The sequence below is a fragment of the Asterias rubens genome, chromosome 12 (assembly GCF_902459465.1).
Source record: "Asterias rubens chromosome 12, eAstRub1.3, whole genome shotgun sequence".
Taxonomy (NCBI): Eukaryota; Metazoa; Echinodermata; class Asteroidea; order Forcipulatida; family Asteriidae; genus Asterias; species Asterias rubens.
Window position 1 is genome coordinate 16,004,409 of NC_047073.1, and position 72,089 is coordinate 16,076,497.

Genomic DNA, 72,089 nt, shown 5'->3' on the forward strand with positions numbered 1-72,089 from the left:
TGTTGCTCAAAAATGAACGAAAAAATCATAAGGCTTGCATTTTTATCAATTTTCGCTCTAAATTTCACGAAAAAAAGCTAAGGCTATATTCTTGCATTTGTATCATTATTTGCTCAAAAATGAACGAAAACATCACAAGGCTATATATAGTCTTGCACTTTTATCAATTTTTGCTCTAAAACGAAAGAAAACATCACAAGGCTATAGTCTTGCAATTTTTTCAATTTTTGCTCTAAAATGAAAGAAAACATCATAAGGCTATATATAGTCTTGCACTTTTATCAATTTTTGCTCTAAAATGAACGAAAAATCATAAGGCTATAGTCTTGCATTTTTATAAATTTTTGCTCTAAAATGAAAGAAAAAAATCAGAAGGCTTGCATTTTTATCAACTTTTGCTCTAAAATGAACGAAAAAATCATTAGGCTATAGTCTTGCGTTTTTATCAAATTTTGCTCTAAAATGCACAAACAAATCATAAGGCTATAGTTTTTGCATTTTAGGTAAGTTTCTTTATTAAAACCCCAAATATTTACAACTCAATCAGTCAGTTTCACTCTTGATATATTACTATTTATTACAAAGATTAATGATTACTTGAGATTTGTTACAATATATCAATATAAACTTTATTCATTAAATACTGCAATATATGTCAACAATTTATGACTATTTTTCACTAATAATTAAGAAGTGTTTTGAGCACAAGGAGAGAAAATGCGTGTTTTTTTTTCTTTTTCAGAGCATGAATGTAATATGCGCGGATTGAATAGGGTGTGTGCAGTGAGTGGGGTGTTAATAATGATGATATTATTGTTAGTGTTTTATTATTATGGTTTTAGTGCAAGGGTTTCGTGAAGAAGGAGGGTGCGAGTGCGCGCTGGTTCATTTCACAAAACAGCCGTAGATTTATATTAATACATGTAATTAGATGAGTTGTCAATAATACAGTGGTTTGTATTGTGACAACACACTTTGCCATGTAATTAAGAATGATAAATCTACAAAGTTCTTTGCCAAACCGAGCACTGTGTTGTGCAAATGTGGCCATGGTTTGCATTACAACATAGTGGGTTTTTTTTGCGAATCTTTCTATAAACATGAATTCTCTCTATTTGCGCTCAATCGTACACTTTGAGTTTCCCACATGTCACATATCTTTGAATTTTACTCATTCAGCGATGACACCTCTTAGTCTATAGAAGTAAGTATTGTGGCCTTACAATTCCAATAACCCAAGCTAATCTTTTAAAAATAATTAAAAAGCTGCGGTCACAAATTTGGACACGGCCCTATGTTCACATGGGGCAATTAAAGAAGCAATTTGAAGACAGTCACTTGCATTGTATGAAAAATAAACACGAGAGAGACAATCTTCTAGCAAAGATTTTCTTAAGTGAGATTGCCTGTAAAATGTGACATGGGCCCAATTTCATAAAGGCTGTAAGCACAAAAACTTGCTAAGCATAGAAAAGTATTGCTTAACAGAAAAAGGTTACCAGCCCAAATTTATAACAGTTCACATATTGCCGAGACTGGTGCACCAGTAAAGTTTTGCTTAGAAACAGAGTTGTTAAGCAGTTTTCTGCTTAGCAGCTTTATGAAATTGGGCCCTGCTCTTCTTCTGTAGTCTCTTCATAAAGGCACCGTCTTGGTCCAGCCATCCAGCTTCAGTGTTTCAGTTGAACACCAGGGAGATCTTCTGGCTAGATGTTACATGGTGACGTAGGGCCTTGTCACACGAGGAAACTTCAACAGGCAATTTGGGGGCAACCACTTTGCTACAACAAGACTACACTGTGAACATTCAAATGTGAATAGATTCTCTTCTTTGAGATTGTCTGGAATTGGTTGCCTGTAAATTGCCTTGTTTGAGGACCAAGTCAGACGAGGCAGTTTACACGCAACCAGTTTCAGGCAATCTACAAGAAAGAAATCCATTCACATTTCAATGTTCACCTATTGTTCTCGCTGATCGTAATATGTTTTTCGAAAAATTACTCATGTGCTACCAAAGTGGTCCGGACCCTGCGGTTGCCTCCAAATTGCCTGTTGTGAAGTTGCGTCATGTGACATGGCCCTTGGTTACAATGTCCCCTAACATCCATCCGTAACTTGTAGCTGAGAGTCATTCGGTAGACTTGATGCAGTCCTTCAGCTGGTGGCACACAGCTAAACAAGCGATGATTAGCCTCAAGGTTTGGGTATCTCTTCTCCAAAGTCATCATCTCAATCTGTGGTAGAAAATTAAACATTTTCAAGATATTTGTGAAGCTCTATCAATAATCCATTTTGAGATATGGTGGATACGATATACTGTGGCACTATAGGTTTTGGATACATGTCTGCATACAACCTATAGTCAAACAGTGCCCTCCTATTGTGTCCACCATATCTAGAAAATGCTAGTAGTCCTACGTATCAGTGTTATTCTGAGAATTAATGGAAACATTTTCATTACAAAAAGTTGTAGCGTTTTTGAGGTTGCTGAAAATCTGGAGCGGTGTATGTCCACGCAGGAATAGTAACCTGCAGTTGTAATACTCAATCTCAGAAATGCTACTGTCAGTAACGCTTCTCAGATTCAATTTGGGGGGGGGGGGGGTAACAATTAAACTCTTTTTCCATAGCCTACTTTGATGTGAAATGTTTCTCAAAATGCATAACTACACAGAGCGGCTTTACTTGTTTTTATTGCCATTAATTTTAATTACAAAATGTATACAGACCCTTTTTAAAGGTATAGTCTGAAAGCTATCACGTGCAAGAAGATTCTCCTCCAGACACAACTTGTTTTCCCTTTTTTTTATGTAGGTCTTTAATAGAAGAAGATAAATAAAGTTTCTGAAAACTTAGCTTCAGACTTTAATGATGTTTTACACGAGCTGATTGTATATGGGGTTAAAAGGAAGAGAATGAATGTATTTTTTTTATTGACAATTTGAAACCTTCCAAAATGCTAACTCTGAAAAACCAATCTTTTTTGTTTCATTTGTGGGATAAACCTCTTCAAAGAAAACGTTCAGAATATTTTGTTTCTTCATTAAACTTACCAAGCTCTGTTGTTGGTTGTCTGCATCTGTCACTTCGCAACAGGTCCGGTTGTAGATCGTCATGGCACAAAAAACTGAGAGAAAATAATGGTAGACCAAGATAAAGGTGTAAATATTTTACACATTTTTGCGACAACTTGCAAGACCAGCCGACTTCAATTGTCTCAGGGAGGGTTGCATTTTTGGGGGGATTGGGAGTTACTTGATTTTAACCTCAGGTATCGATGGCTGGTCGGTCATCTTTTCCATTCTGGAATCTCAGGCAGTGCCCAAGTATATACGCCTGTGATTTCTTTTACACACAGCTCGGGTGTACTGTGAGTAAACAGTGCTAACATACATCGGTGTATATGGATGAAAACGAAACGGAATATTCTTTTTTTCCCGATGCAAATGTTCCATCTATTAAAAAGGATTTTGACTGCTAGTTACGACTGTCTTTACTGCTTAGTTGGAGATTGGTTTTTATCAAAATCAAGTATTTTAATGCATGTATCATTTTGTCTTCAAAAGTTATTGATAAACTAATGTTTAGACTTGTTAAAGATTGTGCACATTTATTGATTGGGTTTTCTTTCCATTCCATAATGTAGTTTCTTCAATTCTTCAACGGTAAAATGTAATTATAACTCGATACATTACCAAATCTTCGCATGACGCCAGACCCTGCTGGTTCAGGGAACATTTCAGCACACAAACTTCTTCATCATCTTCAAGAAAAAAAGGTTATCTGCTTCATGGAAAAAGAAAAAACACTAGAAAGGTTAGTACCAAGTATTGTGGGGTTGGAAACTTTTGCATACCCTCAAAATATTCTGTATTAGACAGATTTGAGAACCCCAAAAGGCTTTCAGCACGGTAAAACAAAATGTGCCCAATATTGTAACCTGGGGGTTGTTGAATTCCAACTTGGTGTATTTTGGATAAGTTGGGTCCAAAAAAATTGGTCCTATTTGCTGAGAGGTGTAGGGACATTTTTCAAGATTGATGCTCAGACATTTTGAAAACGTTTTGAAAGCTTTTGTGAAAAGCTGTGAGACTTCTAAAAGTTCTAAATATTTTTCGTGTATTCTAAAATTTATAGCATAGTATCATGCACCCATAATCATAACCAGAGCAAAACTGTTGCCATGTGTGTCCCAGAGCGGCCATCAACGTCTACTGAGAATGAGAACTTCTGGGGAAAAAAACACAAAAACATAGGGAAATAAGATAAGAAGATGTGGTGGAAAGATTAGTGTTCTTTTTGCACTTGCCCTCATACGTTACCCAATTCTTCAACAGTTGTTTCACCTTATTGATGCAAACACATGGACCGAATTTCACAAACCTGCTAAGCACAAAAAGTTTGCTTATAGCATGACATTTCTTCCTTGATAAAAACAGGATTACCAACCAAATTTGTAAGTGATTTTCGGGATAAGCAAACAACAGCTGAATACCAGTAACAAGCAATTTGCAACACATGGAAATTCTGTTGGTAATCCTGTCTTTATCATGGACGAAGTTTCATGCTAAGCACATTTTTGTGATTGGCAGCTCCATGAAATTGAGCCCTGGCAGTTTTAACCCACAATAATCTGCAACGGCATTCACTTCAAACAGTTTATCTGTGGAGAACCACAAAAAAGTTGTTGCATTATTAGAGAGAAGAAACATGTTTTACTGCCTTCCCTCATACTCCAATACTCTACCTGTTACCCAACGTTTGTGCTGCTAATGGCACGCGTTGCAATCTGCCGCAGTTCGTCAGATTTGAGAAGAACAGGACCGGACTGGAAAACAAACACAAACGATAGACATGGTTAAGGTTATGAAAGAAAAGGTTTGAATCTGATGTAAGAATGGAGAGTTAAGTCTGATCGCTAGGCCGACACTAGTGGGTTCGAATCCCCAACCGTGACACCCGTGTCCTTCGGATGGGACGTTAAGGCGTTGGGCAAATGTGTTGTGTTGTGTAACGCATGTAAAATAACCCAGTGCACTTATCGAAAAGAGAAGGGGTTCGCCCTGGTGTTCCTGGCTGTGGCTGCTGTATGCGCCGTCACCTTGTAAACCCCTATAATGTGCTAAATAGTTGGGTCTCAGAATTAATCTCTGCAATAACCTATCTTTCTGAAAGTTTGTATATACTCAGCGTCTTGAGTACCTCGTTTGGGAGATACGTGCGCTTTATACTTTTTAATTTTTTAAAATATATTTATTGACCAAACCTACAGCGGACGAGCCGCCACTTACAGGAAAGGATAATACATAAAGGATTAAAAGAAATATTCATATAGCCTATATAAAAACACTATGTATTTGTACATATAGTTAACAATTAAAATAAAAACATCTTAGAAAAGAAAATTAAAGCATACATTGAGGATTAAATAAAAAATAACAACATTGGCAACAGAAACAAATCAGCATGAACGAACAACTGTAAAAATACAATAAAAAAATTATTTTAAAAGCGAATGCCTACATTAAATTGTAAAATAGAATAAACAAAAAAAGCAAAGGGACAAATTAAAAGTAATATAAAATATAAACAAAAAATATGTCTAAACTATATACCGAGACTGAAGGTAAAACTAACAAAGAAAATAAATAATACAAACAAACAGATAAACAAAATTGTTGTTGATGTTGATGTTGTCAAATAAAAAAGATTTAAAAAGGGGATTTAAAATAACCACAACAAGAAAAAAAAAAGACTTCGATATTAGAAAAACAAAACCTTTACTGTCTTACCATTCATACTTACACCATGCCTCACTCACGTCTTTCCTGTGGACTAACTTCCCCTTTCCCCATTCTTTCTTCCCTCCCGTTTTGTGTTTGTTTCTCAAAACTTATTTTGTTTATTTTCCGTTTTTTTTTTTTTTTTTGGCATCTCGTCGCTTTTTTTATTTCGCAACTGGGCCGCCTGCAGCTTTATAAAGTGTTTCCTTATCTTATTTTTTTTTTAAATATCATTTTTTTTTTTCAAATGAGCTATGTTACCTCAAAGGCCTACTCAGTTGAAAACGTGTTCATTCAGAATAGATATCATGCAGATTATAGGAAGTAGTAAATCATAATTTAGCTTGTCTAAATTATTTATTTAATACTTCCTAAATCAAACACTTATCATCAAATGAATGTTGATAGGAATGGAATATTTATTTGTAACTTGGCTGGCAGCTTATGTTTTCCTTTTTAATTTTTGTTTAAACTTTAATTTAAACGAACAAGAGTTACAGCTATGAACTGCGTCTTTATATATTATTGTCTTAATATTTGTAACTCTCAAAGAACTGCTCAGTTAAGACTGTCTTCATTCAGAATAGATATCATGCAGATGATTAGGAATGAGTAAATAATAATTTAGCTTGTCTAAATTATTTATTTAATACTTCCCGAATCAAACACTTATCGTCAAATGAATGTAGATTGAACTGGAATACTTATTAGCAACTTAATAGCATACAGCTTAAAAGGTGTTTCCTTATTTTTGTATAAACTTTAATATGAATTACAGCTATGAATTGCATCATTATATTGTCTTAATATTGTTAATTCTTAAAGAACTGCTCAGTTAAAAATGTCTTAACTCAGCTTAGATATACCATGGTGATATTAAAGATAAGTTAATAACAATTTAGCTTGACAAAACTACTACTAAATTACTTATTTAAAGCTTCCTAAATCAAACACTAATCATCAAATGAATATAGAATGACGAACATTTACTTGCAACTTGGCGCGCAGCTGTATAGAGTATTTCCTTATTTGTTTGAGCTTTGATCTAAATGACCAAAGGTTACCGCTCCGAGTCTTTATCATTGTCTTAATATTTGTAGTTCTCAAAGACCTGCCTAGGTGAAAATGTCTACATTCAGAATAGATGTCGTACTGATATTGGGAATAATGAAATATCAATTTAGCTTGTCTAAATTACTTATTTAATACTTCCTAAATCAAGCACTAATCATCAAATGAATGTAGATTGGGCAGGAATATTTCATTGAACAATTATTCTTAAACAATGGTGGCGACCCCCCCCCCCCCCCCCAGTACAATGCAACAGCAGAGGGGACAGTTGCAGAATGTCTATATTAAATTATTTTTTCGATTGATTTTTTACAGATTTGTTGCTTAATTTTCTTTTAAAAGATTACTCGAGAAGAACAATTAAATATTACATTACCAATGAAGTTTCAAATGGATTTTGTACTCTTTTTCTTTTTTAAACAACAACAAACACAAACATGACAAATGACGACTTGAAATACCAACCCTGATGAAAAGTTTCCAGTAAGACCAGTCTCCTAATTGGAAAGCATCATTGGCTTCGACCAATATGCAACTCAAGAAAATGCCAAGAAAGTTTGAGTCACCTTGAAAGCTCTACAAGTAAGGACAACATCAACAAGATCGCAGATTGGGGCAAGGGGCAGTACGAGGGGTGGGACTCTGCAAGAGAACGGGTTAGATCTTCTCTTACACTTCGCAGTCTTCATCTTGTCTTGATCTTGATCTTGAAAGCTAACTTGCGTTATCCAACCTCCACTATAGTGCTCTATCAATAACCAAACTTTAATTTGTCCCCCTGGTTTTGTTTCTCTAGAAAGGTCAGTGATTAACGTAGTTTGTAGTTAGCCTATCCGCCGGTTCTTTTAAGAGGACATTTTCGGTAAATTCAGTTCAATTCAATTTATTTATTTACAATGTGAACAAAACTTAACTATTTTGTTTTTGTTTTTCTTTGTTCTAAAAGAATCACACACAAATCTTGTGCAACCTTACTATAGTTTGTATTTACTGTCCGTTGCCCAAAGGATACCGAAACAAAAGAGTTTCAAAGCAAATAATGTCCACGATGTACAAAGAAGGACACATGAAATGTCACTTTTGTTTTTCTTTGTTCAGCAGTAAGAGTTTACAAACAAACTTTGTGCAAACCTTACAACGTTTGTATATTGTATTGCCTGTTGTTCGAAGGAAGGGAAGTTTAAAAACACGCGGGCGAATTTAAACAGTGGAGGTTGGATATACGGCAAAGTTTTTCTTACGTGAATCCGGCGATGACTCCAATGTACGTCCACAAACCACATATCCACAGATAAACTGCCACAGTAACAGTCGATCGTGAGCCTTACCTCCAAAAGAGGAACCCAACAAGATGCCATGTTGGAAGGATGTTCTGGGCTCGGTCGTGAAATTTTACACTGTAGTAGGCCTAAGGTGATTCTCAACCCGCAAGCTCAAAAACCGAAGTTAAATGTTAATGTTTTTATTCCGTATTCGGAACTAGAGAGCTGTTTTGAACTGACGATAAATACACTCAAGCCTTCGCTAAAGGCCTCATGCACAATGTTAGGTGTGGCAAATTTTGATAAATTTACCGAAAGAGTTCTTTAAAAACACACGTCCATATCCCACGTTTAGGGCCGCGATATGCTGCTGTCCAGTATGCCATGGTCCCACCATAGAGGTATTTCTTCCTCCATGGTCCAACTGAATGATTCCACACAATGAGTTCTTTGAAAACAAAGAGTTTTGGAAATTCGCATAACAAAGAAGTATCTTGAATGAGGGAACATTCCACAGTAAAACCCCGGTCCTAGGAATGTGCGGAGAGACTTTGTTGAGTTGAAGTTTCAACCCCGGGTGATTTAATTAATTTATTCCAGGGCGAGATGAAAATTGCGGGGAGAAGGAGATCAGAAAGGGTTCAGATAACGGTTTGTTGTTCTATCGGATCTTTTGTTTTGCGTCGAGTTTTTTCTTTCGTACAATTAACTGTGCGTCCAATGCATGCCCTTTTTGTCTGGGGTTGGGTGCTTTTGCATTTTGTGCGTCGCATTTATTTATCATCTTATTTTGGGGGAGGGGGCGTTGAATACTTTTGTTCGTCGTACTTTTCTTTCTTTTTTACGCTAAAATTTGAAAAAAAATCATAAGGGGTAAGACTTGCATTATGGTAGAAAAATGAGCTGAAATTCGGTAAAATCAAGGGGTTGGTTCTGCCTTTTGGTCCAAAATTGGCTGCAAATTTAAGAAACTCAGAAGGGGTAAACCTTGCAATTTGGTAAAAAATTGCTTGAATTTGATAAAATCACAAGGGGTATCCCTTGCATTTTGGTCAAAAATGTGCTGAAATTTTAGAAAATAACAAGTTAGGGGTGATGAGCCAAGCATTTTGGTCAAAAATAGGCTGAAGTTTGATAAAATCACAAGAGGTAAGACTTGCAATTTGGCAAAAAAATTTTGATAAAATCACAAGGCATCTTGCACTTTGGTCAAAAATGTGCTGAAATCTGAGAAAATCACTAGGTGTAAGCCTTGCATTTTGGTCAAAAATGGGGTGAAATTTGATAAAATCACAAAGGGTAAGCCTTGCATTTCGGTCCAAAATAGTGCAAAAAAAAAACCCAGATAAAATCACAAGGGGTTGTATAATTGGTCAATAATGTTTTGTAATTTGAGAAAATCGCAAGGGGTATCTTGCATTTTGATCAAAGATTTGCTGAAATTTGAAAAAATCACAAGGGGTTAGGTTTGATCACAAGGGGTTAGGGTTGCAATTTGGTAAAAAATTGTGTTAATTTCTTGAAGAATCGCGAGCGGTTAGTCTTTCATTTTGGTCGAAAATTTTGTTATATATCTTGAAAAATTGTAAAAGGGGAAGGCCTAAGCTTTGCATTTTGCAACTATAACAAGGGGTAAGTAAGCCTTTTGCATAACCACATACATTTTCGTCAAAAATTATCTTCAATTTGAGGAAGTTACAAGGGGTTAATAGTTAGTTTTGCATTTTGGTCAAACATGTACTGAATTTCGATAAAATCACAAGGGGAAAACCTTGAATTTTGGTCCAAAATGTCCTCAAACTTTAAACAATCACAAGAGCATGCATTTTAGTAAGAATTTAATTTGCTCAAATGACGAGGGGATTTTGGTACAAAATCTGCTCAATTTTGCTAAAATCACAAGGGGTAGGCCTCCTATTTTGGTAAAAAAAAAAAAAACAAGGAGCAAACCTTGCAATTTGGTCTAAAAATGGGCTAAAATAAAAAAATAAAAAATCAGGGCTTGAACCCTTAAAAAGAGTCAATCTTAACTCATCCAGTTCCCTTTTAATATCATCAAAAAGGGGTTCTTAAGACATTTAAAGAAGCAGCCTTTGAGTTGAGTTGACAATTTTTCAGTCATCAATTTTCGAATTTCTAGTGTTCTTGCTTTTCAGCATTTTAAACGCTTGTACCGTGTGGTCATACTTTTGTCGAACTTTTGAATTAGTTTTCTTGTTATCAGCAATTTGTTCCTTGCTCCGTTTCGGTTTGCTCATTGTTTGGACTCGGTGTTCTTGCTGGAGTTTTTTAGCGTATATTACTGTGTCCTTGTTTTGGTGGACCCTTTCGGACACTCATCTCGATTATGCCTCGTTCGAGTAAGCGGCCAGCTGCCCCTGCAGCAGTTACGGAGACAGCCGCGACTAAGCGCCGAAGGGGACGGCCTGCTACCCGCTCATCGCCCACCAGGACAACCGCTACTCCCGCGGCTGGTGTTTTGCCAACATCGGCTTCCAATGCCGCTGCTTCGGCACCACCGCCGCCCACGACGACGGCCCCGTCGACGACACCAGCTTGTGGAGGGAATGTCATGGCGGATGGGGTACCTCCATCGACGGTTACGGTTCCACCAACGGCAGTGACGGTGCATGGGGCAGTCGTGCCGCCGACAACAAACGGTGAGTCTTTCAATACACCAATAATTGTAAGTTCCGTTAGCGCGTCGCTTGCTGGGCTAGATAGCGCGCCACTGCACAGCGTCTGTGACGATCTTGGGGCCACCGTGCCCTTAGCGTTGCAAGAAAACATTTGGAAGGGCGAGTTTGTGGAGTTCGGGTCCCTTTTGCGACCTGCTCGTCATTCCGAAAATGACTGCGTGTTCATGGTTGGGACGCACGAGTCACCGGCTTGGCAACTGCGGCCGCATAAGCAGACCCAACGGATCACGTCCATTGAGCAATGGACATCGGCATTTTTGATTTTTGCTTCCATTTTTCTGCAGCGTCATCCTGGTGCCTCAAATTGATAATGACATAAATATTTAGAAAGAAAACAAAGTAACACAAGCGGTTTAACACTCAGTTTCAATATTTTTTATCAGCTTTATACCAGGTTTATTTCCTAATCTAATCTTGTGTCTGGCATTAAGTTACAGCACAACTGGAAATCTTTAGTGATACAATGACTAAAAACTACAAGAGGACAGTCAAAGTGGGGCAAAACTTTGGGGAGCAAAACTGAAGCATGTCCTTTCAGAACAGACCTTTATCATGCGACAGCCATCTTGGTCATGTTCCCTATATGTAACAACATCAATGAAAGCTCTAATTCATTGCAAAAACATTGAATCAACTAATTTGTTTTTCAACCCGGGTTCGGTTACAATTCTGTTGAGTATCAAAGAATACTTTCCCATGAGACAAATAAAAAACAAAAACGGTTGAAAATATTAAACTGTGCATTACCAGTTTGATTCTAATTTTTATACACACTATTCTCTGGCGATCTTGTAGATTTTCCTAAACAAATCTGAAACTTGCAGCATGAAAACATCTTTTCTGAAGAGCAATGCTACGCCTATTGTTTAAATGACCTAAAAAAATAAACATAAATCTCAATTTTTTTTTATACCAAACACAAGTCCCACCCCTTTACGTAGAATATCATTACAATCTTCATATATTTCATGCATTATACTTAGATAACTGACAAAATATTACAAACAATTTAGTTCTCAAACTATCTTTTGTTATGAAATGTTTAACTCCACTAAATGAACATTGTGGAGTGACCAAATGTACCAATTCTTGCACCAGCAACCCTACATAAAACATGTAAAATAACGTCTAGTCAAAGGGAACATTGCACGGGGCACAGCCAAAAACGGGTACTCTGCACATTATATTCACTAAAATAGAGGGGTTATTTAGGCTATTGAAGTAACAGGTTTGATAACCTCACAACATAACCTGCAACGCAAATAGTACCCAATTAATTTCTGCTAGATACTATCACCTACTTTTTGGAACTCACTAAGATCTATGGTCCTTGGCATTAAAGCCATTGGACACTTTCGGTAAACAGTATTGTCCAAGGCCCACACTTCGTGTATCACATCTTAAATATAAAATAACAAACCTGGTGAAAATTTAGGCTCAATCGGTCATCGGAGTCGGGAGAAAATATTGGGAAAACCCACTCTTGTTTCCGCACGTTTCGGCGTGTCATGACATGTGTTTAAAATAAATCCGTAATTCTCGCTATCGAGAACTTATGTTGTTTTAATGTTTTCTCAAAAAGTAAAGCATTTCATGGAACAATATTTCAAGAGAAGTCTTTCACCATTACCTTCTGTAAACCCTGTAAATTATTTGTAAATCGGTGAATTTTTGTTCTTCTTTCTGTACCGAAAATGTATAAAGGCTTTAAACAATTAACTGTGCCCAATTTCATAGAGCTGCTTCAGTCGAAAATGTTGCTTAACAATTATCCGCAAATAGTCAATTAGGTTTTTACCCATATACACCGATGTGTGTTAGCACTGTATACTCGGTACTTTCTTGAGTTCTGCAAGAAAAATCACAGGCGTATTACTCGGTATGGATTCGAAACCCACGACCTATTTGCTAAGCAAAACTTTAGCAGGTAAACGGTTAAAGATGGTTCACATTTTGATGTTGTTTTGGTTGGTTTCCTATCATACTCTGTAAAGCAACATTGTTTTTTTCTTACTGAAGATTTGTTTGGTGCTTAAGCAGCTCAATCAAATTTAGCTCTGGCACATCAGGGCCAAATATCATAAAGCCTGTGAGCACAAAACCTTGCTAAGCAATGAAATATATCCCTTGGCAAACACAGAATAACAGCCAAACATCCAGTTTGCAACTGGTGCCTAGCACTAGCAGTGATTTCTGCTTAGCAGTTTTACGAAACTATGCCATGGTATATACATTGAAGTGCATGAAAGTATCTGCATCTGCTAACTAGAACTGCTGCTAAGGTAAGCATGCATTTTACTTGCCCTGTAGTAAGTAAGCAGTATTTATGAAAGAAATTCTGATGACATTTAAACAATTTTTTTTTAATAAGGGCTCTGTGCAACAGGCTTATTCTTCATGGTTTCTTTTACACATGTACCGTACACAAGTGTTGAAGCCCTTGAACACAAATTAGCCGAAACTAACTGTTGACATGGTTAGCAGAGCTGCCAATGTTTGCAGGGGATTTCGTCCAACAATCAGATAGATATTTAGAATTACATTCAACATAACAGGGGAAACTTGCCAAACTCAAAGTTGTTCATCTGAACATGGAGAGATTGCTTTACTGTCGCGGAAATGTCTGCATAATAAAGGAGAGTGGGCAGTTATTGGTTTAACAACGGTACAATTTAAATATTTGTGTCAAAAATCATGGCAATAAACAAATTCAGTTTACAGGGGATTTTCGATAAGCATGAATACAGACAAAAGCATTCCGCGCTTATGCTAAAAATAGAAGCTCAGTACCCTGATCTCAGACAACATTTCAAAAGTCACAAATACGCGTGTAACCATCAATGTTTTGTGTTTACTTAGGTGGGCTCACTGGTTACTAGTTTAGTTTTGCGCACCAATCATGCAGTAATCACATGTTTGTCTGACAGCCGGGTATTTTGAGCAAAAGTGACATATTACAGCGGAGTGCTGGGCCCAATTTCATGGCTCTGCTTACCGTAAGCACAGAATCGGCCCTTACGGAAGCAGGGAATTTTGTGCTTACGGCAAGCGTGTTTCACGGGTAAGCAGCAAATTTTGACTTCCATGTTACTAGGCGTTCTACGCCAACAAGGCTAGCGCAGAAATTTGGCCCTTGCACGTAAGCGGGGAATCGTGATCGTAAGCGCAGAATTCGGCGGTAAGCAGAGCCATGAAATTGGGCCCTGTTCAATTGCTGCCTTCCAGACTGTACAATCAGGGAAAGTATAAACACCAATTATATTGTCTCTGTACAATATATCTTAATTCTTAATTATGAACATTATTTACATTAATTGTACACAAATCTGACATGAGTGCAAGTAATGTCTTTAACTTTTCAAACATGACATGCACAAAACTTGAAGAGAAACTTTCTAATAATAGTTTACAATCTATCCTTACATGATATTAAAACAAACATTAAACCCACGTGTAACAACCCCTACATCAAAAAAACAAAAATAAAATAAATTACAAAATAAAACAATGACCAGAAGTGAAAAGTACATACATGTATTAATCCGTATACCAGTGTATGGCTGAAACAGTTTGCTTTTCGTGGTTACTTTAGTTAAATGACCCAGACAAAATAACTGCCGATTAGAACATAAATGAAAATATTCATTACCAGGATAACAGATCCTTGTGCCAAAATTAAAACTTCCTTTGTTAATCCCTTTTATTTTTAGACTTAATCCCTATCGGCTAATACCTGGAACACATTTGGGTTTATTCCTTAAGCCCTACAGATCACACAGAAGTGTAAAGTTTCTACAACATGCTTTTAATACTCACACATTATAAAAAAACGCATAATGAACAGTTGTTATTTTTATACTATACATAACTTTCAATGATTTCATATTTCACATAAATGAAAAGTTCCTTGAGAAAGATTTGCTTTTAAAAATTTTCTCACTATCCACTTATATCTATCTGTCAATTAGATAGTGTTTTAATTTTTCTTACAAGGGAGTAAATTGGGCCTGCAACTGCAGTTTTTCTCCATCCAACCCCCCCCCCCCAAAAAAAAAAAAAAACAGGAGCAGAAAGAAAAAAAAGTAGAATAGAAAAATGCCTCAATGGCACAGCAACACTTAGGAGTGTTCTTCAACTTTGTAGAAACCAATAGGTGAATTTGCATGCCTGCTAGCGCCTGGCCTACGAGCGCCTGGCCTACGAGCGCCTGGCCTGCTAGCGCCTGGCCTACGAGCACGGTGTCCAATGCTCAGCACAAAAAATAACCTTGGAAACAAAACCGAATTCTTACCCAAAATTTAACTAGATCAAACTAACCTCGTTAAAATGTTTTTTTGGGGTGAACCAAAAAATGTTACAAGAGCAGGATTTGAACCAATGAGCGGGATGTGAACCAACGACCTCCGTCCGGATTATCATACCAGCGCTCTACCAACAGAGCCCTATGTCGACTGTCTCCCTTTTTTGTCAATATCTTTGTTCGGGGGTGCCAGTCAGAAGCCATACAACCGTTAACTGCCGTGTAGCCAGGGATCACACCCAAGTTTATGATACAACCTGGGAAGCGTCAGCCAGGGGATCACCTTAAGAGGATGCAACATTTTAAAATGTCTAAAAAGACCAAACTGGGAAGACTATTGCAGCCTGTATGTGCAGGTTTCATTGGGAGGTTTACAAAAAAACTGTTTGGAGAGGTGGTTTATTTTCCTTCATATCTATCTTTTGAAATCTGTTTCCTTAAAATTGAGTCCCGCAATTATCAAATAAGTATAATTCACATTTCACAGTCTAACAAGTTTAAATCAATTGGAGCACTTTTCGCCAAATTTCCAAAATATCTCCAGTATTTTCTAAACGCCTTCTTGTATAATATTCATAAGGTAAATGTATCTCAAACTTTTGCTCAACAAATATAGGTTTTATTTTTAAGGCAAAGTTTACAATCAAGTGTGAAAAATCACAGTTCTACGATTTTTAGCTTAAAAAAAAACCCAACAAACAATATTAGCGTCATGTAACACCGATGCTTAGTCTAATTACAATTACATTGATTTGTCAAGGTGAAGTCATTTCATAAAAACAATAAGTAGAGTGAAAAATATTGCAATTTCCTGCAATATTCAATATTTCTACCCCATACCGCTGCCACCTTTGTCACGTTCCCTTTGTTGACATAGTGATGATGAATATTGGTTCTTTCATTACCAAACAGGAGCCAGTCTCAGGCCTCAAAATAACCCACAACACCCACAGCAATACGACTAAACTCTACTTCAAGAGCAATGTACTTCACCATATAGATAGATGAATTGCCATGGTGCCCTTTGCAAGGTTCCAATACAAACTTACATTTTCCCCATAGATGTGCCCCTTACCCCTTAGAGGAAATTTGCTGTATCCTTTCAAGAGTGGAGTTCAAGGCCTGCAGTCTAATTACAAGGGCCTAATTATATGGACCTTCTGCTTCATGCACATATCTGCTCTTACGGCCAGTAGAGTTACAAAACAAACATGAAAGAAAATGAAATGAAAGATGGTTTCGAAAATTTAGGGGAAGTTCAGGCAGCGACCATTTGTCATCCACTAGTCAATGATCCATGGTGCATGCAGAACTTCCCAGGTAACAGGCAAATCGCCCAAAGGTCCCTTGCTGGAACTTGCTTGTAGATTGTTTGCTTCGGTCTTGGTAAACGTCTCTGTTGTAATAACAAGAAAATGTCTTGAACTTATCGTTTCTTCTTCTTGTGCTTCTTGTGGCGTTTGTTTCTGTCTTGATTTGCGTTGTTGTAGCGATCACCGCTTTGTTGGCCGATGTCATTCCTGTGAAGACGCTCAAACAGATCTCTCAGCTGCTCTTCACTGTTAAAATAATGATCAAGAGATTAAATGAAACACATTAAGAATGACACATTTGCTTGTTTTTCAATTTTACGTTTTTATTATTCTACTGGTTTTTCAGTGTCAAATATCTAAGTATCAGTTTTTCAAATTATTGGTTTTTCGGCTTAAAGGCAGTGGACACTTTTGGTAATTACTCAAAATAATTATTACCTTAAAACCTTTCATGGTGACGATTAATGGGGAGAGGTTGATGGTATAAAACATTGTGAGAAACGGCTCCCTCTGAAGTGCCATAGTTTTCGAGAAAGAACTAATTTTCCACAAATTTGATTTCGAGACCTCAGATTTAGAACTTGCAGTCTCGAAATCAACCATCTAAATGCACACAACTTTGTGTGACAAGCGTGTTTTTTTCTTTCATTATTATCTCGCAACTTCAAAGACCGATTGAGCTCAAATTTTCACAGGTTAGTTATTTTATGCATATGTTGAGATACACCAACTGTGAAGGCTGGTTTTTGACAATTACCAATAGCATCCACTGCCTTTAACATTCTCAACAACAAAAGTACTTCAGATATCCTCAAAACTTATTATGCTTATGCTGTATAAGAAGCCCCGGCCAGAAATTATATTGACACCATGGAGACCACTACCAGGGTACCAGAAGGGACCCGGGTAGATTTCACAAAAAAAGTCCTAACTTAGGACTAGTCCTAGGACTCTTAAGAACTTGGGATAGGACTAGTCTTAACTCTTTGAAAAAATCCACCCCAGGGAGTGAAGGGGTGTGTCACCCACATCCCTCAAGCCTGAGGAATTACACCAAGCCCAAGCAGGGCATGGCCTCAGTTGCCAGCTCTTGGCCTTGGGGCATCTTCAACAGTTTCACATAGAGGTCGTTCAGACACAGTACTATAGTTGGTTTAACTCATGGTTTAACTCGATCGAGTTCAACTCAGTGTGTCTGAACGATTCTAAAGTCCGAATCGAGTTCAACCCACAAAAGATAAACCGTCCAGGGAGGGGGTTTATCTTTAGACCGCTTCGGGTTTAACTTTTAACACTGTGTGTGGACAGAATAAAAAATACCACATCCGGTTTAACTCACAACAGACGACCCATTGACCTCCGTAATCATTATGTAAACACACGGTGACCAATGAACAGGCCAATAAACAGGATGTTAGAGTAACGGGGTCGCGTTTGCTTTGACCTCTTAAAACCAAAGATAACCGTATCGGGTTTAACTCGGTGCTGTCTGAACGCAAGGGGGTTTTATTTTTACGACCACCCCCTGCTGCTCGTAGAAGTTAAACCGGTTTGGGTCTAACTTAGTACGCTGTCTGAACATACCCAAAGTTTTTAAGAACTCTCAATGGAATTGCTCTTTGCAAAATTAAAATGGCCTTGCCCTCTCAAAGATGAAACTCCAGGCCTGGAAGCCACTATTAGTATTGATATTATTACAAAATATCAAGCAACCCTTGTCAGCGAGAACATGACCTTTAGTATGAACTGACCTGAAATCTGGTTCGTGTTCCTGGCTGCGGTGGTTACTGTGATGATTACAGAAGTTGGGAGGGTTGGATTGCTGGCTCCTTGAGCGTGAACCTCCCCTGTTAGTCCTGCTGTTGGATCCCAGACGATAGCGAATTTCACAGGTGTTAGCCTCAACGCCCCCCATGAAACCATGTTTCTTCTGTTGAAAGTAAATATGAAGTTTGTTAAAACAGACAAAGTATAATATTAGGTCCTAGTGTAGCGGGTTTAACACACCCCTAGAGGCGTACCAAAGCGCTCAGTATTTTTTTCTGCAAGGTAAGTGGAGCTACGTTTTGAAAGTATGAGATCTATTCCTTTATAGCACCATGTAATGGTTTACAAGGTGTTTTGGCGCAATATGCTGCCGATCAGACTAGGAGCACCGGGCGAACCTTTTCTCTTTTTGATTAGTGCACTGGGCTAATATAGGTGCATTACACAAATGTTCTGAAGTGCACGTAAAAGAACACTGTTAAACTTCACGCGAAGAGAAGGGGCTTGAACCATTGGTTGCTGAATGCGCCGCATCAACTTTTAAAATCCTACAAAGTGCAACAAAAAGTGTCTCATATTTAAAAAAAAAATGATAATAATCAGTAACGACTATAAAAAAGATGTATTCAACTAGTTACATTTTTATTTTCAGATTTCACCCTATGTATCTATTGTGCAACTATACACTCATATGCATCCAACATTTGTACATTATAATAACTTGCACACTGCACAATTCATTTAAAGGCAGTGGACACTATTGGTAATCACTCAAAATAATTATTAGCATAAAACCTTTCTTGCTGACCTGTAATGGCGAGAGGTTGATGGTATAAAAAACTGTGAGAAACGGCTCCCTCTGAAGTGCCATAGTGTTGGAGAAAGAAGTAATTTTCCACGAACTCGATTTCGAGACCTCAGATTTAGAACTTGAGGTCTCGAAATCAACCATCTAAATGCACACAACTTTGTGTGACAAGGGTGTTTTTTCTTTCATTATTATCTTGCAAGTTCGATGAACGATTGAGCTCAAATTTTCACAGGTTTGTTATTTTATGCATATGTTGAGATACAACAACCGTGAAGGCTAGTATTTGACAATTACCAATAGTGTCCACTGCCTTTAAGGCCTTGTAATGAATATCTTCAGCATATTTGAAATGTAAAGAATGCCACTTCATATTGAATTACCTGACATGCGGCCCATTCCGTTATATCAAATATTCTGTCCTCCATCATGGCATAGAAATGAACCTTGAATCCAAGGTGAGATGTTTCCGCCCACATGTCATGCTGAAGAGAATAAAACAAAGATTCATTCATTTCATTTCCACAGAGTCGATAACATACAAACATACAAGGATTGAGAGTAAACAGTAAAGATTAGCTCCTTCAGGGAATGAAAGTTGACAAACTAGTTCCCGAGACAAACTGGTTTGAACGTGTTTGTCAACTTCCAATACCAAGAATAACGACTGCTCACCCAAAATAAACCATGTTAAATGTGTTGTACATTTAACATGAACATGTTCAGTTACAGGTACAATATAAGGAGCAAGGGGAAATGACGACTGAGAAATAAAATGTATCCAGACAGATAAAATGCATCCAGGATGTATTTGGTTATGAACTTCTTACTTTATTTCTGCACATAAAATGCAAAAGCAAAATGAATCTATTCTGATTCATTTAAACACAATGATGCAGGTGGATCAAGCTTAATTGGGTATGCGCACAATACCCAGAGAACAGTTCTGAGATCATAAAGCACACGACAAGCCAGAGCCTAAGATTGAGTGAAAGTCAGATCCAATCTGGAGCCCAAGCAAGAGCCCAAGCCACAGCTTAAAGGCAGTGGACACTATTGGTAATTACTCAAAATAATTATTTGCATAAAACCTTTCTTGGTGACAAGTAATGGGGAGAGGTTGATTGTATAAAACATTGTGAGAAATGGCTCCCTCTGAAGTGACGTAGTTTTTAAGACAGAAGTATTTTTCCACGAATTTGATTTTGAGACCTCAAAATCTCGAAATCAAGCATCTGAAAGCACACAACTTCGTGTGACAAGGGTGTTTTTTTCCTTTCATTACTATCGCACAACTTCAACGACCAATTAAGCTCAAATTTTTACAGGTTTGTTATTTTGTGCATATGTTGAGATACACCAAGTGAGAAGACTGGTCTTTGACAATTACCAATAGTGCCCATGTGTCTTTAAGCCAGAACCAAAGATGGAGCCCAAGCCAAAGGGATACATGGTTATAGACCTTACCTCATTTGCAGAATGTCTCTCCCCATGTACACTGCAGTATCGAGCATGGTCTTGTACTCTGTCTGTCTCGTAGCGTCGATGTTTCCCATGACATGCTTCACAGCTCAATGTATTCAGAATCTACCAAGATATCAACACAATATAAACACAGTTTAAAAATGAACGGACCTCAAGCCATAATGTCGGTAGAAGTCTATTAAGTAAAACTAAAGTCTGTCTTGAGCCAATATTGCTTGCAGGCTGGTGTTTATATATCCAATTACCTTGACATTAATCAAGTGAGAATATTTCTATTCCCCCTGGACAGGATGCAAGCCCACCGAAGGATACTCCCCGGCTTTCGCCGGTACCCACTTGTACTCCGAGGTGTATAAAAAGCATTTACGATAAAGTGCCTTGCTCAAGGACACAAGTGTCGCGACTAACCAGTCCAGAATTCGTACCCACATTCTTTAAATTACAGAACTTGAGTCCACTAATACATCATTTATTGGAACATTCTATAAAGTTAACAAACAGAGAAATGATTTACAGTACACTAATTAAACTATTCATGTTTGATATTAAAAGATTACCTCTTCCATCTTCTTCATAAAGTCCTCCATCTGTAAAAATAAGATGATTACAAAAATGTTAGTTTGGGTAAAACAAAAAGCAATAAATTTTAAGTTTTTGGTAGTTTTGTAAGTGTGGGGTGGAAAAGTTTCTGTCTACTTTATGATTATTGACAACAAATCACAAGTTCTCTCGGTTAAAATCAAACAAATATTGAATGCATTTCGTTCCTCCATTAAAGAGAAATCACAAAAAATCCAAATCAGGAGGTGAAATCTGGCTTTACATTTCACTTGGCCGAATGGACTAGTCCAGATTTCAAGTTTGAAATTATATTCTACGACAACGCCCTTTAATACATGCATCCAGTATTTGTATAATATTTTGTTAACATACCTCTTCACTGAAGTTTACATTCTTTCGTTCCATTTCAAACTCTCTCCTCTTCACCTGTAAAAAAACAATTTCTGCGTCAGCAACTGGGAAATTTTATTTTACAGAGCTCAGGAAAGTATCCAGTATTTAATTCACATGGGTGTAAGCCTTTTTGAGGTATGGCGGACGTGATACGCGTGCGTCACACGCCGCGACTGATGCCACGCTCACCATGTTTGTGGTCATTAGGTTTACATTTAAACGCTGCGTCGCCTAAAATGCGCACTTCACTGAATAACATACATTCTATTTCTATGGTCAATACGCACAAATTCACCACAACTTTACAGTGTTGTAGCATTGTGTCCACCATATCTCAAAAGGCTAGCTTGGTGGAGTAATGGTAAGACATCAGAGCCCAATTTCTTGGCTCTGCTCACAGTAAGCAAAGAATCGGTGCTTGCGGAAACAGGGAATTCCGTACGTCAAGTGTATTTGTATTTCACGATTTTGCATAGTTAGCAAGGAATTATGGCCTGTGTCAGGCATACTCAAAATTACTAGGCATTCTACGCTTACACAGCTAGAATTCGATGCAATGCGGCACTTGCGCGTAAGCGATAATGGTGATCGTAAGCACCAAATTCGGCGGTAAGCAAAGTCATGAATTTGTGCCCTGCTCTAGCAGTGCAAAGGTCGTAGGTTTGAATCCCAAACGAGTGATTTGCCTGTTGAATTTTGTACAGAACTGTGGGAAAGTACTGAGTATACAGTGCTCAAAACACATCGATGTAAAGGTAAAAAACAAATTATATTCTTTCCTCTTGATCTTCTAGGAAAATATCTTACAGGATCGGTGAGAGTTTCATATCCTTTCTGTAAGATCTGGAATGCCTTTCGAGATTTATGTTCCTGATCGTTCTAAAAAAAAGAAAAAGGAAAGAGAGGAATTATAAAAGGTGGGGTCATACTTTGGTTAGGAACTACAAGAATTAATGACCATAAAACTCATGTGATTAAAAGTACTAGAGAGCTGTTGATATTTTAAAACATTGTTAGAAACGACCCACTTTGAAATGATATAGAGTAATTTTAGAGAAGGAGGTAACATTTCAACTCAAAGTTTTACTCTGAGAAGGGCTTCAACAATTCTATGCAACAAGATTTCCAAGTAATATACCTGTGTTTTTTTTCACAGAACTCGGGAAAGTACCGAGTATACAGTGCTAACATACATTGGTGTATATGGGTAAAAACCAAAATTAAAATTTGTTTAACCCCAATGCAAATTGAACATCTATTAAATCGTTTGCAGTACCCACTGCTAAACATAGGATTCGAACTGCTTCTAGCCACCGGGCAATCTCGGTAGTCTAGTTGGTTAGACACTGCTCTAGAATAGACCTTATGCACATGACGTCAATTCAGTACAGCGCCCCCGCATTGAGATCAAAAGGAGGTTGTTCATTGGCCAATCTATGTGCGTTTGGATTGTTTCGTCACCGTTTGACCTCAAAGATGGCGGCTGGATGAATTCAATGCATAAGGTCTATTGCAAAGGTTGAGGGTTTGAATCCCACCAGAGTAATAACCCTGTGATTTTTTTCACATAACTCGTGCAAGTACCGAGTATACAGTGCTAACACACATTGGTGTATATGGGTCAAAAACCAAAATGAATAAGATTTTTTTGCAACTTAGTTGACAATTGAACCCAAATTGTCACAGGTCTGAGAAATAATTCATGCATGAATCGATTCTCAGAATTCTGAGGGATTGTGTCTGTTCATAAATGCATTTAGTAACCCCTGTCACCTCGCTAATCAGGGATGGATTCAACATTCTTTGTGGAAAATACCTTGACAGTTTGTTTTCGGTTTTCTCAGCAAGTAGACACTGCATTCAGCTGAAACTTTCACAAGTGACTATCACTTTTACCCAAATTGGTAGTTTTTCTACCTTGTACAGTTATCAAGTAAAATTTTGAAGGGCGGAAGTTTCAAAGACATACCTTGTCAGGATGTACCAGCATGCACTGTCTTCGGTAATATTTTTTGATGTCTTCCTCGGATGCTTCAGAGCTCACACCTAATACCTCAAAGGGATTATCCGGATCGCATTGTAGTAATCTCTTTATAGCTGCACCAGCTGAAAGATTAAAAACAAACAGAAGCCGTGTTGTTAAATCAGAGTAGGCCAATTCCATGGCCCCTTTATTATGAATATCCCAATGATATGACTTTTCCCAACTTCTAGTACTTATCCCATTGATAGGACTTTTAGAACTTATGCACATGAAGTCATTTCCGTAGGGCGCCCTCACCTTGAGGTCAAAAGGAGGTTGTTCATTGGCCAATCCTGTGTGCCGCGGATACAAATCTTTTCGTTTCGTTTGTTTCCCCACCGTTTTACCTCTAAGATGACGCAAGGTCTATTCCAATGAAATGACTTATCCTAATGATAGGATTTTCCCAGTGATAGGACTAATCCAAATGATAGGACGTACTCCCTGTATCTTAATGTGACTTATCCCATTGATAGGTCTTCTCCCAACGATACTACTTATCCCAATGGCTACATATCCCAATGATAGGAATCATCTCCAAGATAGGACTTATCCCAATGATAGAACTTATCCCAATGATAGAACTTATCCCAATGATAGAACTTATCCCAATGATAGGACTTATCCCAATGATAGGACTTATCCCAATGATAGGACTTATCCCAATGATAGGACTTATCCCAATGATAGAACTTATCCCAATGATAGGACTTATCCCAACGATAGGAGTCATCTCCATGATAGAACTTATCCCAATGATAGAACTTATCCAATGAAAGGAGTACCTGATGTAGGAATATCTATGCTTCTTGTTGGTTGTGATGGCGGTTGGGCACTGCTAAGACCATTGGATGACCCCCATGCCCTTTGACCTCCAGTAGAGCCCTCGTGACCCCTGGAACCTCCTTCTCGCTCTCGATGCTCCCGGAAGAGTTTGTGGATCTCCTTCAGTATGTGCCAGCCGTACTTTAGGCACAACTTAATCCTGTAGTTGGACAAATTAAATGAACTTTTAGACACATGACATTTGGCGTAAAAGTATTTCACTAGAATTTACTTACTTGAACAAGTAAAAAAACTGGGGGCACAACATTTTAGATCGTTGGCTTAAAGACACTGGACACTATTGGTTATTGTCAACGACCAGTCTTCTCACTTGGTGTATCTCAACAAATGCATGAAATAACAAACCTGTGAAAATTTGAGCTCAATCGGTCGTCGAAGTTGCGAGATATTAATGAAAGAAAAAACACCCTTGTTGTACGAAGTTGTGTGCTTTCAGATGCTTGATTTCGAGACCTCAAATTCTAAATCTGAGGTCTCGAATTGTGGAAAATTACCACTTTCTCGAAAACTACGTTACTTCAGAGGGAGCCGTTTCTCGCGGTGTACTATACTATCAACAGCTCCCCATTACACGTTACCAAGTAAGGTTTTATGCTAATAATTATGTTGAGTAACTACCAATAGTGTCCACTGCCTTTAAAACAATCAAACGGTTCCAACAACCAAAGGTATACCTTAAGGCAGTTTATACTTACATGCTGCAGAGGCAGGCACATAGAATGAGTGTTAGTAAGAGTATAAATCCAAGAACCCAGAGTAGATGTTTACCGATGCCTCTCATCCACTTATACAAAGGATCAACATCTGTATCAGGAGAAACAATCAGTCAAGGTTTAATGGAAGTAGATGAAATCACTAATAACGGAGGAAATAAGAATTCTTTAATTAGCTTAGATGCTACATCAATGTGTGATAGAGTGGGACAAGGGGGCCATTTGAAAAACTGGCAGGGTCGTGGCCGAAGGAGCGAGCCGAAGCAAGGTCCTTTGTTGCACGACCACGACCCTGCAAAGTTTTAAACAAACTTTAAAGACAGAGTTACCTTTTTTTGTTCCTATTCTAATCCCACTCTTTTAAAAAGTTCAAAAGTGTTGCAGCACTTTGTTTGGAATAGCTTCAGGAATGGTCAGACATGTAGTTTAAACAAATTTTGAAGAATTTCAGCCAGAAAATGTCAACCACAAACCACAGTTCCACTTTAGATTTTAAATTGTTTCAATAACAAATTTATCAAATGACTGTCGTTCGCATCTTATTTGATTCTGACATAAATTCTTAAATTGTTAACAAAGTTTGTAAAGACTTTTACCTTCTATGTTTATTTCTTCCTGTTGGTCGGTTCTCTGTCTATATTCAGAGTCAGAATCTGTCATCCTGGAAGATGTGCGTGACCTCGAAGCCTGTGGCGCTGTCCTGTAACCTGTCGATGGTTGGGGTCTGGTGTGCTCTCCAGTGGCCTTTGAGTTTGTGTTGGTCGACTGCTTCTCTGATCTTGACTGGGAAGCATGTGCGGAGTTTGTCTCTGTTGGTTTCCGTTGAGCCTCTGGGGCTGCTTTCTGTTTGGTCTTTGACTCACTCCTGGAAGGACCTTTCTGTTTCTCATCAGATTGGTTTGGAGCTTTCTTTGAGGTGTTTTCTTGTCTCCTATCGTCGGGACTCTGTCTGAAGAAACTAGTTGAATGATTGGAAGAGTTAGAGCTGCCTTGTGCATTTGAGCTTGTGAAGTCTCTTGACGACGGAGGCTGAGAGGTTGCTGATGAAGATGCAGACTGTTTAGCCTCTCCTGATTCTGATGCATCTCGTGATGGTGGTTTAGGAGTTGTTCCTTTGAGGATTTCAGAGTTGTTGCTTGTACACTTCTTTCTGGTTGCAGTTCCCCTGGCAGGGTCTTTATGAGGCTGAAACTCAGAAGGCTGCTCTGTCTTGCTTCCAGTTGACGATTGGCTATTTGAGAAACTACCTTTTTGACTCGTTGCTGCTGCTTCTGGAGTATTTGAGTCAACCATACTTGATGTAGCATTCTGCTTTTTCCCGTCAGTATACGAATACCGCATGTTGGGATTCAGAGGCACATCTTTAGATTGGGTACTTCCTGCAATGTTCAAAGGAATACTTGGCTCTTTATTGATTAACGGTTCTGGAGTTCTTTTAGGAGCACTGTAGTCCTGTTGTGAACTTTCCAAGCATGTCTTTGTGTCACATGTTAACTTAGTTGTCGGCTTGGCTGTAGTTTGTATGACTGCTGGCTTTGTTTCAGTATTTTTATGTTCACCAACTTTGCCAGGATTACTGAATATTCTGGTGGGCTCCCAGAAAGCTTTTGCCGATTGTTTGGAAGGCTTCTTGTCTTGCAGAACCTTGTCACTTCTTATGCTAGAGGTGTTTGTTTCTTTAGATTCTACACACCCTTTTAGCGAGGTTTCTAGTCTGCTTTCGTTTGCCTTAGGAGCGATTGTTGACAGTGACGGAGGTGATATTACCTTTGGCTCGGGAGCAACACATTGAGTTACACCTGGACAGTTATTTTTATCCTCTGAAGGATTGCCTTGCGCTGGAGTTGAACTTATGGAAGGCTTGGCAAGAGATGCTTGACATCTTAGACTGAACTTTGGTTGTTTAGAGGAGTTTAACGTCAGTGGCGTATCCCTTCCTAAACACCCACTGAGACTATCACTAGGAGAAGAGTTTGAAACGATAGAATCATGAGCCCGACAAACTGGAACGTTAGTCTTTAGGTTCCCATCTTTCAAGATGTCCTTCACATTTATGTAAGTATCCCTTCCTAAACACCCACTGAGACTATCACTAGGAGAAGAGTTTGAAACGATAGAATCATGAGCCCGACAAACTGGAACCTTAGTCTTTAGGTTCCCATCTTTCAAGATGTCTTTCACATTTATGTAAGTTTGAGAATTTGGTCGGGCGTTTTCGGTTCTTGCTGCATTTAAACTCTCAGAGTTTACCAGAGAGCTGGTGCTTTTACCTACAGATGTTTCAATCTCAGATCTTTCATTTGTAGACATTGTGCAATGATCTGTTTGAACACTTGTTTTATTGCACATACCGTTGGCTGTCGTTTTGGGTGGACTTTCAGTTTTACTTGACGACTCTGGACTTGTGTCTGGAGAAATCCCTAGAGGAACATACATCCTTTTGATGATGTCTCGCCACTCAGCTTCTGTCATCCTCTCGTCCGAGCTGCTGTAACCTCTCTCAGGACTTCCTTGTTTATCTTCCTTGGCAGGAGTCTGAGTTTCCATTTTCTGTGATGGTATTTCACGGGTACTTTCACTTGCGTGTTTCACTCTACTTGTTTTCATTGGTCCCGTTGTCACATGGTTCTTTTGTACCCCTTTTGTCTTTGAGCCAGAGTCCACCGAGTCAGTTCTCTTAGAGTCCACGTTCACACACTCTTTCTTGTCCGTAGCTTCAGGCGAATTGAAACTTTTAGTAGTTTCAGATGAGTTAAAAATTCTCCTCGGATCGAAAAATTGTTTGTCAGCCACTTTAGCACTCATTGCTTCTTTTGGTTTGTCTTCCTTCTTTACAGATAATGGTTGCGGGTTTGAGTTTTTACTAGACGTCTTGTTTGTTGCCAGATTGGGAGGAGAGTTTTGTTTCTCAACTTGGTCTTGATACTGGACGGTAGTCGTCTTTTCAATTTTCTTGTTTTCTTTTCCTTGATAGCCAGAGTTAGGTTTGTCTACCTTTTCATGATCTGCAGAAGTCCTGGACCCAGCCGGTGGAGTTTCCTTCGTGGCGGCAGCTGTCTTCTTCTTTTTTTTCCTGTTCTTTTTGGGTTTGAAACCAGGGGGGACTTTGTCCCCTGACGACTCATTGCTGTTGAGCCATTCCTGTACTTTCACTGAGGGATCGTCAAAGCTGTCGAGAGCATTCATGGCGTCGCTTGAGGTTTCCTCTGACTGCCAAGTCTGTAAGGAGCTCTGTTCAGTTCTATTTGGAGGATCTTTTATGCTTGTCCTCTCCGTTGAATTTGCATTGGAGCCTCTAAGGCTGTTCTGACTGGCACTGCAGTTCAAAGGGTTGGTTGGCTTGGGTGCTGATGATACTTTCCTTCTCTCGTCCATCCAGGGGTTATCTGTATGCTGGAACCATGAGGGTTTTATGGTAGAGTTATAAACAGTTAATCCTGGATCACTCCAATCGCTCCATTCTTGTTTGAGTGTCTGCCCAGCGCTACTTCCTGCGGCACTATTGGAATACTTATGGCCACCAAAACGGTTCGTTGTAGCTGGGTCTGGATTATTGACAGCTCCGATGGGCCTCTGCCAGGAACCAGAACCGAACATGTTATCAGCTACAGCATCTGAATGATACTGAGCTGTGTTTGTATTGACCGAAGATAGCCACGGACTTTTACTGCTTCGTTGTAGATTGCCGTACTCAGCAGGGCCTTGAGAGTTCCTGTCATCCCACGTAGCATTTGGCTGGTTGGCTATCCTGGGATCTCTACCATCCTTCTTCTTGTGTGCTTGAGCCTTGTGAACGTTACCTGGCACACCTGGTTGTCTCTGGCGAAGAGTGGATGGCTGATGGGTGGATGGCCGATGGCTGGGAGCTAATAGTATGTTCCGAGTTTCTTGAAATGCAACATTTGACGGTTCGAGCGCAATAGCCTAGAAAAGTAAAATTTATAGAAGTTAAATGAAAAACAGTGTCATAATGAATGGGATGTCATTTCATGGGATAATAACAACATTGTTCGTTTATCATCATATCACATCAGGAATATAGGTAAGATTCGCAAGTACTTGGACAAAAGTGCCACTGAAAAGGTCATTCACGCATTTTTTACTTCTCGTCTTGACAACGGCAATGCTCTTCTCTACAGTCTTCCTAATAACCAGATTTCCCGACTTCAACGGCTCCAAAATACTGCTGCCCGCATTGTGACACTGTCTAGAAAATTCTGTGCTATCGCCCCCATTCTGAAACAACTACACTGGCTCCCTATCTCTCAACGAATCATCTTCAAGCTGATGCTCATTGTCCACAAAGCTCTAAATGACAAAGCTCCCCACTATATTTCTGAACTGCTTCAAGTTTACACTCCATCAAGGAATCTTCGATCAAGTTCCATATTTCTCCTCATTGAACCCAAGTCTCGACACTCATGGGGTGACAGGTCTTTTTCTTCAGCCGCGCCACGCATCTGGAACTCTCTACCACTTAATCTTCGATCTTGTGTTTGTACCGCAAAATTCAAGTCTCTTCTCAAAACTTATCTTATGTCACAGGTTTTCAATGACTAATTTTGTTGTGTCTGTTTTTCTTTATGTTGTGTTTTGTTTTTGTTTTGTTTTTGGTTTTACTGCGCCTTGAACACCCAGCAGGGTGGATATGTGCGCATTACAAGTCTTATTATTATTATTATTATTATTATTATTATAAAGTATTGATACATAACTCGCTACAGATCTAATCGCCTCTTAGAGTACATTTGTTATTTACTCTTCCCTTACCTATTTAGAAATTCAATTTGGTTGTTTACACTAACTTAATACCTAACTCTCCCAAATAAAGCACAAAATTCAGAGGCCAAGTTGTATAAATTAAGAGACAAAGATGTCTTATACTTGTTCATATTCCACAAACAAGTGTGGACTAACATTAACATTCTGCTGCAGATGATCACAGCATACAGATTGTTACATTCAGTTGTTTGTTAACCAGCTGTCTCTGTTCAGAACCACCACTACTCAAGAAGAGATATTCACATTGTATTAAAACCTCTCTTAGTATATACTTCCACCATGCAAAGTTTCAAATCCTTCTTAAATGAACTGGATGCCTTTCTTTGGAAATTGTCAAAGACCAGTGTGCTCACTTGGTGTTTCTCAACTACCGCAAATTTGGACTCAATCGGTCGTCAAAGTTGAAAGAGAAAAATAAAATAAAAAAAAACCTTGTTGCACAAGTTGTGTGCTTTCAGATGCCTTGAGTTCGAGACCTCAGCTGATGTCTCTTATTCAATTCAAATACTTAAATGAGACAACATCTCTTTCTCAAAAACTAAGTCACTTCAGACAAAGCCGTTTCTAAAAACCTTTTATACCATCAACAGCTCTTTTCTTTGTTTTTATGCCCACAATTATTTTGAGTAGTTACCAGTAGTGTTCGGTGCCTTTAATCAACTTCTGTCGGAATAAGTCTTGTAAGCTCGCCTACACTGTATATTTAAATATTCAGAAAGCAATCACCATTCTGCTAAGCACTTTGATGAAGTTTAATTACCGGGCACATACCTTGTTGAGTAGTTGTTCTACTTGGGTGAAATCTCCTGAGGCAGAGAATGATAAAGCTTGATCATGAAGCCGCTCACCTTCTGTCTGAATAACATGAGCATTCATTCTTCTGCAAAGGAAACAGATTCACATTAATGTATGCAGTATTCAACTATTTAAAGCCATTGGACACTTTCTGAACAGAACAAAAGTTTAAAGTCACCTGGAAATAGAATTTTTTTTCTTTCAAACATAAGAGTAGGCCTATATGCTTACGAACAATAAAACAATTTTTTTAGTAATTGTTTGTCACGATTTATATGTTTAAAAAATATATAAAGTTGTTTGGGGGGCTGACTCCGCCTACCCCTTTTGTGACGTCAATCGAGGCAGACTTTGCCTGCAATGCGTATAGTAAACACACGTGCAAAGTACATGTACGTCCAAGTCGTGAGTTGGTACATTTCAAAATGTGTTTTTCTGCATTCAGCAGCAATACACCTGGTGGGCATTGCCGGAAAAACAAAACAAAATTTTTTTGAAACGTACAAACACACGACTTGGTCCGTACATCTACTTTGCAATTGTGTTTACTCTACGCATTACAGGCAAAGTCTGCCTCGATTTACGTCACAAACAGCGTCCTCTCCGGTTGGGGTCTACTCTTAAATTTGTAAATAACATAAGAACTGATTTTGTAAAACCTTAGTTAACTGTTTATTCACATTCCACTCACCAAAACACATATATTAGTGACAAAAGCTTTATTTTGAAAAAATACCACTTCCAGGTGACTTTAAAGTTCACCCATTTACATTATGTATTACAGTTATAACATACACTTACAGGGTTTACAGAAGGTAATGGTGAAAAACTTCCCTTGAAATACAAATGTATTATTCCATGAAATGCTTTACTTTTTGAGAAAACATTAAAACAATTAACAGATTTATTTTAAACACATGTCATGACACAGCGAAACATGCAGAAACAAGGTTGGGTGTTCCCATTATTTTCTCCTGACTCTGATGACCGAATTTTCACAGGTTTGTTATTTTATCAGTTGTGATACAAGAAGTGTGGGCCTTTGGACAATACTGTTTACCGATGGTGCGCGATAGCTTTAACTAAACAACAAAATCAATGTTAAACAAAGAGACACATTGACTTGCATCGGGCGAGTTGGTCTATGAAAAGCGTAGGCCAATGAAACTGTTTGTTATAAAATTGATATGATCAGAAAGATGTTTTAAAAGTAGAATTTAATGATCCACACAAACATGCCTCAAAATTGCACAATTTTCCATCTAAGTGTGAACTAACACGGCACGTCATTTTAGTTGACTCCACAAAATGGCCAGCCGTGCTTTTTCGCAAAGTAAAAGGAAAACCATGCAATTTCGAAGCACATGTGTGTGTGGATAATTATATTCTACTTTTTAAAACAGCTTTTTAACCATGTTTACGCATTTTATAACAAACGGTTCCAAAACGTTTTTCATAGACCAACTCGGCCTATTCAAGGCAACATGTGGCTTGAAGTTCTTAAACCGTGTTCGCATTGGACTAGTGTTTTACCGAGACAGTGGTTAACATTCCAAAAGGGGAAACTTACCAGCGTCCGCACTTGGATTATTGACATGGGTAAACTAACCGACACGATCGGTAAAACACATATCAACTAACTTAAGAAAAACGCAAGAGGGTGCTATCGCAGTGACCTTTGACAGGGGTGCATGACAGCGAGAATGCATTGAGTGCAACCGAGTTTCAGTCCAAGTACACAATGCACGATGTACGATGTGTCATCACGCAATCACGTGGCTGCAGGTAGATCGGGGACCGGATGTGGCTTTTTACCGGGACGGCTTTGAGTTTTACCCTGATCGCGCTCGCATTGGACTTTTCGGCTCGGTTAAACTAACCTGGTCAATTTAACCGGGCACCTTTGGCTCGGTTAAACTAGCCATTTGGGTCAGGTAAGTTACCTGGGAGGAAAACTTTCTGGGCTGTTCGCATTGGACTTAAAATGGGTAAGTTTGGGTCACGTCAACAGTTAACTAAGGTTTCAGTGCCATACATCTCCATCGGTGATGCTCTGATAGCTCCCTCGCTGAAAGCTCGGAACTTGGGGGTTATTTTTGATTCATCGATGACACTTCAGCCACACATCAACAATATTGTTCGTTTATCATCATTTCACATCAGGAATATAGGTAAGATTCGCAAGTACTTGGACAAAAGTGCCACTGAAAAGGTCATTCACGCATTTTTTACTTCTCGTCTTGACAACGGCAATGCTCTTCTCTACAGTCTTCCTAATAACCAGATTTCCCGACTTCAACGGCTCCAAAATACTGCTGCCCGCATTGTGACACTGTCTAGAAAATCCTGTTCTATCACCCCCATTTTGTACACTGGCTCCCTATCTCTCAACGAATCATCTTCAAGCTGATGCTCATTGTCCACAAAGCTCTAAATGGCAAGGCTCCCCACTATATTTCTGAACTGCTTCAAGTTTACACTCCATCAAGGAATCTTCGATCAAGTTCCATGCTTCTCCTCATTGAACCCAAGTCTCGACACTCATGGGGTGACAGGTCTTTTTCTTCAGCCGAGCCACACATCTGGAACTCTCTACCACTTAATCTTCGATCTTGTGTTTGTACCGCAAAATTCAAGTCTCTTCTCAAAACTTATCTTATGTCACAGGTTTTCAATGACTAATTTTGTTGTGTCTGTTTTTCTTTGTGTTGTGTTTTGTTTTTGTTTTGTTTTTGGTTTTACTGCGCCTTGAACACCCGGCAGGGTGGATATGTGCGCATTACAAGTCTTATTATTATTATTATTATTATTATTATTAAGTTACCCATTGGCTCGGTTAGTTTAGCCAAATTAAGTCCAATGCGAACAGGGCTTAAGAGCTTTACCTCATTTGTACGTAAAGTGATGGGCATCTGAAAGCGCTTTTAATTTTTAGGTAGATATATAGTATTCAGCTAAGTTTTGAACTAAAAAAACAATTTACATCAACACCTTGTATGGCTTTTTTTTTGGGGGGGGGGGGGTGCCATTTGCAAAAAAAAAAATCAATTTATCACAAAATAAACAGTGCATGAAAGGGTTAAAAATAGCAAATGGTATTGATAAAAACGTATACGAGACTACAGGTGTTGTCTCATTGTATACAAAAAATTACCTTGGGAAGTACATGACAGTTACAATGTGTACAAAATGTTGTGCACTGTATGTAACTTCAAGTGCACGTAGCCTACGTGTATGTTTTCTGTACAAATAAATGATCATGTACACCCCATGTGTACACTGTACACAATATCCACAAGTGTAAAGTGACTGTAACTTAGTGTAATAGATGTTAAATTGGCATCGGGATTCATTTTGGTTTTTACCCATTATACGTACAACGATGTGTGTTAGCACTGTATACTCAGTACTTACCCGAGTTCTGTGAACAAAATCACAGGCATAGGCCTATTACTCGGGTGGGATTCAAACCCACGACCCTTGCAATTCTAGAGCAGTGTCTTACCAACTAGACTACTGAGATTGCCCAGTAGCTAGAGGCAGTTCAAATTCTATGTTTTACCAGTGGGTACTGCAAACGATTTACTATGTTTAGAAAGATGTTATGCTGTGAAGTTTTTTCCACAGAACTCGGGTACATTATAAGTACTGAGTATATTGCTAACACACACTACAGATCAGTGTAAATGAGTAAAAACCAAAACGAATATTCTTTGTCCCCACTGAAAGTTTACATGTCAGGTGAATTACATTTCCATAATTTTAGCAAACATTAATCATTACACGTAGTATTACAAGTATCTCTAGAGCATGGGACAGCTCAAGGGTTTATTAGTGGCAGTGAAAAGGAGAACTGAAGCTTGTGGTTGTGTCAGCATGCCAAGTGCTGGAACATTCAACCAACCTTTGAAAAATATCATCCCAACTTTTATTGGACAAAAGGTTGAGTGACCTCACTTTAAAGTTCTATACACAGACTGTGCAAATGAGTAATGTACATTGTACACATCACGTGACTAACGAGTGGTGAGACTGAGACATGTATTAAAAGGGGAACTTTGTACAATTATTATCAACACAATGAATTTAATCCGGAGGTCGTTGGTTCGACTGTTTCAGGGTGATTACTCAGTTTAATATAAAATCACCAAATAAAAACACAAGTCTCTAATTCAAAACATGATCTAACCTCCCGAATGAAGTATTTGGGCGTAGGCCAAGAAGCAGAGCGACCCTGCACTAAGCAGTGTGTGACACTATGGGATTACATTAATTAACCTGCTCCTACATGTAATTCTACATCCATGCTCCTACATAGATGTAGAACAGTGTCAGAAAGGCTTCAAGCGTTTCAACATTTTTCGCTCCTGCCACAAGTTAAATCAGCCCCTGACGCCTAATTCTAAGTCCCTCCTTGAAAATACAAACATTTTTAGTAGGAGCATGCATGCATGCATGAGGGGTCTGCATGTTTATAGCCCAGTGGCCGGGGTTTGTGCAGAAACAAGACGTAAGCAAACAAGACAAGGAGGTTCGTACGTTCTGCTATGGTCTCGTTCGCGGAATCGATAACAGAACAAACCTCATACATATAGTCATAGTTCTGGGAGTAAACTCAGCCAAGGTCAGCAGGAGATGGCAGGAGTAACTTGTAGTACTCGTCAACTCAAGTGCAGTCAAGGACCGAAAATGAAGAAATATAATTTAGTGAATAAAGTTTCAGCTTCTTTTAGTTTTCTAGATCATGGAGATAGAGTATAGACAGTCAGTTTTAATATCAGTTCAGCTACAACAAAAATTACGAACAAAAAGGCAGATTGAAATTGTATTATACAATTTCAATCTATTGCCTTTTATTTATAGTTTTATAATATTTGTTCATTGTTTGTATCTGAGCTGAATTGATTTTAAAACTGACTGTCTACGCGATGATCTACGACTACAACATGATCATTGCATTGTTTTGCTGAGCAGTTTTACAGCTCCATCATGGTTTTACACACGAGATTTCAGGAAGTACATTTCTTCCTTGATATATGGAGATATTATCAAGGAAGAAATGTCATGCTAAGCAAACTGTTGTGCTTAGCAGCTCTATATAAAATTGGGCCCTGATGTTAGCCATGTTAGCATGGTTTGCCTCCCATGTCCACCTGCCTGGGCTACGTGGTCCGCAGTTAGAGCAGGACTCCAGCATGTCCAGGAGGTGGAGAGACTGGTTCGAAGCCGATATGGTACCATCCATTTATTTCATCATTCATGGAAATCAACTCTTGACAATTCAACACAATTTTGTTTACCGTAATTCATGAATTTCACTCACCTCTGTTGATGTGGATATCCGTTTCCATAGCCATTCCAATTTGGCTGTGCCATCACCCTCAATAAGTCCCTTCGTTGCACATTTCCATATCAACCCGCATTCTTTCATTGAAAAAACATTATCGTTGTGCCCTGTCTGTTTTACTTCTTCTTCCGGTCGGTTCATGCAGCATTTCTCATTTATTGCTGGCACGCAATACTGAGCGGTGATGATATCGGTTACCAGTTCGCTTGAGGGCGCTGTTTACATTGCACAAATCAATGTTTCTGAGAGCTTTCACTGGTACCTGGTAACCGATTGGGGAGAGGGGATCAAGAACACGTTTGGTAATGTCTTTTTGTATGACTTTGAAAAGTAATTGCCGTAAAACATTATAATTTTTTGTTTAGAAGCTTCCTATGCGGCTTATACTCATAACCATTATTGAGAATTGTTGAGAAATATTTTAACTTCGAAAAAAAAAGATGTCAGTTGTCGCGACAAAATTTTACTGAGAAGCGCTACCGCGGTAACGCGTCTCAGATTACCTATAGGGATTCCTGATGAGCAAGGAAACTTTCATGGCAGGCACAATATATGATACAATAACATTTATTTCAAACTGATTTAGGGTTATCTTTGTTGATAACAGGTAACCCTTCCTCCTTAAGGAGTTATTAACAACCGTCAACAACAACAGCAACAACAACAACAGCAGAAGCAGCAGTAGTAACAACAAGCCACGCCTTATACAGTTACAAAATAGCCAGTCTCAACATTTATCAACGTACGGACGGCTTTACTTAATTCAGAAAATAGAAGCTGGATAGGACTGTAAACGTCACTTCATTTTTTTACAGAAAAAAGTGAAATTAGAAAAAAACTTCAGAGAATGACTAATTATACTACAATAATTGAGGTCATAAGTTTTGATAAACTAATATATTTATAACTTTTTTTTTTTTTTGCAAAGAATATTTAGATAGTGCTTTTAGGCTAATGACTAATTGAAAAACTGTTGATTTACCAATGCAATCAGTCATTTTATTTTGAATTTACCAATAATTATAATGCCCCTACTAATCAAAATGACTAATAACTTTCGTGAAAGACCAATCTTTGAATTAATGAATTCAGGCTAAAGTGAGTTGTGTTATAACGTGTAGGAAACTCATAACCCATCCCCGTGAAAAACGTCACTCACAAGAAGCTGATCTGTTTACAGGAAGCTTGGCAGTATTGGGAAGGACCATGCAGTCATTTTCTCACTTGGTGTATCCAACTTGCATAAAATACAATGTTGACACATGATTCAAATTTGCAAGAATGAAATAAAAACACCACCTTGTTCCACAATTTGTATGCTTTCAGATGCCTATAATAATATATTCAGCTGGAGTCTTTTATTTGAATTGAAAGGGTATTATTATGTACTTTTTCCTAACAAAAAAAACAATGTCCACAGATTTACATTAAACTTATACACAGTTTGAAGATTGTGATATTAGAAAGCTTCCCTTGAAATTTTACTTACTGAGGTGCTGTAGTTTTTGAGAAATGAGTAAAAGTAATAATTTTCGTCTCAGTTTTAGCATGTAAAATCGTATTAACCAGTTATGCTATGGTTTTGGTATAATATCATAACTGGTTAAGGGGATTTTACATGCTAAAATAATTTTGGTCTCAAAAACTACACAACCTTAGTTAATAATGTTTGAAGGGAAGCTTTCCACTATCATTATCTTCAAACCCTGTAAGTTTAATGTAAATCTGTGGAAATTTTGAAAAAGTACCCGATGAATCCTTTAAGTGAGAAATTAACTTTTTCTAAAAAAACTACGTAACTTCAGAGGGAGCCGTTTCTCACAATGTTTGATTATAGTATCAATAGCTCTCTGCTCATTACCAGTTATTTTTTATGCTAAAATTCATTTTTTAGTTTAGTTACCAATAGTGTACGGTGCATTTAAAGTCACCTGGAAGTGGTATTTTTTTCAAAATAAAGCTTTTGTCACTAATATAATGTGTTTTGATGAGTGGAATGTGAACAAACAGTTAACTAAGGTTATACAAAATCAGTTCTTATGTTATTTACAAATTTAAGAGTAGACCCCGACCCGAGAGGGCGCTGTTCGTGACGTCAATCGAGGCAGACTTTGCCTGTAATGCGTAGAGTAAACACAATTGCAAAGTACATGTACGGACCAAGTCGTGAGTTTGTACGTTTAAAAAAAAAAAAAAAAAACGTTTTTTCCGGCAATGCCGACCAGGTGTATTGCTGCTGAATGCAGAAAAACACTTTTTGAAATGTACCAACTCACGACTTGGACGTACATGTACTTTGCATGACGTCACAAAAAGGGTAGGCGGAGTTTTTAAACATATAAATCGTAACAAACAATTACTAAAAAAATAGTTTTATTGTTCGTAAGCATTATTATACTCTTATGTTTGAAAGAAAAACAAATTATATTTCCAGGTGACTTTAATTATAGTATCAACAGCTCTCTGCTTATTACCAGTTACTTTTTATGCTAAAATTCATTTTTTAGTTTAGTTACCAAATAGTGTACGGTGCATTTACAGGTAAGATAATAAAAAATGTACGTCAAAAATAGAGCAAATACAAAATAACTTATACTTAATTGAAAGTAAAAGTGACATTAATTTTCATCGCCGGATGTAACAATGCAATGTTTCATTTTGAAGCGGTTCTTGTATTACCATTGTCTGATTGTGTGTGTTTCAATCATGTTGCTTTCGTTTTCTTGACAGCTTCGAGCGGGTGGCAATTTAATAGGGTCGGTGATATTGAAGCACGTTTGATAATAATTGTCAAAACCCAGCTCAGTTGGTGTATCCAAACATAATTATAATAACATGCCTGTGAAAATGTTGGGCTCATTGGTTATCAAAGTTGCAAGAGAATAATGAAAGAAAAAACACTTCTGCTGCATCCAGGCTACTTTGTGTGATTTCATGTAGAAACAATAGGCTTCAGCTGAAGTATTTTATTATTAAAGACACTGAACACTGTTGGTAATAAAAATTGTCAAAAACCAGTCTTTTCACTTGGTGTATCTGAACATATGCATAAAATAACGAACCTGTGAAAATTTGAGCTCAATTGGTCGTCGAAGTTGCAAGATAATAATGAAAAAAAAAAAACCCTTGTCACACAAAGTTGTGTGCTTTCAGATGCTTGATTTCGAGACCTGAAATTCTAAATCTGAGGTCTCGAAATCAAATTCGTGGAAAATTACTTCTGTCTCGAAAACTACGTTACTTCAGATGGAGCCGTTTCTTACAGTGTTTTTTTTTTAAACATTAACAGCTCCCCATTGCTCGTTATCAACTAAGGTTTTATGATAATAATTATTTTGAGTCATTATCAATAGTATCCATAGTGTCCAGGCCTAGTTGCTTGAGCGAAAACGGCAACAGGCGATCTTTGCTGAAATTAATTTAAAATGTTTTCAACAAAGGTATACCTTTCTCTGGTGCTTTTCATGTTTCGTATGTGGGAGCTCGATTTTTTAAATACCTTCTTAACATCGTGAGGTTTAACAAAGCAAACTCCAACACATGACGTCAAAAAATTGTCTTTTGACACACGTCGTCGGCTTCTAGGTTTTCAAAACCTTGGGGTTGGGGCCTGATTGTGTATCGATAATTACAAAAAAATCATAAGTGTACAATAATATCAATTCTACATATAAATGACAAACAAACACATTGAAAAACAAGTTTTAAAATAGCATTAGAAATAATTTCGCTCAACCTGGTTCAATTTAACATAACAAAAACACCACTTTCTCACAAAATACAAGAATTACCACTTTTATAAATTACTTTAACGGGGCTCAGGGATCCCTTCAAGATGAATGGAGAAAATTAAATGTAATTCCTGAAATAACATTTCTGTGAATCTATTTGGTACAGCTGGTCGTACTGAAATACAAAACCAAGTAACAAACACCAGCAGATAACACAACAGTATATAATGTAAAAAACACTGCCAAGTATGCCCCAACACCCCATCTCCCACCAAGAAAGGTTGACATGTCCATACCACCAAGAAACGAGTTTCCCAAGCGTGCAGAACTTTTCACCCTTCGAGACAACTTCTCAACACTCAAGCCAGACCCGGAGGCCTCGTTCAGGCGTGTCTCCACTGCAGATTCAATTTCTCTGGCATTACTGCAGAATGAGAGTAGCTCATAACACATTGTCTTGGCAAACTCAACACAGTCATCCAGAAGGACTTTGTAGCGCCTGGGAGAAGCCCTCAGAATTGAAAGCTGGATTCCGTGAATTGTTAACTGTTTGAATCTATGAATGTAGAATGTCCTCTCAATACGTCCCTTTATCTCACTAAAATATTTCATCTTGTGGTGAATCTTGTACATCCTCTGCTCCACCGACTCGAAGCACAGCTCAGTCTCCCAAACGAACAACTGGCTGGGGATAGCGAAGGGGTCATCTGGGATGTCTTTGAAGACGCCCAATGGGTCGCTACTAGGCGTAGGGGCGTTTGCTGGAACGCACATCACGAACGCGTGCCAGTCCTTGTTCACGCAAATGAAGACATCGTAGTCGGTTCTCTCTCCCGTGGAGAGAAGTTTCTTGATGGAGTCAGTATCCTTGTCCCTGTGGGCGATCACTGTTTCTGTGTTCAGATCACCAACGTTGTTGACGTGGTAGGCCAATGGCTCGAACGAACGAAGGCTTCCTTCCACCATTTCCGGGCTGTTTGTTACTATCTATCCACTGCAATACGGTTTTAATAAGTGAAAATACCATACACTGGTGCCATAACACAGTATTACATTCTGATCATAATTCATTCACCGTTTGCAAATGGTCACACATGATTAGTTGTGAATAAATGCACGAATGTAAACCAGTGTGTGTGCATAATATCATTTACATGTATTGAGAAGGCATTATGCACGCGAACTTTGAGCTCCCATAGGCCTACGTCATTTTTCTGAGAACAAAGCAAGTCGGGGAATTCCAGTTTACTTGAGCCATTTCGAAATCATGATTAAACTACATATATATTATTATTGTTCACATTTTTTCAATACTGGTATAGTTCTAGTTGTTGTGCACGAGTGTAGACTATAGACTTGATTTCAAGAAGTCTGAGATCGCGCTTATTATTTTATCGGCATCAGTCACGCAAAAACTCTCCCACATTAATATGAAACTTCCATAATAATAGGCTAATGAACAATAGGGCGCTGTTTCAGTAAACTGGCTATCGGTAGAATAAAGCCACGATCACAGACTTGGAACAAGTCTATAGGCATACCTGTATAACCACTTATTTGTGAACGGGAAGATCATCTCCTAAGTTCTTTCTAGGCAGTCCTCGCACCTTCTATCAGTTCCCAAAAAAACAACAAAAATTAGACAGCATGGTTTTCCTGCACGGTGATTGGCTGATGATGACATCATCGATTTGATATGGCAGCCTGCTGTTTTTCGTGGGTATGGTGCCCCGACCGCCACGCCAGCATTAGTCATGACAACAAAAGAGCCTTTGTAGCATCGGAGCTGACACCCAGATTCATCTCACCAAATAAGTGACTCTTACGATCTCCTGACCACTGTGGAAAGCGCAAACTGCGGTATGGGCACATTTCACAATCATCAGGGTTACGGAATTGAGCCGGATAAAAGGGTCCCGTGGGTCTTGATTTATTTTTTGGTCAGTTCCAAAATAACTCCCATTTAGATCTGACGCAGAATTTAGATTTTTCCGAAAGTTAGTCCGATTAAAAAAAAAATGTTATTTTAAAAGGCAAATTCATACCAAACCAAATCCAACATCACGGAAGACGGGGTTAAAATGGAAACTATAAAAAAACATTCAATGTCAACTCTTTGTTACAGTGTATTTGTTTTGTTATTTTATTTATATAAAATTAAAACAAAATATTCAGTAGGCTCCTAAACACAAATATAGGCCTCATTTATATATATTTTGTTGATATTGTATCAATGTAAAAACATATTAGGCCAACAACCGTAACATTCTGTGTACATATAGTTTATTTCTATATGAAAATAAGTGTAAAGTATGTCACATTTTCATTGTTTTTACTTTAGAGATAAAACTATTCCACCAGAGTAAAATGCCTGTGATTTTTTTTCACCGGAATCGGGAAAGTACTGAGTATACAGTGCTACGCACATCGGTGTATATGGGTAAAAACCAAAAACAAAAACTAATATTCTTTATCCCCGATGCAAATTTAACAACATCAATTATTATGTTGTGTATTATGCACCATCCCATAATATGGTATACAAATATTGACTGCTTCGAGTGATGATTTTTTATATTTAAAACTACGACCCCCGGTAATTCCCGGAGCGCTGTATTTTCCAGAATGGAACGGTCCGGGGTATTTCACTGCATCTACTGTTAGCCATATACCTTCAAATTAATGGTCTCTCCTGGATCACTTATTGCAAACTCGTACAAAATTAAAGTCAACATATACTGCGTAAATATTCTTCTTTTGAAAAACCGTAACATATTCTGTGTAAATATAGGGGTGAGTTCACTTCTATGGAAATGAAAATAAGTGTAAAGTATTTACAGATTGTTATTATTTTTACTTCAGAGATAAAATTATTATTCGGTGTTTTATGTACACCCCATATACATGTACAGCGCTTTGGTATCGGTGATGCCTGTTTAGATTAGAAATACGACCCCGAGTGACCCCCGGAGCGCTCTACGGTCCGGGATAATTCACTGCATCTACCGTTAGCCATCCTTCAAATGGTCTCTTGCTGGCATGGAACACTCATTGCAAACTCATGCAAAATTAAAGTCAATGGTTTATGCCTTGATCAAGACACTTTACTATAACAATTTGCTTTTCTTCACCCAGGGGATGTTACAATGGGTACCTGCGAGGATAGAGGTTGATATTGTGTATGAAAAAGCCTTTGATGCGCTACGGTTGCCCAGGTTATGTACGGGCCCATAGGGAGCTGAGAAATATTAAAGGGATGTTACTGGCCCAATGGCCAGCGCATTGAGACGGTTATTGTTAGTGCACTTTATAATTAAAGTCACCTGGAAGTGGTATTTTTTTTCAAAATAAAGCTTTTGTCACAAAGATATGTGTTTTGATGAGTAGAATATGAATAAAATAATAGTTAACTAAGGTTAAAAAATCAAATTGTTTTCGTTTTATTTACAAATTTAAGAGTAGGCCCGACCTGAGAGGGCGCAGTTCGTGACGTCAATCGAGGCGCGATATTTGAGGAGAAAATGTGTAGTCTGGCCCCGTACACTACGTCTGGGTACCTGATCGGTATGATGCATACGTACAGAACTACTACGGTCGGGAACCATGTCTGCACGCACCAATTACCCCTTCTTAGTTATCATCGAGCTCTGGACATATCTCATAAAACTTCGCACCATGGGTGGACGACAGCCGTATGTAATTCTGAAATGATAAATATTGAAATATAAATTGTATGCATTATTTCTTTCCGGTATAATACGTCTCATCAAATTTTCTAGAAAAAAACCTCAAAACAACCACCTGGATTCTTCAATTTCAACAAGCTGCTTAAACACAAAATGTTGCTTAACAATTTCCCGCTGAGCAGAAATGAGCGGGATACCAGCCACAAACCGCACAGTCATTAGGTGACATAGCACCTTAGCTGTTCACTTTATTCAGCTAAACAAACATTTGTTGCTAAATAGCTACCTTAAGCAGCTCTGAAATTTAGCTCTGGTTTTAGAAAGATAGTTCAAATCAATTCAATAAACATTTATTACATGATGGCAGTAATAAATTAGGCCTACTGGTTATTTACACGTATATGTTAATGTAGGTGTGAGTAATTAACGTCACGTTATAAACAACCCAGCAAAAACACAAATCTTAAAAAATATCGATAAATGATATTTGGAATCCACTGTACCTTTAGTGTCTTGCACACGGATAGAATTTCCACCAGTTTACGGAACTTGGGTCGATCATGAGGGGTCACATTCCAGCACCGCTGCATCAGTTCATATCTTAGGTGATAAGAAAAGGTTAACATTTCATGGGTTAGCACATTTTGGTAAGGTGAAATCATCACATCAAAACCGCAAAATGAATTAGTGAACAGTGACTAAAAACAGTCCATTGAGGGTAGGTGGACGTGACCTCATCGCCAGTCCATATAATTATGTACATGTTTATTTAAAAGCAATTTGACGGAGTGACGAGTCCTACTTTTACTTTATGTGTGACTTTTTGGATGCTAGGTGGCAGCAGACATGCCAGGTAAAATCCATTGTTCTCGGTAATGTTTGCATCCTCAGAACTACGCAAACAATGAAAATTTGACCTGGAAGGTCGTATTCGAATCGGCTTCTACAACTACGGCTACGGCTCTTGCTAAGGGTGTTGCCAGGACGTCCTATACCTCACCGCATAATGACGCGGAAACTTAGCCGTAGCCGCCAATTCGGATAGCCGCAAATTCGAATACGGTCATATTCTGCTGCCACCTAGCGTTCTAAAGTCTCCAATTGCTTGTCTTACATATCTGGTGAGCAGTAGCTGGGATTAGGCAAGCGATATCCCGACTTCAACTTCGAGACTAGCATACTAGTTGGGGTATCTGAGTACGGTGTTGCACCTTTAAGGGAAACACACACAAAATGTTGGATTTAAAAAAACAATGCTTCATGAGAAACTTAAACCCAATTTGGTCTACGAAGTTGCGAGAGAATTATGGAAGAAAAAACACTATGGTCGCACAAGTTGCGTGCATGCTTTCAGATGCCTTGGATTCGAGACTGTTGACGTGTCCAAACGTCATAGTGACCATTGACCTGTTGTGTTTATGACAATACAGGTCCCAACATGGCGATGTTCAGGTAACTTCAATGTGTGTCTTTGTCCAGTCATTTGTGTCATCAAACTGAGTAAGTCCAACCAATTTTTATTACAGAAACCACAGCTGAAGTATCGAATTCAATTCAAATATTTTAGTGAGAAAACAACTTCTTTCTCAAAAACAACGTTTCTTCACAGGGAGAGCCGTTTATCACAATTTTTGATACTATCAAAGGCTCTCCATTGCTCAGCGCAACCAAGTAAGTTTTTATGCTAACAATTATATTTGAGTAATTACCAATAGTGTCCAGTGCCTTTAACACACATTACTACGGGTTGTACTGACCCAGAAATGGGTTTGACCCCGAGGGACCCGGATGTGTTTAAACCCGGATGTAAGTTAAGCAGCTTACCAAGCGTTACAATTTCCCAGAGAAGAACCCCAAAGGACCACCTAATGGAGCAAATGAGATGAAAAACAATACCAATAAAAACACGTGCTTTATAACATTTCATAGATCTAGAACAAGTTGTTTGCGATTCAACATAACCCTTATTAGAACCTTGATAAATTCATCAATTTCCCAGAGAAGAACCCCAAAGGACCACCTAATGGAGCAAATGAGATGAAAAACAATACCAATAAAAACACGTGCTTTATAACATTTCATAGATCTAGAACAAGTTGTTTGCGATTCAACATAACCCTTATTAGAACCTTGATAAATTCATCAATTTCCCAGAGAAGAACCCCAAAGGACCACCTAATGGAGCAAATGAGATGAAAAACAATACCAATAAAAACACGTGCTTTATAACATTTCATAGATCTAGAACAAGTTGTTTGCGATTCAACATAACCCTTATTAGAACCTTGATAAATTCATCAATTTCCCACAGAAGAACCCCAAAGGACCACCTAATGGAGCAAATGAGATGAAAAACAATACCAATAAAAACACGTGCTTTATAACATTTCATAGATCTAGAACAAGTTGTTTGCGATTCAACATAACCCTTATTAGAACCTTGATAAATTCATCAATTTCCCACAGAAGAACCCCAAAGGACCACCTAATGGAGCAAATGAGATGAAAAACAATACCAATAAAAACACGTGCTTTATAACATTTCATAGATCTAGAACAAGTTGTTTGCGATTCAACATAACCCTTATTAGAACCTTGATAAATTCATCAATTTCCCACAGAAGAACCCCAAAGGACCACCTAATGGAGCAAATGAGATGAAAAACAATACCAATAAAACACGTGCTTTATAACATTTCATAGATCTAGAACAAGTTGTTTGCGATTCAACATAACCCTTATTAGAACCTTGATAAATTCATCAATTTCCCACAGAAGAACCCCAAAGGACCACCTAATGGAGCAAATGAGATGAAAAACAATACCAATAAAAACACGTGCTTTATAACATTTCATAGATCTAGAACAAGTTGTTTGCGATTCAACATAACCCTTATTAGAACCTTGATAAATTCATCAATTTCCCACAGAAGAACCCCAAAGGACCACCTAATGGAGCAAACGAGATGAAAAACAATACCAATAAAAACACGTGGTTTATAACATTTCATAGATCTAGAACAAGTTGTTTGCGATTCAACATAACCCTTATTAGTACCTTGATAATTTCTTGACTCTAATTTATAATTGCAGCACTCGCAGTACGTCATTGTTAACGTCGATTTTGGAGAATCTTCAAATACTATTTTTGACCTTGACAGTGCAAATAACCAGTATATTAAGTCCGAAATACTTAAATGGTAGATCGTATTATTAATATTAGAAACTTCACAGATATGATTTCATTGAAGTATATCGTCTGCTTGGAACTCGGTTCTTAGTGTAAGGATTTCGTACAGGTGCATAATATTTTTTTCCTGGTTGGGGTTTATAGATCAAGAGTGGTCTTCAAAGTATTATTTTGTTTGGTAAAAAGAAAAATGCGTTTCCAAGAAAAAACAACAGTATTTAATTTTTGTTTATATCAAAAAAATGCATAGGGCCTATGCATTATTTTAATGACCCTTTGAGCGTTACGCAGGCCTGTATAAAATTGCTAAAATGCCGTTATAGACCGACTGAACAGATTAGTTAGTCTTTGTTCAAGTTGTTTACACGGTTTCGTTATGCACGAGACATGCACATTGAATGGCTTGGATATAGTTATAGGATTAATGGTAAACAAATTGTACTCACACGTCGGTCATTGATGAGTGTTTAGCAGTGTTTAGTGCCTCCAGTGGCTTCCAGCGAAATGACACTCTTTTCTGAAACTAATTCGGCAACATTATTTATTAGTTAAAGTTTTTCAAAGGTGAATAAAACTAGGGAGCCTAAAATGTGAATCCACGAATGATAATAATAAACATAATATAGGTTTTATCAACTAATTTCAACAAGAAATCCATTCAGTTTTACACTTCATATTTGTCAGTTTCATGTGTAGGTCTATGCCTTACTAAATGCACAACACGTACAACATATAGATAGCAAGATTTACCGTTGTTGCATCCAGGTAGGTGTTCTCGACACGTGACAAACCAAAATCAGAGATTTTGGCAACCAGATTTCCGTTGAGAAGGATGTTCCTTGCCGCCAAATCTTGATGAACTATCTGTGGAATAATATTAACAACTTTATTTTTTATAGCGCCTAAGAAAGTCCCAATAAGCAAGTGATATCTCCAAGGTACTGATCGGCCTATCAAGTTTTCAGTTTAATTCAACATCAAATTTATTTTCATACAAAATGAAAAATATATAGCTAAATATAATTTAATTTGCTATAATTTTCCCGCCTTTTTCTGGATCCTTCCCTTAATCCCCTTTCCCTTTTTTTTATATAAATTGATATGTATTTGTTTGTATTTGATTGTTTGTACATGTTCATGCCTCTGAAGAAGGTCCGGTTTGGATCGAAAGCTAAGGCCATCTCTCCTACTCATTATAAATATAATATGTATAATAAAAGTAAACAGAATACATAAACTTTTGTCATCTGAATTAACAAAAGGATGTAAGAAGCGAAATTAATAACAGTGGTGTGTGTGGAGGCATCGTCTCTGAAGACTAGGTATGTGGCGAGATGCCTTGGACAGACTTAACACATAACAAAACAAAGAACAAGCACACGGACATTTGGATCAAGATATAACCTAAGCATAAAGACTTACGGATAAGCTAGAAAGGTACGTAAGCCTATTGAAGAAAAAGTCTGAAATTATATCAAGTTATAAATTGCCAATCTATGCCGAGCTTAATGTATTGTAAACACTCTTTCCAAATCTAATGAGAAATACAGAACGTTTTTGTTAGTAAAAGAACGAAAGTTGGGCGTGTGATGATACACGGCTCAAATACAGTCTGAATGCAAAATTTTAATTTATATACTACAACGTACAATGGAGACTGACTGCATATCATTGTTTAAATTTCATAATTCATATGCAAAAACAACACCAATGTGAACACATTTGTTGGAGTCTCATAGAGTCAGAAATAGTATTACCTTATTCGTAGCAAGATGCTGCATTCCTTTGGCCACATCCAGAGCAAATGTAAGCAGCGTCTCAGAAGATGGGAAAGTTCCTGTGGGCGCTAAGCGGGATTGTCTCAAGTGAGATCGGAGGTTACCGTATGGCATAAACTCAAGAGCTACGCACAAGTCATCTGTTCAGAGTTTGGGAAGAATACAGACATGTATTCAAGTGCTTCAACATCGCAAGTTACTGTAATACCCTTAAAAAGTGTTCTTTATTTGGTCTGTTGTGAAGTGTCGAGACCGAGCAGTTAAAGACACTGGACTCAAAAAGTTACTCGAGTCAAAATTCACCCTAGAATAAATATTGATATCGCCTGTACTTAAAATCGACCGGGTTATTCTGAATTTGACCGTCACTCACCATCATGTGTGCAGAGTCCAAGGATGTTGACCAAGTTGGGATGATTACCAACCCGAGTCATGGACCCAAATGCCGTCATAAATTTATCATTATCTGTTGGTGATGCAGTTGCTGTAGTAAAATCAAATCATAATGGAGACAGAAAGTTTACTCGGAACACAGCCCAAAACAATACGTTGTTGCTAAACCTGCATAATGAAAGGCTATTGGTGGCGCACTATATTTTGAACCAAATTTGCACCTTAAGTACTGACACTTTTATCCTGATGTATGAAGAAGTGGGGATATCATCCTAGCTATACACATACTGCGACTGAGGGGAACCACAGACAATGAAGTAATTTGTTGTGGTGCCCAGATTGGCAAGACCTGTACACGGCTATATACAGACTTGGATAACTTTACCTCGGACAGCGACCTATTGGTCCACACAGTTGTAACATGCTAAAGGGGTCATTATAGTGCATGCCTTTCAATAGAGTGCATGCCTTTGAATAATATAGACACAGTATACATTATAATTATATCCCGATTATGTTCAGCCGCAGGTGCACTTCCTATCTCTCGACGAGCTTAATTCATGCAGATACAAAATGGCGCCCTTTATATAGTTATAATAATAAAAAATAAAAAACATTTATATAAGCGACAAATCCATTGCAAAAATGCTCCCAGGCGCTGAACAATATTGATAATAAGAAAAACTATAGCATTTTAACAAAGATCCCACAAATGTAAGCAGTCGATCACAATTACAGAAAACAAAATATATAAAACCTGAAACGGTTACCATAAGATCCACTAAAGATAGTATTTAAAACGAAAACACTTGGTGTGTTTTCGACAGCTTTATATGCATCGTTAGACTAGTTTACATTTTGACTTATTAAAAGAGAACTTCCTTATTGTAGTGAACTATAGTTTACCTCCAGCTTAGTTAACCTATAAGAGTATGTACGGAAAAACATAGTCTGGTATATTCCTATTGTTTAAAGGTCAATTAGTCAAGTTTGCTCGTTGTTTACCTTTGAGTCTGCTGATGGTAGCTTCGTAAACTGTCCCGTTTTTAGTCACAGATCCACCAGTCACTTCCCCAAAGTTACCAATTGAAAATATATCGCTACCAAAGTGCACAAACTCCCTATCCACGTAATGCTGCATGGCCCACGAGGGTATACCAACGGCAAAGTTTGTATATGGGTTTGCTGTGTCATGGTGAGCAAGGATTGGCGAAGGGACGTGCCGAGATTGATCACGCATCTCCGTGTTAGAAACCGTAGCCTGTTTAGTAAGAAAGAAACGGGCAACGAACACTGTTTAGTTGTTGCTAATTTTTAAAATTTGTGTTTATTTCTTTCGCTCTTGCTTTGAAACTATAAAGCTAATTATTCATCAACAAAAACAAAAAGTACAAAAACAACAATAACAAGAACAAGGACAAGAACAAGAACGACGACGACGACGACGACAATGACAATGACAATGACAATGACAATGACAACATCAATATGAACAACAACAATAACATCAACAACAACAATAACAACAACAACAACAACGGCAGCAGCAATAAAAACAACACCAATAACAAAACAACTACATCAATACCACAAAACAAACAATCCACAAATAATGCCATTGTATAGCACTCACCAAGAAACAAGATAGTAAAGATTACAGATAGCCTATACAAGTATATACGATTTCACGTGACATAATCACGTGATGCAAAACAAAAACGCAAAGAAAATATTTAAAATTGTACAACAAATTTGTTTTCTGTATGAAAACAAATCTGAAATGAAAGAATACACAAAGCTCCCGTTCATACCTGAAAAGGCTTATAATAAACAAACGAACACCGAGTCATGCAACTTACCGATGATGTTTTGCCACGGCGATGGCAACATTCATTGATTAACGCCAATAATAAAACAATGACAAAGATACCAGAAACACTGCTGACTACTATCAACAGGATGTAAGGGTACGGTTCAACTGTTGCTGTAAAACATAAAAAGGTTTTGTATAAAGTAAAAAAGAGATTTCAACAATAATATTTAGCCTACAGAGTGGTCAAAGTCGGAGAAGAACTCCATAAAACACAACATGGCGCTGAATTAAAAAGTTCAAAGACATACATTCAGTTGTTGTTCTTCCATGAAAGTAAACTTTTCATAAAGTTGCGCTTAATTTCTCTACTCGATTACGACACTCACCCTATTCTTAATTTGTTTTTGTCTTTTATTAAATTTCTTAATTCTGGTTGTGAAGCCAATAAATACAGTCGAACTTAAATACAGTCGAACTTAAATACTGTAATAGCTTAGAGCTATGTGGTTGCAAGTCTATTATTAATCATGCACTCTTGTACAATCTTGAACTCGGCTGAATAATTTAACTGAATTGTGAAGACATAATAATGTTGGACTTTATGTCTTTATTTTTCCTTCTATGGAGACCTAAGACAAAAGGAACAACAATACGTCTCCACAGGGAAAAGGAGCAATTTTCAACAAGGAATTCTGTCTGCAACCATTTGAAAGGATCTTTGAAGGTATGAAAAGGAGCAATTTTCAACAAGGAGTTCTGTCTGCAAATCATTTCAAATGATCTTTGAAGGTATGGTACAGGAAAACATTAAGAAAGAAGTTTTCTCAGGGATCCACAAATAGAAAACTTAAGATGATACTTACCTCCTGTATCGATACACCCACCGGTATATCTATCGCATGTATTGGATCCACGACAGTTACATGTCTGTGTACATCCTGCACCATACGTTCCTTTAAGACATTCTATTCAAGGGAAAAGTACAGCAAATAAGTATATTCAATTAAACTATTTCTGTGATGCCACTCTATTGATGAAACTGTAGGACTCACACTCAACTGCAGACTCGTTACGAATCTATTAACTGTAGATTTGTTACAAACTTAAGTGCAAACTTCTGTGCTTTGTTAATGTATTTATTGAGATATAGGAGACATACGCCTTTTGGCGAAAGTTATTTTTTTTTAACTCTTATGCTCTCCTGGGCACACCACTGTTGTTTTACTTCGTTTTCTTAAATATTTGTAATGTATGTACATGTGCTTGTAAATGTGCTTGCCTGAATAAATATTATTATTATTAGTAGTAGTTCTACTTGAAAATGACTATCTTTCCAAATTGAAATATTATATGAGTCACATGAACCTAACTCTGTCACACAGGTTTGACTTGAATATCCAGAGATGCAGCTGGATCCATAGGGATCTGGTAAACCAAACTGAATACCCATGCAGCTAGTGATGGATTCTTACCTGTATCACAGTCTCTGCCTGAGTATCCAGAGATGCAGCTGGATCCATAGGGATCTGACAAGCTGAACTGTGTCCCGGTACAACTCTCAACAGTGTGGTTTGGTCCGCATTCAAATTCACAATTCCACCCGAATTTATGTTTACCGCAAGCTTCAGAAGAACAAAAAATCAAACACAACCTTCAACACTTTGGAGTAACTTTCTGTTAGGTACATAAATTATGACACAATGGACCCAACTTCGCAGGGCTGCTCCAAAAAAATATGCTAAGAACGACATATGCTTACAATAATAAGGTTATTAGCCAAACCATTTCACAAGCACCATTAATTTGTTGTGACTGCCTGCTCACTTCTACTTACCAGAAAACTGTTAAGGAATATTTCCAGCTGAAGCAGCCTAGGTCTTTAAAGGTAGTTGAAGAAAGTTTAAGTCTTGCCTAGATTATTTTTGAAGCGATATTTCACATGAAGACATACATTTTACATCTAAGAGGGTGTCTTTACATACTTGATGCTTTTTTTAAAATCTTAATTCAACGAAAGTTAAATTCCACAGTGAATTATAGATTTGTCTATAGCTCACCATTGGAGCAGTTTGTCCCGCTGAATCCTGGTGCACAGATGCATTGACCTGTTTTATCATCACACACTCCTCCATTGTAGCATTGATGAGCGCATTCATCTGTACAGTTTGGTGGACCCCATCTACCAGCCGAACAAACTGGAAACAACAATTAAAAAATTGAATGCTTTTGAGTTTTCCGAACATAACATTACAATACTTATACTTCTTTAAACTATCTAGAAGACAGGACAATCCTAGCTCCTCTCAGACAATTAAACAGTCCCTATACGGAACATACAACCTGTCAAATTGAACTAAATGGGTGTAGACAAAGCCAAAAACCAGACCCTGTAGTGTGGAGATACCCACATTACAATCCTTTTGTTTCATACTTTTTCAATTTGGTCCGGGGTCGTCCGAGAGTGTCAGGGTTATCCTGTTTCTTTATTTACGTGTCTGTCCCTTGTACTGTATGTTTGATAACTCTTATTATCTTCTCCGTTTTTGAGGTTTTGAGGAAATAAATAAATAATAATAAATTACTACTACCAACTAGTTAAAGTCACCTGGAAATAGAACTTTTTTTCTTCAAACATTAGAGTATTATGTTTCTGAACAATAAAATAATGTTTTGAGTAATTGTTGTTTTTAACGATTTATATGTAAATAAAAATAAAACAAAGTTGTGTGGGGTGACTCCGCCTATACCCATTTTGTGACGTCAATCGAGGCAGACTTTGTCTCGATCGAACATCGAATACACGTACGTGCAAGTACATTCAAGTCCTAGTCGTGAGTTTGTACGTTTCGAAAAAGGTTTTTTCTTGCATTTTTTCCGGCAATGTCGACCAGGTGTATTGCTGCAGCAAAACAACTAAAGATGGGGTCAGTTTGCAAAGTGGTCCGGTCCGACGTCTTTTCCAGCGCTGTGCAGCAAACACTTCGAGCCGTCGTGCTTCGAGAATGCGGAATACACTTCACATTTTGACATGAAGAGAAAAATTATTTTCTTAAACATGACGCTATACCAACAATTTTTTTCCAGCTAGTGGGGAAGTGGAAGAAGATACCTGAAAGACGTAACGAAACTGAAGGAGCATTTGCCAAACGTGAAACAAAATCAGGTATTGTTTCAACTTTGAGGGCATGTTTTTAGCTTGTGCCAAGCGTCACTAACTTGTGTTGGCACTGCATGCGATTCATCGCGCCTCGATTGACGTCACGAACAGCGCCCTCTCAGGTCGGGCTTTTTTCCAAATTTGTAAATAACATGGAAACTAATTTTTTAAACCTTAGTTAATTGTTTATTCATATTCCACTCATCAAAACACATATTTTAGTGACAAAAGCTTTATTTTGACAACATACCACTTCCAGGTGACTTTAACGTACGGAACATAGCCAAGATCTCTATAGAGGATGTTTTCTGGAGGAAACCAAAACCAGTACCAAGGAACTTACCTCTTACTATAATTCTGATCAAACTGGCAGTGTCATTTGGTCCTGTTAGCCTCGCCCCGTAAACATCACCATGTTGAACCTCATTGGAGGCTATTTTTATTTTGTTCCCATAAGACAGTGACGTGTTACTCCTGAACCGAAACACTTGCGAATAGACTTCGTTATCATCGGTCGATAGCATTGGCAGTGTTACGTCTTCTCCAGCGTTGACTATAAGCGTTCCGGAGTTAAAGTAAAATCCGTTGAGCTTTCCTCTCCCTGGGGAGAATTCAAAAACATAAACGATTCCCAAAATAATAAACAATTCAAATGTGTTCGGAATAATAATGTTTACTTGAAAATGCATCGGTGCGATGGTAAATAAAATCGTTGATTGTTTGTAAAACCATTTGATTGTTTTAATCCTATATAAATTTAGACCTACATAAAACTATTGTTTTTGATATAATAGATGTTAGGATTCGAACTGCCTGTAGCTGCCGGGCAACCTCGGTAGTCTAGTTGGTTAGACATTGGGTCATATGCATAAAAACTAGTATTTTCTTTTACTTGAAAATTTCAAGTGTTTACTACCATCCATATGAATAAAAGGAAGTAAAATCTTTTACTGGAAAGTATTTACTAAAATGCTAAAAGTATCTACTTTTAATGAAAAGTAAATTCTTTTCTTTTTAGCACTTACTTACTTTCACATGAATAAAAAGGAGAAAATACTACAAAATGCTAGTAAGTACTGGTCATTTTTCAAGGTAGCTCCAGAGCTACCTTGGACACAGAAGTAAAAGGCTTATCTGAAGAAATGACGGTGTTTATGAATGTTCCTCACAGGATAAATGTTTTAGTCCAAATGAAAGACATCACTGAAATATTAAATAGACACATGCACAGTGTTTCACAACAGAAACAAAGCACACAAACTCAAACTGCTTTTAAACAAGTTTGTTTATATTTTTGCTGAGGATAAAATAAAACCGTTTGTAAAAAAATAGTTTTGTATCAGTAAAGCAAGCTTTTTTAAAGATATAAAGCAATTCTTCGGCTCAGAAATGAATGCCTCGGTCATTAAGGCTCAGAAAAGGTAATTTTTTAAACAGTTAAATGCATTTCAATAGAATGTTGTTCGTGTTACTATTAAAACTTCTAAGTTTAAATTACATAGCTATGCTCATATCCAGCTCTCATCTTCTCTATATAGCACTGTAAGTTTCAAAACCTTAACAAAAACGTTTTGATTCTGGGTGTCCAGTTGAGTCATCTTCATCAAAATGTTGTCAGAAAAAAAACTCATGGCTGACTTGAAGATTTCTATGTTTCTATTAAATCAAATGATGCTTTAGCTGTGTGTGTGGGCGCGTACGTAGACGTGAATGGGAGTTGCAATACAACGGAAACCTTTTGTTAAGAGCCATTCAGCCATGGTATATCAGAAGTATTTACTCCAAAGCATTAAGTGAATACTTTGCAGTAAAAGAATGATTGATTGATTGATTGATTGAATTTATTCGGATAAAAATACAGCAAGAACATACTCAAAATACAAACATGTACTTAACAACAGGAGAAAAGACCAAAAAAAAACAAGATAGAAATACTGCAGAAAATTATCCAAGGATAGCCCAAAAAAGCCAATAACTTAGACTTATTTCCATTGGGGTCCTTACAAAAAACAGACGAACCTAGTCAAGGGCAAAAAGATGATTCAAGGGAAAAAAAAGCAAGAGAACACAAGAAAAATAAATAGAATAGGAAAAACAAATATTTTAAATTAAAAATTAAGTTAAATTAAATTAAATCGATAAATAATATAACAAATTGAAACCAAAAAGGAACCCAAGCTATGCTTCCTTAGAGGTGGCTTTTGTGGCAAGGTGGCATTTGACTAGTTTTTTAAATTGTTGCAGACTAGTAGACATTTTAATATTAGCAGGTAAATTGTTCCATTCTCTTATGGCGGTAGCAAAAAAAGTATTGTTAATTGAGCTGAATGAGATTGGGACTATAAAATTCAGATCACTGGTCCTAGTGTTGTGCTGGTGAAAATCAGAGACCTTAATAAAGTTGTCACGAAGATAATCAGGAGTGGCATTACAAGTTATTCTATACACATGATTTAATTTTAGTTGAGAGACTCTGTCTTTAACGTTTAGGAAGCCCGCTATGTCAAGTTCTTTTTGACCTATGTGGGCCCTGGAGTCTTTGGCTAGAATAAATCTAACCATTTTATTTTGCATAATTTGAAGTTTGTTTTTGAGATGGACTGGGAGTGCAGAAAACCAAGAAGAGCATGAGTAGTCAAAGTAACACTGGATTAATGCTGAACAAAGTGTTTTACGAGATTTAGTGTTAAGAAAATAAGCCTGTCTGTAAAGGAATTTTAACCTATCACCAGTTTTCTTGATAATGGAGTTGGCAATTAATTCCCCTGATAGCTGCTGATCAAATGAGACCCCCAGGTATTTTACAGACGTAGCTGATTCAATTTGTTTACCTTCACACAAGACTTTAAAGTTATCGGCCTTCTTAATTTTGTTTTTTGAACCAAAAAGGATAGACACGGTTTTGCCTAAATGTAAAGACAATTTGTTGTCAATGAGCCACTTTCTACACGAATCTAGTTCAGCACTAAGTATCTCAGCAACAGCAGCAGGATCTTTGTCAGAAACAAGTAGGGCACTGTCATCAGCATAAAGGAGTTAAGTTTACACTTAACACAGCTGGGCATGTCATTTATGTAACACAAAAACAACAATGGTCCCAGTTTACTCCCTTGCGGAACGCCACATGTCACGGCCAGAGGTTTCGATTGGACTTTGTTGACATTGACAACCTGCTGTCTGTTGCTAAGATAAGAATTAAACCAGTCTATGGAACAAATGCCCATGGCTTTAAGTTTTTTACACAAAATAACATGATCAACAGTATCAAACGCTTTTTGAAGATCAAGCAAAACCATTCCTGTGTAATTACCCTGAGACATTTGAACACGGATGTGATCAGTTAAATGTATAAGACAGGTGTCAGTAGAAAATGTGCCTCTAAACCCCGATTGAAAATTGTACAAAATGTTGTTTTTCACAAGATAATCTTCAACCTGAACATAAACCGCCTTTTCAAGCACTTTGGAAACTACACAGAGAATGCTAATAGGTCTGTAGTTGCTAACTTCTGTTTTACTGTCCCTTTTAAACAATGGCTGAACCCTGGCATATTTAAAATCGTCGGGAACAGCCCCGGAAAGGATGGAGAGGTTTATAATGTGAGTGATGATTTTTTTTAGTTCAATGGCCCCGTCCCTCAGGAATCTGGCAGGGATGTTGTCGAGACCAGTGCTTTTGTTGATGTTGAGGGTCTTCAGCTCATTAAAAACAAAATCTTCTTGAATAGGAGATAATGTGAAGCTATCGGAGGTAACTCCTTTTTCAGTGTAATGGTTTTTGAAGATCACAGAGTCAGTGTCAAAACTGTTAGTGCCATTGGGAAGTTTGGTTGCCAATTTGGAAGCGACAGTAGTGAAAAAACTGTTAAAATGGTCAGCAATCTCAGAAGAATTAAAGCAAAGATCACCATCAATATTGAGGACAACTTTGGATTGAGCCCTGGGTGTATAGCTGTAACCAAGTGATTTCAGCTGTTGCCACAGCTTTTTAGGGTTATTTTTGTTTTCGTGAATTTTAGTGTTAAAAAATTCTGCTTTAGCACGCCTAATATCCCTGTGCACCTTATTTCTGATTTTACAAAAATTACGGTACAGTTGTACGTCAGCAGTATTTTTCTTAAATTTGTACAAATAGGTTTATTCATACGGAATTCAGAAGATGCTTTTACTGAATGCTTCTACTTGGAAGTTTATGCTTTTACTTTTTGCTAGTACTTGTCAGTAAATACTACTTTTTATTCATACGACCCATTGCTCTAGAATTGCAAGGGTCGTGGGTTCGAATCCCACCCGAGTAACATGCCTGTGATATTTTTTCACAGGACTCGGGAAAGTACTGAGTATACAGTGCTAACACACATCGGTGTATGGGTAAAAGAAATTTAAAAAATCGGAGCAATTTTTATGTCCATCAGATCCGCTGTAGTCAATATTTCTTTGTTGAACCACAAGTAAAGTTACATAAAAAAGAAGGCATAAGAGCAGGTACAAACTTACTTGTGTGAGTGATACTGTACACAGCAGGTGTAAAAGAGTTCATATTGTTTTGATCGTCACAAGAATACAACCCACTGGTGCCATACGTTGCTTTATTGGATACCGTCAGAGCACGTCTGTTATTGGGTTGACTTGTTTCACCAACTAGGGTTCCCGACGATTGATCTGTTGTTCCATTGGAAGTAAATCGTATTGAGAATTGAATGGCGAGATTCAGAGATCTACTGTTTAACGGTGTACGTGTGCTTCTAAAACAGGTGAACGTCGTAGTGCCAGAAGCGTTTGTGTCGTACAACATGGGGGAAGCCATCATCAAGTGTAGCACCTCACCTAATTCAGAGACATTAATATTTCTTTTAAAACAAAATAAAATGTTAACAGGCAACAATATGTATGTACATGAATGCTTTCTGTGTCACGGCGTGACCTTTTTTCGCAGACGACCTGTTGTTGATTAGAATAATCTTTATTCCGTAGGCAGTGGACAATATTGGTAATTACTCAAAATATTTATCATAAAACCTTTCTTGATTGATACGAGTAATGGGGAGAGGTTCATAGTATAAAACATTGTGAGAAACAGCTCCCTCTGAAGTGACGTATAGTTTTCGAGAAAGAAGTAATTTTCCACGAATTTGATTTCGAGACCTCAGGAGGTCTCGAAGTCAGGCACGAAACACACAACTTCGTGTGACAATGGTGCGACAAGGGTGTTTTTTTTCTTTCATTAATATCTCGCAACTTCGATGACAGATTGAGCTAAAATGTTCACACGTTTGTTAATTTATGCATGGGATACACCAACTGTGAAGACCAGTCTTTGACAATTACCAACAGTGTCTTAAATAATCGGGACATAGTTAAAACTACAGGCCCTCGGGGATGTCAAAACCATGGCTATGCCCTCAGCTTCGCTTCGGGCATGACTTAGACATCACATTGGACCTATAATTCTAACTGTGTGCCCCTCATAGCATAGTACTATCCATACTATTACCACTTCTGATGTTGTCCTTACGTGTGCAAGCACGTAAGGAAAAGTTACAGAGAAAGTATGATAAGCAATTAACGTGCAAAGTTGTGTTTAAACACAAAATGTGTGTGAACGTTTGATCGGTTTTCTGACTTCATGTCATCACAGGGAGGTCAAGTTTCGCATCAAAACGAGAAACGCATCTCGGGACGGGCATAGTAGCACTGCCAATGCCACATGGTGTTTTTCCAGAAGATTGCTGCTTTACGGTCTGGACAAGGTACTCTGTGTACCTGGAAGAAGAAGAGATATTATAGGCCGCGCCATTTATCGGGTCACATGACGCAATTAGAACAAAAACAAACTTTAAAGGCCCACAAAACATACACAAAAATGTGCTGAAGTTGGTATATGAAACAAATAAGATACAACAAAATTACAAATGTGAAACAAGAACGAGGAATGAAGAAAAAGCAACGCTGTGAACTTCAGGTAAAACTTTGAGTTTAGTTCATCGTAGAAGTAAATTTTTGAGAGTGCAAAAGTATTAATACACAAAGGGTTTGTACCTTGGGGATGCACCACACAGTTTATGTCAAAATTCATGCGCCAAGTATTATTATGTTTTGTAGACCCACAGATACTTTGGGTGTCAAGCAATTAAATCCAAGCTTTTGGGGTTCTGTGGTTCAACTTTAAAGGAGACGTGGTGGATAATGTAGAAATTAGGCTCGAAAGTGTGTCATATTTGGTTTGGGAAATTGACAAGTGTTTCACAAACTGACGGCAGCAAATCGTTTTTTGGGGGGCAAGTAGTTTTTGGTTTGTTTTTTTATAGGGTTTTTCTCTGGGGTAATTAACAAAAATTCCAAAATTGAAAAACTGTTTGAAAATAATGTTTGCTTGGTTTTCAAGAGGTTGAGATACTTCGTAAATATCTGTTGAAGTATTTTCGAACACTTAGCATTTGCCTAACGTTGGTTTATATCTATTTGGGTAAACTTTCTGTATCATGCCACCACTTTTTCACTTATTTTTTACACAAAAAAATATCTCATTTGAGTAAATTATGTAATCTTATTTCATGAGAAAGTGGTGGCAGGATACGGAAATGTTTATTTAGTGTGGTGCAAGTGCGGTTTAAGCATATTGGGTTTAAGAACTTCACAATGATTCATGTATCTTAAACTTACCTTTGGGCGCGTTTAATTCAGCCATCACGATCAAAAAAGCAAAATAGCAATCCACCATACCTCTCCAAGTGTGAACCCGGAAATGACTTCCCATACTTATCGAAATTTTATCAGTCGATCAAGTGCACTTTACAAACATACTTCTGTCCAAATATTGTGATTTTCGGTAAAAACAAAAACTACTTGAACATCTGAACAAAGTATAGATAGTGCCGAATCTGGGTGCAATTTGTGGCTATTTGTTTTAATCTGATTTGAGAAGTTGTAAAAGCAATGCCAACTTTACTCTGGTTTTATACTACGGTATATTGCTGTACTGTGAAGGTGGTAATAAGAACGGCTTACTAACCGTATAGGTGGATTGTGGAGAGAATAGTCCAGAAATATCTGAAAATGCATTGACCCCAACGGGCTATTCATTGGTGCTAGTCAAGCGTTCAAAACTATGGCATGTGGGTGTTGGAACTATTTAGATTCAGTCAATCAACAGCATTTATTATGGCCTATTCAGGTTCGGTTTCTTTCATTTATTAGGTCTTCCTTCAACATGTATAAAATGCAAGCATGTGTGAAAACTTGAACTAAATTGGTCTTCGAAGTTGCGAGAGAATAACGGAAGAAAAACACCTTTGTCCCACAATGTGTGCTTTATTAAGATTCAGTCAGTCAACAACATTTGCTAGGCCTATGGCATATTCAGATTCGGTTTCTATCATTAACTATAGGCCTCACTTCACCATATTATTATGTATAAAATAACAAGCCTGTGAAAACTAGAACTCAATTGGTCTTGGAAGTTGCGAGGAAAAAACACCCTTGTCGCACAAGTTGTGTGCTTTATTTAGAATCAGTCAATCAAATTAGGCATGGCCTATTCAGATTCGGTTTCTATCATTTATTAGGTCTCACCTCAACATATTATGTTGTATAAAATAACAAGCCTTTGAAAACTAGAACTAAATTGGTCTTCGAAGTTGCGAGAGATTAATAGAAGAAAAAAACACCTTTGTCGCACAAGATATTATGTGCTTTAATTTAAATATTTTAGTGAGAAATTACTTCTTTCTCAAAAACTGCGTTATTTCGGAGTGAGCCTTTTCCCACAATGTTTTATACTACCAACAGCTCTCTCCGTAGTGCTCGCTACCAAGTGAATGGGAGACTTTCTGGGACGATAGAGGGCAGCAGACTTACCGGGTAAATCCATTGTTCTCAGAATTATGCGCATGTTCAGAACTACGTAAACAATGGAAATTTACCCGGTATGTCTGCTGCCACCTAGCGTTGGAAAGTCTCCTATTCTTTTTGCTAACAATATTTTTGAGTGATAACATGCACTGAAACACTTCTCTCTGGGGGTTTCGTAGGTAACTAGTGTAAGTCTATTCCCCCGACGGACTTTGAAGAGGGACCTATTATATAGGCACATATTCTATATAGTCACTCACTAAAGTCACCGAATTATGCCAGTCATTATGTGTTTTGTAACACCTCGGTCTTAAATGTGAAATAAAAACAGAAATTGGGAATCTGCTGGATGTGCACGTGCGGTCTCGACGTTTTTAATATAACTCTGCTCTGCAGCTTTCTCCTAATGAAGACGAGCAGTGTCTACTGCTCGAAACGTCGCGACCATGCATGCGGCTCTTTTAAGAGCAACACTCCAACAAAATAGATTTACACATTTTACACATTCTTCCCAGTTCTTTTTTTGGTGGTTGATCTTATACAAATAGGCCTACTGTTTCGTGACATCCACATTCTCGCATGAGTATACACCAATTCAGGCGCGCAGTGTTGAGCACCGTGCGCCATGGCTGAGGTGTACATAATGCTTAGTTTTTTGCACAGAGGCATGAGGAAATCATGTTTCTTTTCACTCTTTATGGACATGACATGTTTTCCTCGACGACTATCACATTTTCCTTAACAGGACATCATGATATACTAATGAAGATCACTGACTACAAAATTTGCAACTATAGAAACCGAATCATCTTGAAAACGGTGCTTGTATTAGGTGGATTAGGGGGAAAAGACTCGGAAACTGCATAAATATTCACTAATAAAAATGAGATTTTGTCAGAATTTCAGTATTTTCCTTTGTGCTTAATTAAAAAAAAATAGCAAGAATGTAGTGAATCGTCATATCATGCAGCCATGTCAGAGAAATCGCATAGATCGTTGAGAAAGACATTTAAATTTCCATAAAAAGAGAAAAGAAACATGATTTCCTTATGTCTCTGTGCACAAAACTAGGCACATGTTACCCCAGCAATGGCCGTGGTGCGCGCCTGAGTGTAAAGTGCCAAGATCTCCGTTCGCTTGAAACGCCGGCTGCCATGAGCACCTCCCCTGCGTTCATGGTTTCATCTAAGGGGTCCTCCTCATACAGCTTTGAACTAAGCACTAGTGATCATCATACACGGAGGCAGTCTCTGCTGAAATGTTGTTGATGTAGTAAGGCCTAGTATACTCCCAACGATATCACTGCGCCATTAAAAACAAAAAGGTTTGGGACCGGAATCTGAGCCGAGGTTTGGCTTTTCTTTGTCGCACTTGGCCTTTAATATTGTTTAATTAGCTGTTCCGACCTACCGTCGGAACAGGTGTTGTTTTCGTCGAGATTTTTATTATTTGTATTATTATTATTCTTTGTTTCCGCCTAAAACCCCAAAGCGTTTGTACAGCGTTTTTGTTCAGGCCCCGTCTCCTAAAGTATGAGGATAAAAGAGTTAAATCATATATCAAATTGAAGCTTAGAACATAAGCTTTACTCTAACAAAAAAGTGTGAAAATTCTTAATTAATTAACCAGGTGGTCTTCATTGGAATTTTTAATTTGTAAACTTGATGCAGTCACTTTCATGTTATTGTGAAACATTCTCTTTGGTAATACAACACAGTGTGTACCTCAATGAGTTGTTGACTTTTTGAGAGGAGTCTATACTATTTTGTTTCCTACCCGCGTTCTGGACACATTACTCTGTACACGCACAAAGTACGGAGGTTTGTGATTTTCGTAAGAACGTGCGTTAAATTTGTCCTTGTTTTTCTAACCGCGTTCTGGACCAATTACTCTGTGCATGGATGCTCTGTGCATGGGTTTTCGTTAAAACGATCGTGCGTAATTAGATAGGGGTTTTTGACGACATCGACGTCGTCGTCAAAAACCCCCTTAAGGCATCTAACACTACATTTCAACCCTAATTAATAGTTATAGGCGTTAGCAGTTCATATTTAGTGACAATGGTAGCAAAATCATGAAACGAGAATTATTTCGCCGGATCATAATCCCCTCTGTTGATGGACACATGTAAAAACCCACTATTTTTATATCGTGCCCTTCTAGCCTAGTGGTCATCAGTCGCGACTACACATCTGAGAATTGCGAGTTCGAATCTCCGTCCGAAATCAATATTTTTTTATCCCCCAAAACTAAAAATATATATTTTTTTGTAATATTTGAGTTTGATTCTTATCTTTATATTATCGATAGTGTTGCCTTTTCTTTTTCTCAAATGTTAGCCCAACATAAAATGGTGACCATAAGCGCAGAGTTTGGTGGTTAAGAGTTCTGTGAAATCAACTTTTACTAGATCAAACATCAAACCACCGACCCAAAAAATTTTTAAAAATCGTAATTAATTAACCACGTGACCCATATTTGCATATTTAATTGTACAAGGGGACAAAGTTGTTGGAACTTCCTACTGATGCTGACATCATGAGAACATCAGCATAAGTATTGGAATTGCACTACCACTTGGAGTGTTCAAGGAGTCCAACACGTCAGTCTAGAGTCCAACTCTGATTGTAAAAATCAATTCAGGCATCATCTTCAATTTAATTTTATGCAACAAGCAAACTTATACATTTTCTGATTTTATTTCAAAGGGTAACATAAATGGCTGTTAGCGAACGGTTTCCAACAAAAACTACATGGTGTACGTGCACAATACTCTTACTGGCCTCAAGCATTTACCTCTAGATAATAAATCAAGCATTCAGTTCAAAATTATAAAAGTTTGTTATTGCCACATTATTCAGCGAACCATGAATCATACACAGCTACTATTCACAAGAAAATCTATGTGTGGAGGGTAACAGACAGCACACAATGGAACCGGAGTTTAACAATGACAATGTCAAAAGTGCAATCGTCCGCCCTTGAAGTTTATTATACATGGGCTGATGGTGATCAAAAGGATAAAAGTTTGTTATCGCCACATTATTCAGCGAACCATGAATCATACACAGCTACTATTCACATGAAAATCTATGCGTGGAGGGTAACATACAGCACACAATGGAACCGGAGTTTAACAATGACAATACCAAAAGTGCATTTGGGTATTTTGTTTATCTGTTTCATTTAAATATAATATGGTTAAGTTTTATTTTACGCTAACTGCTTTTGTGTTTGTTCTTCCTGTAATTTTGAATTGTTTTGCCGCTACATAAGATTACACCCACTAAATAGAACTGCTTACATTGCTTTCTTCGTTAGAAAAAAGGGGGGGGGGGGTCCGTACTCGTTAAGGTTTGCTTTTTATGGGCCCCTCCATCCCCTACATGTGATTTGCATTGATTTTTAGTTTTGGTTTTCTATTATTGTACGATTGCATTTGCTTGTAATAAATTATTTATTACCTTCTGTGTAGACTAAGCAAGTCTCGCGCGTATTTAAACTTGCGGGACCATTATGTTCCAAACCTTATGGAGTTTTACGTGGGACATTTTTGTCCGTCCATTATTTTAGTTTAACGTAGTTTATGACCATGAATATTAGAAATATTGTTGGAAATGTAATACTAGTTAACAAAACGTATACAAGGGTCATTCCATGTCAAATCAACCAGTGGTCCCCAGGTGACCCCCTCAGATTTTGATGAAACTTCATCAGAATAATTGGATGTGGCTCAAATGAACACATACAAAAAAGCTAAGTCATACTCCATGTCGTTTTCGAGATATGATCCATTGAAATTTGGTCGAGGCGGCCATTTTGTGCGCGCGCACGAGACGCGAAATGTGATTTTTGTGATAATTTCCGACTTTGAAAACTCATAATTTAGATTTTGTACCAGGTAGAGAGCTCAAACTTGGTATTCCATCTTACTTTTTGCCAAATTTCATGAATCTGCACTCAATTTAAATGTATCTCCTCAAATTTTCTAGTTATGGTCACCCAAAGTAGGCACTTTAATCAGCCGAAAATATTTTTTGTGATAATTGGGGTCACCCTGTGCATGCCCACATGAGGGGTCAAATGAATCCTATATTCCCTAAGTATTATCTATGGGTGCATGTCTTTACCCATAAGCAATTATAAGCTCACCAATGCATTAATTCAGAAATAGCATGGGCCCAAAGTTGGTTCCAGCCAGAAAAAGGTCAAAAAGACCCCGCCCATCTTGACCCTGTTTGACCCCGCGATCAATTGAAACATTTTTTGAAATTGATACCAGTTAAACATTTATATTATATCTACTTATACACCAATTTTCAGCTTTGGCACTCAACTCCTTCATGGTGTGGTGGCAATTTGAATATTATATGTTTTTGGCACATTTTAATGTAATATCATACAGTATACAATGTACATGACTGTGCTGTTTTGCGAGCAGACGACGCGTTACCAACAGAAATATTATACAAAATATTGACTGCTTCGAGTGCTATGGTTAAAACTATGACTCCCGAGGTGATCCTAGTCTTGAAGTCAAGACGGTAATTGTTAAGCGCGGTGTGTAGTTACAGCGCGGCGTAGCTACGGGGACGATACACACACCCTCGATCCCAGTATGTGTGTGTGAGTCAGTCGCTCGCGCTACCTACGACTGTTGCATGTGTAACATCGCACTGTGACTGTTGCATGAAAGGCAGACAAATAGGCAGCACCTAACGACTTGTCATCAAGTCTACTCCATTTGTGGCGTTGTCCGTGTGAGCGCGTTTCACGTGAAATGTTGCGGGTGTCAAATTACAAATTGCCCCATTGACCTTGACGAGATTTACACAAAACGAAAATAAAAAAATTCAAGCAGTAAATTGAAAACCAACGACATTCATAAAATAATATGACAAATAGAAATCACGTACTGGGAATTTCATAGATCCACGCAAATTTATACAATCTATATTTATACAATCTATGTTTATACTTTTGTTATTATTCTTAAGAAATTTTTTTGGGGGGGGGCTTTGGCAAAAAGTAAAAAAAAAAGGGGTTTATTTACCTTGATGTGCGTCCGGAAGTCAGTCGATCGCGTCAGATCTTCATGTGAATGGAAGGTGACGCTTGGCCTAGAATGATGATTGGCTAACGTAGGTCGGTTTGGATGTTCAATATTCATGAGTCTACTATTTTCCTGCCAGTTTTTCTAACGTTTTCGTTGATGAGTTCACAGGGAAACTTTTAAAATTCGGGCCACACGAACGCATTTTGACCGCGCGCGGGCGCCCTGTTTCTCGCCAAGTTCACATAAATCGCGCGTTGTTTACACAAAGACTCCAACGCGCAAGGTCAAACCGGATTTCGCACTACGGCCGTGTCCGAAACGACGACTTCGGCTACAGCTACGTCTAGATCAGCGCGTCTACCAGTGTTGAAGAATAGGCAGACGCGCGCGATCTAGCCGTAGCTGTAGCCGAAGTCGCCGTTTCGGACACGGCCTACGTATATCCCTACGTGCCCCTGATACGTGGGATTTGTCAAAAAAAGTTAAAAGTTGGTAACGAGCCATAGAGCTATATATATTGACTAGAGCGCTAACTTGCTCCGCGTTTTGAAGCCACCCTGAGCGCAGACATGTTTGATGTGTTGCGTGAGTTCGGAACGATTTTAATTTTAAGAGAACACACATTGCCGCAATTTTTTACATTCGGCGTGTGCGCTTTCGTACGCGACTGCCCATTCGTGCACCACGTCCGCGCTACGAAAACCGTAACTTCGACTCAGTGATTGACGCGCCTTTTAATCATGACGCACATGACGCTCGCACTGTGCGCTGATCAGCAGATTGTGCGTTCACATTTACTGCATTTTTTGCTTCGATGGCACATAAAAAAGAACAGACGCACGATCATGCAAATAGCCGTACAATTGCCGTACAGAATTTCAAGCTTTTGTATTGGTTTGTACATAAACATGGATGGCCCACACGGCTTCAAAACCTTAGTGCGTGTATAACGGGGTGTTAGCGCTCTAGTCAATATTATATAGCTCTTTCTTCCTCCATGCTCTATGTAACGAGCAAAGATCGTATAGCGCCGCATACGATCTTTGGTAACGAGTGTATGGGGCGCCGTTTGTACATTAATTGTTTGACACTTTTAAGGCACAGGATTTGGCAACAGTTTCTATGGTTTACATCTAATAGGAGACTTTCCAACGCTAGGTGGCAGCAGACATACCGGGTAAATTTCCATTGTTTACGTAGTTCTGAACATGCGCATAATTCTGAGAACAATGGATTTACCCGGTAAGTCTGCTGCCCTCTATCGTCCCAGAAAGTCTCCCATTGCTGTAAACCATGGTAAAAACATGCCTTAAAAGTGTCAAACAATTAATGGACAAACGGCGCCCCATATAAAAGTGTCAAACAATTAATGGACAAACGGCGCCCCATACACTTGTATGGTTTGTAAACCATGATTTCTGAGTGCACATTTTTTATGGTTTGTAAACCATTTGTGACTGCACACTTTTATGGTTTGTAAACCATGATTTCTGAGTGCACATTTTTTATGGTTTATAAACCATGATTTGTGAGTGCACATTTTTTATGGTTTGTAAACCATGATTTGTGAGTGCACACTTTTATGGTTTGTAAACCATGATTTGTGAGTGCATACTTTTTATGGTTTGTAAACCATGATTTCTGAGTGCACATTTTTATGGTTTGTAAACCATGATTTCTGAGTGCACATTTTTTATGGTTTGTAAACCATGATTTGTGAGTGCACATTTTTATGGTTTGTAAACCATGATTTGTAAGTGAACATTTTTTATGGTTTACAAACAACGTTTTTGAGATGTGTAAATTTTCATGGTTTATAAACCATGTTTTTTAAGAAGTCTCGATTTTCATGGTTTATAAACGATGTTTTTTAAGAAGTCTCGATTTTCATGGTTTATAAACCATGGTCACAAACCATGATTTTATGGTTCATTTGTTATGGTTTATAAACCATGATTTGTAAACCACGATTTTTATTCTTCAATTTTCATGGTTTATAAACCATGTTTTTTAGATGTCTCAATTTTCATGGTTTATAAACCATGATTTGTAAACCATGAATTTGATGCTTCAGTTTTTATGGTTTATTAACCATGTTTTCAAGATGCGTAAATTTTCTTGGTTTATGAACCACGATTTGTAAATGTTTTTTGTATGTTCATGGTTTGTAAACCATAAACTTATACACAACAAATACTTTACTGGTATGTAAACCATAACAGGATTTGGCAACAGTTTCTATGGTTTACATCTAATTGCTGTAAACCATGGTAAAAACATGCCTTAAAAGTGTCAAACAATTAACGGACAAACGGCGCCCCATACATACGAGTGTCGCATTTGGATCCCATCATGGAGGTAGAAATAGATCCCATCAACATGGCTAAAGTTCAAGTAAAGGTATGAGTCTTTTTGAGTTATTTTTGTTACTTTGTACGGATAACTTTCCGCATGGCGCCACCACTTTTTCACTCATTTTTTACAAAAAGGGATATCTCATCGAGGTAAATAAGATACTATTATTTCATATCGAGTGAAAAAGTGGTGGCGCCATACGGAAACTTTTCCCTTTGTACTTAATTGTGTAGTGTAAGTAGAAACAAACTTACTTGAACTTACTTGAATCCACCGACGCCATCACACAACTGGGGAGGAGACGGTGGTTCTGGTCGGTCCTACTACTTGCCGTCAACTCGCCGACTTGCCGTCAACTCGCCGTCAACTCATTTTCGTGCCGTCAACTCATTAAATTTACATGAAAAATCTATAAAAAGGGGGCACGGAAGTGTTAAGTCTGGGCTAAACTACATATTTCTCATGGTTTTCGGTACAAATTCATTCACAAAAACGACTTTGTGTTGATAAAAAAAAAGTACCAATCATTGACATCTTGGGCCAAGACTAATCATTGTGAAAAAGCAAGATGGCGGCCGACAGTTTTTTGGCTTCGAGAATTTTTTTTCACAAGAAAAAAAAAATCAATTTTTATTCCGAAATATGACCTAAAACTTACGCGAATGCTCTTTGAGCTGATACTTTACAGTTCTATGCTTCTTTTGTGGATTTTAAATGTATATTGGAGGAGTTGACGGCGAGTTGACGGCGCAAGTGAGTTGACGGCGAGTTGACGGCAAGTAGTAGGACCCGTTCTGGTTACTGGGGCAGACAGCTTAGATAAGCTTATGTAGAGCCCCCCGACGTTCTTTAGGAATTTATCCACATGTCCCTTGAAAATGTTCACACTTGAAGCTTCAATTGCTTTTCGAGGGAGAATGTTCCAGTAGTTGACCACTCTCTGGGTAAACCAGAACTTCCTGAGGTTGAGGTTGGATCTTGATTTGTACAGTTTAAGTTGGTGACCCCTGTGCTGCACGGTTGACAAATCAAAGAAATGTTCAGGGTTCAAGCCCTCAAGGCCCCTAAGAATCTTAAAGGTCTCGATAAGATCTCCTCGCAGCCTCCTGCACTCCAGGGTGGTCAATTTCACTTCCCTGAGTCTGTGAACGTAGTCTAGGTGAGATAGACCTCCAATCATTCGCAATGCTCTCTTTTGCACTCTTTCTATTAGGTCAATGTCCCTTTGAAGATGAGGCCTCCACACCTGTACACAGTAATCTAGGTGTGGTCTAACCAGTTCTTTGTACAGTCTGATGATTGTTGTTTTGTCTTTGTTCGTAATGGTTCTGTTGATTAGCCCCAGGGCTCTGAATGCGCTTTTGACTGCCTTCGCACAGTGGGTACTTGCATTTAGTGACTGATGGATGATTACCCCAAGATCTCTTTCTTCACTTACTGTCTGAATTATACTGTCACCAATGGAGTAGTTGTGCTTGATGTTACTATGCCCGAAGTGGAGGCACTTGCATTTGTCAATATTAAATAACATTTGCCAGTCATCAGACCACCGGTAAAGGCGATCGAGGTCGTCCTGAAGAGCGCGAGCATCTGCTGGGGTTTTCACTTTTCTGAAGACCTTGGTGTCGTCAGCGAACTAAAGGATTAGTTGTGACCCAAGTTGTTATTCGACACGTTGGGACTGTCCTCGTCGTGGAGGCGATCGGAACAAGGTTCATAAAAAGACATGAGTCATACTTTTCATAGTTTTACCATGGACTACTCAGTCACGGAGCTATAGCTCCAGTCCATGATTCTACACTATGACCATGGAGACTTGTTGTCGCAACTAGGAGACTTGGGCCTATATGATATGACTAGCAGGACTGTCCCAACTGAGTGAAACTACAGCCAAAATGCCTGCCCATTTTACGGATCCCATGCCAGTACTTCTAAGTTCTAGAAACTATATAGTTGCGATAACGTAACCCTCCTGCCGACGGCGTCGTCGGGGTTACGTTATCGCAACTAGAAACTATAATAAGGCTCCCCTGTGAGCTCACAAGGGAGCCTTATAGTTTCTAGAAGTACCATACCAATACCCAGTTCAGTTGAGCTTCAACTCCAATCAAGCAAGTTCAAGGTATTCAAGTTTTTCAACGCCCCCAAACCAACCATGCCAACACACACGACACGCACCCACCCACGGTATCAATCTTTCGATGGCATAAGTTATTGCAAATAGACACCAGTCTACAAATTGTAACCCTTACTTAAACAAAGTTAAATTAAAGTTAAGGATAACTTTCAGCATGTTCAGATGGCGCCACCACTTGTTTACTCATTTTTACAAAAAGGGATATCTCATTGAGTTTTGAGGTAAATTAGTTTACTATATTATTTCATATTGAATTAAAAAGTGGTGGCCCCATGCGGAAACTTTTTAAAAGTTAAATTGTGGCCTGTGGGTATTTAATACTCCTAGAACAATTTTTCATTCTGCTATCGACATTCGTGGAGACAATAGTGGAATGAACCTCATGTCATACTATAGTATTTAATATCCATTTTTGTAAACTGCTTTCTGCAGGTCTAGTCTATCCAGTTGTCCAATATGGATGGTTTTCGTTTTTCATGATGTTTCAATCCGCTAGGCTTGACCGAAGAGTGGTAGAGTCAATTTTTGTTCTACACAGACAGACAGACCCAGTGTTACTTTAAATTGTAGGCAAAGAGCAATTGTTATTGAATTATTATATTGTTGGTGCGTAATTCGAGGTTGAAAATACTGCACCTTCACATCCGCAGGCCTGATAAAATTCAACGTCATGATATTGAACATCATCCTTTACAAAAACCAATAAATCCTTTTTAGCAAAGCGGCTTCCGTCAATGCTAAATTTTTAATAATTGCTGAGGGCATTTTTAGTATAAATCAAAATGACCTTTGGAAGGCTATTAAGGTACTCCTAGAAAGTAGCGCTATGAACTTGGAATTAAATCTCTCATACATTAGTTACTAATTCATGGAGAAATAGGCCCCCTAACTAATACATGAAACAAATAATTACATATGGCCTATTTTACTATGGCATGAAACAATAAAAACTAAATGCGAATCAATTCAAAGAGTTATCAGAGACATCACATTTC

The 72,089-nt window shown here is 38.0% G+C and overlaps 5 protein-coding genes across 7 annotated transcripts in view; 2 read left to right on the plus strand and 3 right to left on the minus strand.

Moving 5' to 3' along the window:
* Nucleotides 1-10,366: 10,366 nt before the first annotated feature.
* LOC117297810 (uncharacterized protein PB18E9.04c-like) lies at nucleotides 10,367-11,123 on the plus strand. The gene has a single exon (XM_033780957.1). The coding sequence runs from the start codon at nucleotides 10,464-10,466 to the stop codon at nucleotides 11,121-11,123; it is 660 nt and encodes a 219-aa protein (XP_033636848.1). The 5' UTR covers nucleotides 10,367-10,463.
* A 4,228-nt stretch (nucleotides 11,124-15,351) lies between these two features.
* On the minus strand, nucleotides 15,352-36,037 carry LOC117297618. The gene is made up of 13 exons (XM_033780743.1): nucleotides 35,925-36,037; nucleotides 30,578-30,686; nucleotides 25,621-28,948; nucleotides 25,007-25,115; nucleotides 24,251-24,450; nucleotides 23,412-23,548; nucleotides 22,250-22,321; nucleotides 21,422-21,475; nucleotides 21,046-21,075; nucleotides 20,471-20,590; nucleotides 19,387-19,488; nucleotides 18,180-18,358; nucleotides 15,352-16,674 (listed from the first exon to the last, which is right to left on the minus strand). The coding sequence occupies exons 1-13, from the start codon at nucleotides 35,975-35,977 to the stop codon at nucleotides 16,542-16,544; spliced, it is 4,626 nt and encodes a 1,541-aa protein (XP_033636634.1). The 5' UTR covers nucleotides 35,978-36,037; the 3' UTR covers nucleotides 15,352-16,541.
* Nucleotides 36,038-39,832: 3,795 nt separating this feature from the next.
* Nucleotides 39,833-40,777, minus strand: LOC117297811. Its single transcript, XM_033780958.1, has one exon. It carries the CDS (start codon nucleotides 40,643-40,645, stop codon nucleotides 39,833-39,835), a length of 813 nt encoding a protein of 270 aa, XP_033636849.1. The 5' UTR covers nucleotides 40,646-40,777.
* A 2,402-nt stretch (nucleotides 40,778-43,179) lies between these two features.
* Nucleotides 43,180-60,693, minus strand: LOC117297728 (tyrosine-protein kinase receptor Tie-2-like). Of its 3 annotated transcripts, XM_033780875.1 has the most exons (16): nucleotides 60,359-60,693; nucleotides 58,193-58,522; nucleotides 54,040-54,297; nucleotides 52,597-52,734; nucleotides 52,012-52,161; nucleotides 51,403-51,504; nucleotides 50,586-50,710; nucleotides 49,732-49,987; nucleotides 48,707-48,817; nucleotides 48,313-48,473; nucleotides 47,306-47,419; nucleotides 47,002-47,078; nucleotides 45,190-45,230; nucleotides 44,480-44,576; nucleotides 43,869-43,965; nucleotides 43,180-43,381 (listed from the first exon to the last, which is right to left on the minus strand). In XM_033780875.1, the coding sequence occupies exons 1-16, from the start codon at nucleotides 60,450-60,452 to the stop codon at nucleotides 43,310-43,312; spliced, it is 2,223 nt and encodes a 740-aa protein (XP_033636766.1). In that variant the 5' UTR covers nucleotides 60,453-60,693; the 3' UTR covers nucleotides 43,180-43,309. The 3 variants fall into 3 exon arrangements, with proteins under 3 accessions (XP_033636766.1, XP_033636768.1, XP_033636767.1); XM_033780877.1 differs by lacking the exons at nucleotides 43,180-43,381; nucleotides 43,869-43,965; nucleotides 44,480-44,576; nucleotides 45,190-45,230 and adding an exon at nucleotides 45,254-45,540; XM_033780876.1 differs by lacking the exons at nucleotides 43,180-43,381; nucleotides 43,869-43,965; nucleotides 44,480-44,576; nucleotides 45,190-45,230 and adding an exon at nucleotides 46,060-46,314.
* Nucleotides 60,694-68,926: 8,233 nt separating this feature from the next.
* LOC117297499 (S-methyl-5'-thioadenosine phosphorylase-like) overlaps nucleotides 68,927-72,089 on the plus strand; it is an 8,315-nt gene continuing 5,152 nt past the window's right edge. The window contains exon 1 of the mRNA XM_033780574.1: nucleotides 68,927-69,002. Coding sequence (XP_033636465.1) covers nucleotides 68,955-69,002 — 48 coding nt within the window. The 5' untranslated portion in view covers nucleotides 68,927-68,954. The remainder of the gene's footprint in view (nucleotides 69,003-72,089) is intronic.

Bases quoted from the DNA above. Each gene is read 5' to 3' on its own strand.
- LOC117297811 (XM_033780958.1), bottom strand. From the start codon at position 40,645: ATGGTGGAAGGAAGCCTTCGTTCGTTCGAGCCATTGGCCTACCACGTC.
- LOC117297810 (XM_033780957.1), top strand. From the start codon at position 10,464: ATGCCTCGTTCGAGTAAGCGGCCAGCTGCCCCTGCAGCAGTTACGGAG.
- LOC117297728 (XM_033780875.1), bottom strand. From the start codon at position 60,452: ATGGGAAGTCATTTCCGGGTTCACACTTGGAGAGGTATGGTGGATTGC. The intron at 58,523-60,358 runs GTAAGTTTAAGA...TCTCTGAATTAG, and splicing joins TGAATTAAACGCGCCCAAAG to GTGAGGTGCTACACTTGATG. The intron at 44,577-45,189 runs GTAAGCTGCTTA...TTTCCCTTAAAG, and splicing joins CTGGGAAATTGTAACGCTTG to GTGCAACACCGTACTCAGAT.
- LOC117297618 (XM_033780743.1), bottom strand. From the start codon at position 35,977: ATGGCACAGCCAAATTGGAATGGCTATGGAAACGGATATCCACATCAA. The intron at 25,116-25,620 runs GTAAAAGTCTTT...CTCCTGATACAG, and splicing joins GGAAGAAATAAACATAGAAG to ATGTTGATCCTTTGTATAAG. The intron at 24,451-25,006 runs GTAAGTATAAAC...GTCCAACTACAG, and splicing joins TGTGCCTGCCTCTGCAGCAT to GATTAAGTTGTGCCTAAAGT.